This window comes from Anguilla anguilla, chromosome 4, assembly GCF_013347855.1.
Source record: "Anguilla anguilla isolate fAngAng1 chromosome 4, fAngAng1.pri, whole genome shotgun sequence".
Lineage (NCBI taxonomy): Eukaryota > Metazoa > Chordata > Actinopteri > Anguilliformes > Anguillidae > Anguilla > Anguilla anguilla.
This window is the reverse complement of record NC_049204.1, coordinates 9,073,814-9,137,968: the sequence shown is the minus strand read 5'-3', so window position 1 is coordinate 9,137,968 and position 64,155 is coordinate 9,073,814. Positions and strand designations below refer to the sequence as shown.

The following is a 64,155-nucleotide window of genomic DNA, read 5'->3' as shown; positions in this document are numbered from 1 at the left end:
GCCCCTATAGAAGCATCAGTGCTGCTTTCTGCTCAACACCACTTACCACTGTGACTCAGCTCCCCCTGCTGGACAAGGAAGGAGCTATCACACATCTCTTTGATGGGGTGACAGAGAATAGAAGAAGAAATCCTCTGATTGATAGAGAGGATAAGACATTATGAGGAGAGATAATTGTATGATGTAAAACAAAACCTGTAGACAGTTTTTATTTCATTCAAAAATGTCTTATTCCAGTTATGATACAATCCAAATTTAAGAAATGATTAAAATCAAATATTTTTACATTTGCAAGTCGTCAAGATCTCTTTGTCAAAAAAACTAATGTACAGTAACATAGAAAGCTACTTCAAGTGGCAGCTGAGAGCCTGGACAGGTCTTGGGACTAGTGTTTACTCTGACTATGAGGTCCTGACGACAAATTTCTTTTGTATGTGACGTATACAAATCTGCAGGTGAAGGGAGGGGCACATCCCTGATCTACCTCTTTGGCAATGGGAGCCATTTCCTAGCCTTGGCTTTTTGCTCTAGGCATTGACCTCAAGGATGTGAGGAGAGCCCACATCCTTCAGCATGAAGACTTATCCTAGCGTGTCTTTAAAGGCATCGTAGCAAGGAACGAATGAATAGATGGTTATTATTTAGTTTTTGAGTAATACTTCCCAGATACTAAAACCAGAAAGGTCAGTGACCTCATCAAGCACAAGTAACAACCAGAGAGGTTTGGAATGGCACTAATGACCACTGGTAACAAGCATGATGTCAGTGTCAGATAATGACAGCAATATTGCAACAGATTCTTTAAGGAGAACAAAAGGACAAAACTATAAACTCAATTTTGGGTGCCTGCCAGGCTTTTTACCCCAATGCCTTAATTAGATGGGAAGAAGTAATTAGGCTATCTTCAGAAATGAGGAAAAAAGCAATCCACATTTCCTTCCCTTTTTTGCAGATGGAAGTGTGAATGATATCTGCTGTTTTTTTTTATAATTGAGCATGGTAAATAATCTCTTCAAAAGCAGTCAATAAACTACCAGCAGCCTAATCCCTCATTAATGGCCAGAATTGAAGCTCTTGCTTATAATTGCACTACTTTCACAATTCCTTTGATTATCGCGATGGTCTGCTTCCAACCCAGTGAATGTGTTCTCCTTTTTCTTTTTTGTCACCATCTTCTCAATCCTTGTTCTGCTCTCATCAGTGCAGTACTAACAACAATGCATCACCCTAGTAGGAATTCAGATTCCTTAAGGTCTCTTCTAAAATCAAACAAGGACCATGACCATATAATTGTGGTTAAATCTGGAAAACTTCTACATTTTGAGCATTCAAATTACACACTATTTTTCCCACGGAGCACAGGACTGCCTGCCACCGTGGGCTATACGTGGCAAATTGTGGTCACTCACTCATGGACGACCATTGAGGGACGTTTTGTAGGACGCATTTGCAGGTAGTGCGGTGGTGCTTCATTTAGTAGGACGCATGCGCAGGTGCATCACCCAAAATCACCACTTCGAACGGCACAACATTTTTAAGCACAGCTTTATCGCCTAACGTTACTTTAGCTAACCCTAACATGTTAGCGTTTCGCCTACTTTAGTTAACCTAATTAGCGCATACCACTGATACAGATGTATGGACATACAGAGGACAACAAATAACGTTACAGAGGTGAGGACATGCCATAGCTAGCTAGCTACATAGTTAGCCAAGTTTTACTCATGACACTTTGTACAGGTGCGCCGTGGGTCTTGACGGTTTCGTGCTTATTGATTTAAAAATTACATTTTCGAATAGGCTACATTTTAGGTTGTTTACGTGAGGCAGTTTACGCGAGGATGTGCAACAGATGCATTAACATGTTCTCTCATAGGCCTACCCATAACGTCACCCCATCCCACATCTCTCAACAAGGATCAGATTAACGCCACACCGGACGCCAGTGTATGTGTCTTTCCTCCTGCGTTGGCATGTGGTCCTGATGCTGGTCTCTGATCAACAGAGATCTGTGTGCCTCCATTCTAGCGTACACCCATATGTTTGTGTGTCAGTGTAATCTTAGCAACCACATGATTCCCGCATATTACAGGTTTCACAGGGGGAATGGAAAAAGGAGTCAATTTCTCATCTGGAGGACTAAACCTCTGGAGCACCTTGTCCTGTGATCTGCTGCACTCATTCCAAGGCAAGCTTTTATCACAGAAAGGGATTAGATTGCCCAGAGTAAGTGCCTTCAGTTATTAGCACATTCTTATACAAAGTATAACAGGAATCCAAAAGACATTGATTGCAAGGAACAGTTCAAATATGATTTCCTTATAGCTATTAATATGTATGCCTTAAATAGAAGCACACCGCTAAGCAGCTTATGATATTATGAAAAGAATGTTCCCTCTGGGACATAATATGCCAGCAGTGACAGAGAGAAGAGATTCGTATTTACCCAGATTGGCTGTACTTACGTCAAGCATTCTTGGAGCTTGTGGGAGGGAATAAGGGGCAGTGGTAACAGCTCTGTTCGATAAGCACTTACCATGAATAAAAGACAAGCATGAAAGTGCAGTTTAGCCTCTTTAAAGATTCCCAACCAAATGCAGCGGCAGATAGGGCAGGTGCCTTTGGTTCCGGGTGTGATTAGCCGTCTGTGCTTTAGTGTTCCTGGGAAAGGAGACATCATGGAGACATTGTCCAAGCTTGTCCAGGTGGGGGACCTGTCATCCAAACCAGAGCTTAGCGGCACAGCGCTTAGAGTAAAAGATTAGGACCCAGGAAGATTCTCTCTTTTTTTTTGCAATGCATTCTTAATCCATGAACTGTTTTTTTTTTTCATTCCCTCTCTTGCCATGCTTCGTCTCGCATACTGTATTCTTCCATATTTATCTTTACACACTATTCACAATTTCCCACATTTTCACAAACAGGGCTGTTTGGATTTGAAGCCAGAAAAGAAGACAGACAATTCTACCACTAAAAGAAAAGGGTTTCTTTCCAGTGAGTTTCTCAGTATTGAATGATGCAGCCATGTTCTCCAGCAGATAAATAAATGACTGTCAACACTCCTCAGCACTGAATAGAATAAGAGAACTCTGCTGACCCAAGCAGAAATTCAAAATCCTAGGACATTTAAAATTCCAGCCTATTTTCTGTGTACTCCAGTATCTTACCACACTCAAGTGTAGGGCTGATTGCATTCAGAGAATGTTCACATATAATTCATTTCAGACTGGCTAAGCTTAGTTCTTTATATTCTGGAATAAGGAAGTACCTACCTATTCACAGTACTGGATATATAAATGTATCAAATGTATTAGGAATCACACTTGATAATCATATTAATATTGATGACCACACTAGTACAATTGTAACAATTGCAGCTACAGTAGTTCTAGGTAAGACAATTTCAGGCATTGGCTGAAGACCAGTGATTCATATTTTCAATCATATATTGTTTCAGGCCTCTATCTGCTTCAAATTACGCATCTGAATACCATACAAATTTAAAGATTACTGTATGGGTGGGCCTACTTGACATTTGCATCTGATTCTGTTCTAGGTATTTAAAAGTAGTCAAATCAAATTTTCAATCAAATTTTATTTGTATAGCGTATTTTACAGCAGTTGTCACAATACACTTGTGGCCTAAACCCCCACAGGAAATAAACCCTGTGTAACTTATTAATGCACCGATGGCCAATGGCTTGATAATAAAAGGGTCTGTTCACCCAAAAAATGAAATATATAAATATATATTTTAGGTTTATTTCATTCATTCATTCCATTAAGTTTTGTACATCTTTCATCATATAGCACATCAAAGGGAAGCAATAAGTAGGTCAGTATAGGTTCAGTAGATACGCTGAGCAATTACAGTACAGTAGTAAACATAAAGAAATAAATTATTCTGGAAAAATATTTGTGCAGATGTGGATTTGTTTTTGTATGAGAGAAAGACGTTTCATACTGGCACATAGAATTTTCAAATGCAATGTTCTTTGTTCACAAAAAGGAAGAAGATTACTCCTCGGCTTAGAGTCTTCATTTTGCCTTTCACCTGATAATATAAGAGAAAAAAAGATTGCATTCACATAAAGCACTTTTCATGAGTTGAAATCACTTTATGGTGAAGGGGATGAAACTTAGCCTTAATACTAAAAACAAGAACTTGGTTATACTCGAAGGAGAACCACTTGAAGATGTTGACTCATTCACGTAACTAGGATGTATAATCAATACACACAGTAGCACAGACAAAGACATAAAGAATATAGTACATAAGACGAGAGCAACATTCATCACCCTGAGAAATGTCTAGAGCTCCAAAAACATTAAAACCAATACAAACATACTCTGTGCTTCTCTGTAAGTTAAGGGCTCAAAGTCAAGGAGGGTGGCAAAGGCAGAAATTAAGAGACCCCAAACATTTATTAAAAAATGCCTATGGAGGATCCTGCACATGAGCTGGAGGGATCATGCCAGCAACTTGGACCTGTGGGGAAGAACTTGGCAAGGATCAGAGGAGAAGTAGAACTGGATAGGCCACACTCTCTGAAAACCCTTTCAACCCCCCCCCCCCCCCATCAATATCCTAGTGCTGACCTGGAACCCACGAGGGAAAAGGAAAAGGTGTCACCCAAGAAACCCCTGGAGGCAGGACCTGGAGGCCCGAATAAAAACATTTAGCCACATCTGGTCAGAGCTGGAAAAACAGAAGAGAATATGTGTACTACTGTTACCAATGGCCTGTGTTCCCCTTGTAGCGATGGGAGTAACTTCAATCCATAAAATTTTGTCAATCAAAGATTTAGAGAGGTGTATATAATTTTATTAGGTTAACTAACTGAGTAGCTAGCTAGTTTATTAAATTGCTTTTTCAGTTAGTTAGCACAACCTGGATAGATAGCTAGCCTCACTACTGGTCTCAGATTGCAATTCTTACGTCAAAGTCATGCATCTAGTTTAGGACTAATAGCAAGTTAGAGAGCTCATTTCTTTCTGTTGTGATCCAGCAGCTAGCTAGCTGATATGTATTTATGTAAAATCAGCTTAGCTCCACACAATGCCTCTGCACTGCAGACAATCCCCATGTGATCAGACACACTCAGACACACCACCCTTACTTTGCCTGCTCACTACAACAGCTCATAACACTAGCTGCACATGCACATATTCAGGTCTAATCTAAAGACAAGGTTCAACTACCTTACAACAAATTACAAAGATTACAGACTTGGGCAGTCACACGAGAATTGAATGAAAGAAGATACCAAACCACTGCTTGTTTGTCCCAAATTAATCCAAGGAGGTGCCAAGCATGAAAGTCAAAAGACAAAAGACAGTTGGGTATTCCGAAAGACCAGAGATGAAATGTAGAATGCCAAACCTAGATGCAGGACTCAGATAGCCACTTCCAACTAACAGTTACAAACTTATTTCCAAGTTGCCAAAAACGGACTTAACTAAAAGAAAGCCACACATTTTAACTCGTGAAAGAAAGTGGAGGGGGGGGGGTGGACACACTCTGGCACACACATACACACACACACATTCACACCTCAGGTAGCTACCCCCACTCAAGTTCCTACTCTGTCTTATCTCCAGGCTGTGCTGGCTGAACGTTTTGAAGTTTCTTATGGCTGAGAATGGCCAACTGGTAAATGTCTGACAATATATTAAAATGTAACTGTTTAATCAATTAAATTAACCAATCAACATTCTTATTAACAATCAACAGTTAATCGATTAACTGTCAACATCCCTAGTGTGTTTGCATGTATATACAGCACCTTCGGAAAGTATTTAGACCAAAGGTGCCTCAACAAAGTGCTGAGTAAAGTGTCTGAATACTTATGTAAATGTGATGTTTCAGTATTTTATTTGCAAAAAATTAATTTAATCAATTTTATAATAAGGCTGTAACGCAACAAAATGTGGAAAAAGTGAAGGGGCCTGAATACTTTCTGAAAGCACCGTATACAGTGTTCAGGTGTCTTACTTCATTTTAAAACTCAGGTGTAAGATCTCTGGAATACTTCATGATCAATGGTTGGCACACAGAAAGGACTTTATCCTCACTAATCTCTCCTACTTTCAGAATAGCAGAAAATGATTGTACAATTACTGCAGTGGTGTAGAACCAAGTCTCCAAGTCACTTACGATGTTGTCCACGGCAGTAAAAACCACTGTGCTCCGAAGTACCGTGGTTGCACTGTCATCAGTTGTTTCTTCCAGAGAGTTCTCATCTATGAACCCCTTCCTTTTCTCCTTGTGGCTGTGCTCCTTGCTAAATTGAGGTGTAACATGCATTCGAGTAGCAAGTAATGAAGCCTCAGACAGGATAGACTCCCATCCATCTGTAAGAGCCTGCATCTCTTCCCCCAGTGCTCTAATGTTGGCTTGCCTCTGTGTCAAGTGAGATTTTCCCTGAATGGAGAATGCTATTCCTGTCCTCAGTGTATTGCAGTACTTTCAGCCAGCCAGTGAGGAGGACAATGGCATTGAATTACTTAAAGTGGTTGTTCAGACCACTAGCTTCTGATCTGGCCTTACTGGTGAAACTACAGTGTGTAGTGAATATGCTATCAGCATGCCTCGATGACATAATGCAGGTGTTTGCTACAGGTTTAACAGCATCAATTCTTGTACTCCAGTGGGTATCAGAGAGGAGATGCAGAGAGCAGCCTGTTTTCTTTTCGTAGATGGCCCATTGCTCTGGGCTGGCACTAAAAAGTGTGTAAAGGTGATTGACAATTCCAAAAAAACATTGACATTTCTGAGATTGACTCTGCAGGATGTTCAACAACATGATTTAAGGTGTGGGAGGCACAAGGTGAGAATGTAGCAGTTATTATTTTCCTTTAATATTTCAGCTTGGACTCCCTTGGCTTTCCCTGAAATGTTTCACTGTTGTTGTTGTGTTCAAATCCACGTCAAAAACGGCATGTGAACACCCAATATGTGAAAAGTACACATATGGACTATAAAAATATAAAAAAGTATGTTATTTCAAGTCACATGTTTTGTTTTCACATATGAAAATTGTTATATTAGGAATTTCACATGATTTCATGTCACATGTTGTTTTTGCATATGGAAATTGAAAGAAGCCAATCACATGTGAATATGTCCTGTTCACACGTGCCAGTTTCTTTTTACCTGTGAATATTTTAATTCACATGTGAAAATGTTAAATTCAAAAGGCAAATGACACATGTAATTTTTCAGGGATCCCTGTCCTCTGCAATCTCAAATGCCTGCCACTTGCTCAAGAAGCACATATTCAGTCATCTCTGAAATCTCACTTCTTGTTGTTTTTTGTTTTGCTTTTTGTTTTTTTGTTAAAGTCCTTAAATTCAAGAAACCATTCAGTGATCACCCAGTCATCTACAATATTTCTTAGTTAAAACTCACATATATTTTGAGTACAATGTTCTGCTTGGTATAGGAAATATCTGGCGTACCATCACAGATAACTAAATAATATATAGCGTCCTCCCTTTCCCTTTAGTTCAATGAACTCATTTTGAATGCCAGAACTGAGACAACAAATCAGCCTGGTTCCTTTATTTTTGTTCCTGATTTTTTGCAGGTGCTCATTCAGGTGTTGGTCATAATGAGACAAGAGCTCCACTGTGCCTAGGAAATTACCATTATATGGGGCTCATCTACATCTTTGCTGTTACTCCTGAAAGGTGAATTTCTTAGTGCCAAGTACAGAGATACATCTATGAGTCTTTATAAGAGAGCTCTGTTTTTCTCAATTTCTGACTGTGGCTCTTTATGCAGCTGCAGTAAGGCAAGCTAATTTAAAAATGCCTAAATATTGCCCCTTCACTGGATGTGCAGAAATAAATATGCTTTGTTATTTTCCGGAAATGAAAAGATCCACAAGAAATGGGTTTATTTATGTAGCCCACATGCGCTGGAATGTTACAATAACCCGTACAGTTAATATTTGCAGTGCCCATTTGCCCAGGGAACTCGTTGTAAAACGAGGTGGATCCGTAAGTTAGCCTACCATTAGCTAGCAACATTTAAATAGTTTTCAAACTTGTACATGTGGAATCGACGACTTTCTTTACTTGGGTGTTAGTCCACCATACCAAATACTGCCGCATATCTGTGGTCACAAATAATCAGACTGAATTTTATAGGGGTGTCATTTCTAAACATAGCTGTCAATCAGCATCTGTGCTTAATGAGGGGGCATTGCTTTATCAATGCACGTGATTGGCATGGTGCAATGGGTGCAAGTTTGATTTAAAATGACGACTGAAGACTCACCTCTTCAGGCTGCACCTCTCCCCATCCCTCCCTTCCCCCCTGTAAATGACTAAACTTAGGGTTGTAACTAGGCAGCTGTTTCGTAGGTGACTTAGGTGCATTAACTGTCTTAACGACTACTTGTATTTTTTCCATAGATCGCGTTGTTGCCGTTCTCGTTGTTAGTGTTAATCAGTTTAACCTCCAGGGTCCAAGTTGAACTATGCGGTTGTTCCCTGCACTTGGACCGGTACTTCTCTCTAGGGGTTTCGTCCTGACGTACGGATAAATTCAGTGTCATGCTGCTCAAACCATGAGACAGCTGGTCACGCTCTGTGGATGGGGGCATTGTCATCTTGAAAGACATCCCTCTTTAAGAAAGAAGATGTACCAGTAAGTTATGATGACATCAACCTTGCCTTCTAAGTGTATAAGTGTACCCAAACCATACCAGAAAAATGCACTACCACCATTATGAAACCCCCAGCACCCTTTACTGTCAGAACACTGTGTTTCCATTTTTTTTTTTTTTTTACCACTACCTGTAGGCAGTTGTACATATGCTGGTATGTGTTTTGTGATACTCCGGTAGATGTGGTAATACACACACCAGGATAGTACAAAACCTCTTTTTTTTGACTCAGCTCAATTTTCTTCAAGACCCTGTGTTTACCAGCTCTATTATCTCTGTATCTCCAGGTAGAATATACTTAGCCGGCACACTTATTTATTTGTCCCCTGTAAAAGATGAAAGCAGTAGGTGAAGAGGCTGCAGGGAAAGGATGGAGTAACAGAGAGAGAGAGGCAGTGCATTTTATTTATTGTCGCTGAGGAAAAAGCTGGAGGGAAGTGTACCAAGAGTGTTTGTCTATAATGGAAAAATAATGAAAAAAGATTAAAGCCTTCCTGGAAAGGATTTGTGCATTTTATTTCTATAAATGATCTTGACGACTCCTCACCATGACAATGGCACCAGGAGAGCTTCAGAAATCGTAATGTCTTGAAAATGAGGAAGGCAAGCATTGGGTGCCACTCTGCCAATTAATGTTCAGAAACTTCAAAAGGCCTTCCGGCAAATTAAGAGCACGCCCCCTTTGTCTCCATCATTCTAGGACACAATAGAAAAAAACGGGGTCTGTTTTGAGCCATTAGGTATAAGTATGGTGGCATAAATGAGCTCTTTAGCTTACTATCAAGTCCCATTCTGATTAAGTTTAGTGCTTGCAGGTGCTCTGATGCCTAGCTCCCTGAAGCTGTGCACTTAACCCTTCGCACTGCTCTGCAGCCCTATGAATAAAACTGGAGATGGCATGTTATCATGTTTACGTAGCTTTCGTTAAACAGTTAATTCCCAGGATGTCCTCCTATACAAGATGTTTTTTTTTTCCCTTCCATACTTGATTAATTTACCATTTGTTTAAATTAGTTCATTGAACAGTCTGCTGACCACAAAAGACCATTACATAGTTGTACAGTTGTCAGATATGAAGAAGCTGGAGAATAGGATACCAGAGAAGCCACCAGATTGCTAGACCTGTTTATCAGCACATGAGTTATTGGGCACCTAAGTGTGTGAGAAATCCAACAGAGAAATATTATTCCTGGTAAATCTCAAACTGTGAATAACACAAGCCAGGCAATTTAAGCCAGAAGGTCATAGCAAAGTAAAGGAGGGAAATTGGCAGGAAAGCAGGCTTTCTGTGAGAGTGAAATAGATGAAAGATGAAGGGTGATGAAAAGTTGATGCTCTACCCAGCCAGTGTACAAAAAGTAATGAATATCCCTTGGTGTGCAGCGAGTTTGAAGAACTGCCATCCTGAATGAAGTGCGATAAAACTTATATTTCACTTGATAAAAAAATACACCACCAATAGAAGAAGGGGACAGATTTCTGACTGGTGCAACCTTTAAACCAAGGTAAACCATTGCTGTTTCAAACCAGTCAGTCGAAGGCACGACAAGGACATTAGCATTGTGTGCAAAGGTTATATAATTCAACATAAAAATGATGACATCGAGAGAATGAGTAGTGTCACCTCATTTGACTTGCTGAAACACTAAGCCCCCATCTCTTGCCCATTATCAAATCTACCTCCTTTAGTAAAAGTGAATGGATCAAAATTGTTATTGAATTTGTTCCCACTCTGTAGTGAGAAAGTAACTTGTGTCCTTCGAAGGAGAATGGCTATATGGTTCTCATTCGAAAGTCCCCATGTTTTCCTTGAATAAATCATCTACGTCTATTGAATCCCTTTCGTTTCATAACACAGGCTCTCCATTCAGGCAAGAGAGAAAAGAGGCTGAATGACTTGGAGCTGGAGAGTTACCTAGCAATGAAAGGAATTAAGGACCAGTTGCCAATATTGTGGATGAACTATGCCTGGAATAAAAGGGGCATTCTTGTGTTACCTGGCTGGGGAATAAAGCCACAATGGACCTCAAACAAGGAGCAATGCACGATTCATGGATTGATTTTTACTTCAGGGACCCAGAGACTTTTCATGACAGACAATATCCCGAGAAGACAGGCACAAAGCCATGAATGGTCTGAATGGCTGCTGTGTTACCCTCACGCTTGTGTCAGAGGAATATAGGTGCTGTTCAGCGGACCTCGATGGGTGACCTCAATCTCATACTCGTTCATTGTATTGGCTGAAAGTGAAAGCAAGCTTTGAGCAGTGTTCTCTCAATTGTTTCCCAGCTATTTAGTATGGCACACAACTTTGGAAGTTCATGTTATTTTTTTGTGTCTGTTTTATTTTTTGTTCCTGCCTCCTCCATATGGAAGACTTTCATGCCCTGATGTCACAACATGCAGGGGGAAAACATTTTGTTACTCAGAAGAAGCATAGCAACATATTTAGTGTTAAATAAACTCACACACAGGGCATTTTACTCTGATATCTGAAGGTAGAATTTATTTGTTTCTGATTATTGCAAACAAGGTAAAACAGCAAATCCTTCATATTTTATATAAGAAAGTTATAAATAGATGTACAAAAAATATTTTTATTTTTATGTGTTGACAGAGTGTGGATTCTGTGTAGATATGATGGTTGTATGTCGATATAGTTTAGATACTGTGTGGGTTTGGTGTGGAGACACCATGGGCATGATGGTGTTTTTATGTGGGTATGGCAAAAGTTAGATTTTGCTTCTGTATGGGTACAGTGTGATTTGCAAGTATGGTTATGATTTTGATCTGGGGTGGGTGTATAGTGTGGGTTATGGGGTAGGCATGGTGTGGGTATATAGTGTGAGACAGTGTGGGGAAGGTGAGAATGTGATGCGGGTACAGTGTGGGTACAACAGAATTTGTAATATTGGAGAACGCTCTGGTTCATCCATAATCTGACCCTTTGTTTTCTTCCATCTGCATTGCCTTGTTGAAGCCCCTATCTCTCGGCTGCGCTCACAGGGGGAGGGAACTTCGTACAGATGCGGCAAGGCTGTGAAACCTACCTGACTGACACTCATTCGAGCTCTGCTCTCTCCCTCCAACGCTCAGATAAGACCGGTTTCTTATCACCTCCGAGAGGGAAGACTTGGCCTCCTTCCAACAGAGCAAACGGAGCAAGAAAACCACTGTCTAGACACTTAAGGTGAAGTAAAAAAAAAAAAAAGTTCTGTTTGATAGGAAATACCAAAGCACTCTTCTGAAGCCAGGCAAGCCGGGGGGGCGGGGGGGCTTTAGTTGAAGACAATGTCATTGTGCTGAACTGCCTCTCCAGATCGCCCTCACTGCAGAGATTTGACGGCAGTTTATCATGGATCTTAGACCAGGACTACGGTACATTAGAACTCAAAGAGTAGAAACTTAACACACGTAACTTTTGTTTTTACCAGTCGCATTGTTTTACCATCATTTGCATTTGTTAAGTTAAATGTCCCACCATTACAGTTATCTGTCAGTACTGTTAGAATAGTTCTGTTTCACATTCTCTTTATAACCAACTCCCATGAATGTGAAACTTCTGAAGTCAGAGCAATTTATATGGCCTCCACCCAGAAACATCAATTATCACCAAATTGTCTACAACTGCTCAGACCATAAGAGACTGCAATTAATCATTTTTACAATAGTTTGCCAGAAACTAAAAAATGTACAGTATATTTGTCAGTATTTTGAATCTAAATAATGATTTGCCTTATGTTTTTCCATTTTCCAACATTAATGTCAGTATCACGATTAAATAATGAGAGACTTACATTGGCATCCCAACCAGAGAATGTAATGCCCTGAAGGGTATAGTATATTTCCTGCATAGATTTAGACAAAGGGGCATGGTGAGTTTGCAGAAATGACTGGTGGTTTTTTTTGTTTGTTTTTTTATATAACAAACAAGACCATTTTTTAAATTCCCCTGTCTGTGGCCTGAAACATGATTGAATTTAGGCAGATTAAATTTGCCTCAATCTGCAGAATACTTTCTATTGTGTTTGCATGACAAAATCATCTGTACCTGCCAACTGGTTAAGCTATTTCAAAGTCAGTATGTAGTTAGCTAAGTCTGTCATTCAAATCATTCATGATTTATTGCATACTACCCAACATTATTTCTTTTCAAAATTCCCTATGTTTTCAAGTGTTTTTTTATGATTTATTTATTTATTAATTTTTTGCCATGAGTGTTTTAACTTCCAACAGTACCAGCATGCAATAATACTTAAGACTGTGATCGTAACAGCCACGCCAAACACCCAACAGATATGAATGGGGGGGGGGGGAGGGGCTTCTTTCATGACCTTCCGGAAGGTGACTGTCCTCAACACCAGGACGGAGACAGAGAGGAGCTCCCAGACACCTCGTTCTCGGAGGGTCCCCAGAACACGTTGTTCTGAAAGGGGGCTGATTTCCATGCAGCGATGGCAGCTTGTTCGTGTTAGAGTCTGTGAAAATTCAGAGTGGCAAGAAGGCGTCCCTCTCCCTGAACAACACTGCCTCCGGCCGACTTGGAAGGGAAAGTGCAAACATCAAAAAGCCATCCAGCCTTAATGTTTTTTTTTTTTTTTTTTGACTTCTTTTTTTTAAAGAACCTGATCCTGGCGGCCACAGGTTGGAATGTGCACTGTGTTATCGCTCTTTCTCACCTCTATATATAACAAAAGGCAACTGCGCTCCCTTGCAGCTGGCTCCCTGATTACTGCCATAGGAACAGACTGATCGTCATGCGTCCTTGTGTGCTCTGGTATACAAATGTGTTGTTTCTGTGTGACTCATCTGTTCCAACTGTCTGAGCTTCTAAATATAAATGAGAAATAATGGACTGTGGCCTCCTCTTTAGATTTCACTGTCATATTTCCCTTCAGAGATTTGTACCTTGTGTAGATTGGCTAATTTCACTTATTAAATAAAAACTTTTTTCTAAGTTTGTAAATGAGCTACTGGCCAGAGCTGGGTCAAATATACAAATAATACTTTTAGATTTTTTTTAAATATTTTTTTTTTGCCCATATAGATGCTTTGTATTTGAAGTATTTAAATAGGTAATTGAGAAACCAAATACATTTATTGAAGATATTTTAAGTGTATTCAATTTTATTGAATTCAGTTTATTAAAATGCAACAGTTATTTCAAAGATACTTTTCAAATACTCTTTCAAATACATTTCAAATTATTATGTCAAATATTCTCCCCAAGAAAACAGGTCAGGGCTAGTGAAGAAAGACGTGGACGGTAAAATCTGAACAAATGTCAGCTTTAATAACAAGCTCTTTGAAACCCTAATACTTTTAAAGTTTATCATGGTAGCTTTGCTGTTAAAGGACACAAATGTGGGTAAATGTTAACTTGTAATAAAATGTAATACATGTTACAATAAATATTGCGTTGGTTGTGATTCAGCATAATGGTCGTGGGTGTATTAAATTATTGACAAATACAATCAATAAAACAAAATTCTAATTTGAAATACCAAATTTTAAACATTTACTAAATTATTTATTGTCAATTTATATATTATACATATTTGTACATATCGACACATATAATACCACATACTCAAATATATTTTATTTGTAAATAGGGCTTTTTTTTATTTATTTTTTTTATTTGAAGTATTTTAAAGGATTTGACGTACTTCAAATACGTATTTGACCTAGGTCTGTTTCAAACCTGTGCGGGCATAGAACTGACTCTAATCACCATGCATGGGGGACTCTAATTTTAGTGGCATTTTAAATAATTAAGCTTTCAATGGTTCTGTCAGAGATGCTTTATATTCTTATCCTCTGGGTGACTCGTTTTGAACCTGTTGCCTCTGATGTACTCTGCCTGATTCAATCAAAGGGACTCAGCTGCCTGAAGGTTCCAGCCAAAATGGCCCCGGTAGTCTATTAATGCCTGTAACAGAGTTACGGGACATCTGAGACAATGCTGCAACAAAATAATTTTAGAACATGCGTGTGACTCTGGACACCAAAGGGACGTAAGCCTTTAAAAAAAATACACCAATGCATGCTTTACAATTAGCATCAAAAAAAGATATTTTTGGAAACTATTTTAAGGAAGGGAAGAAAACTGCACACTTTGTAATGTCTTGCTGCAAGTGCAGATTATTGCATAATGAATACAATACATTTTAAAAGAAAAGGCATTAATTGTGTTAATAAACGGGATTAAAGTTTGAAAGCTTTAATAGTTTCGATGAATTTTTTCACTACAGTTTGTAATGTGTTTTAAAATATTGATTATTTGTTTGTATTTTAACCCATATTTAACTAAAGCATAAAACATTATGTTCAGAAAAATGACTGCAGAGGTCATTTTCTTTCATGTAGAATGATTACATTTTGTATGAGTATCCTATGGGCATGTAAATACATACTGTATATCAAGTGTAATTTTTGAAAAAATCTTGCCTTAAATGGTCAATTGACTTTATAATTCAAAATCTACATATTATTGAAATTTGACTTTCAAGGATAGTCCAATGATACCAATCATGTGGTATAACTCATTGCAGTTTTTTTTATATACAGCCATTTCTGTATTATACTATTTTTAGTTGTTACTCACAAGGGACTTCTCATTTTCTTGTTTCTTGTGAAAATACCCATGGATCCATAGGTTCTGGAGATAGCAGGTTAATTTCCTTTGGTATGCTGAGAATCCGGATATCCACCAGTGTGAAAGAAGCATCTGACCTAACCTTTTGGTAGAAATTATGAATAGCAGCTACACATTTATAATCCATGGTCAATTTCTATGCATTTCTATGGATGTCTGGCTATGATTCCATGGCTCTCCATCTGAATTCATGATAAGGATAACATTAGTTCTGACTTTTTAATACTCTTGTGACATACACACACACACATGCACACGCACACACAGAATGGGTCCAGATTCTTTCCCTGTAAAACACATTCTCTCTCTCTTTCACTCACTCACTCACTCACTTACTAACTTTGTACAGAAAATACAGAGCTAAACCAGACACTTGTTTGTTAACAAGTCTCAGAATGCAGGCGCAAGTGTGTGTAAGGTCATTGGGAGAGAACAGACTCCAATCATGGATAAGGGGTTTTCATCAAATGATGAACTGATCAGCATTACTTAATTGTGTTTATGTGCATTTAGCGGTTGTGATGTACAGTTTCACAATTCAAAAGTCAAATTTTCAGGTTAAATGATCTTTTCAAACTACAACTTTTCAACTGCGATTTAAATGAAATGTTGTGCAATATTAGCAATTCAGATACACAGCTTCTGTGCGTAATGCTTTATTGTTCATTTATACATATGCTTATTTAAATGTATTCATAATATAATTTTGAGAACATTATAATAAACATTGAGGTTGCAGAAAATGTACATGTGTGTGTGTATGTGTGACAGAGATAAAAAGGGAGGGCAAGAGATCATTTTCAGTGAGAAAGATTTAAAACAGAAATAAATCACTTGCGTTAAAAATTCAATAGGAATTCTATATGAATGGTTCAGGCGTATTTGCATACCTGCATACTTTTCCTTACTATACAACGCAAAAGTAATATATTATCATGTTTCTTTTTGCACCTCAACAGCAAGAGTCTGGACTCTCTGTGTACCAAAAATCATGAAGACCTGACATTCCCAATCTATGTTTCCAGAGATGATTTCATGGATAATTCAAAAACCTAAAACCCATTGTGACTAATGACTAAAAATATGATGTAAATAAAACGTCATGCTGTAGCCTCACACCTTGTCCGATTTTTAAAAATTTCAACAGTTTTGAGATCAGCTCAACCAGCTTCCCAAGGAATTTCTGAACTTCCACTATAGACATTAATGGGTTGATACATTTTTGTAAACCTGGATTCTTTCATTCCCCCTTTTTAAAGGCACTACCTTGAAAATACCCCCTTTTAAATTCAGAACTTAATGTTCCTGGCTCTTTTGGGCCTTCTTCGTGCAATCTGGCTGACACCAAGGTTAACACTGTCCAGACAATGGGAAACTGCACCCGTGAAAGAGACTTCAGTGAATGCTGAGGGAAATTACTGCCATCTAGTGAGGCACACAAGGCAGTGGAGATAAGAGCCGAGGCTGCACTGACAATAGCCAGCACTGCTCAGCACTAGTTCAGGGCCCGCTGGAGCATCTTGGGGCACTGGAGAATCTGTGAGGCCAGCCAACAGAACAAACTGTGCCTCTCACATTCTTAGGTCAAACGTTTCCAGTTCGAAAGAACCAGGAGCCTGAGTTTGCCCTCACCCACCCTATCACCCTCCTCTGTGCCTGTCAATGTGCCCCCCAAATCTATAAACTATTTTTAAATACCATCTGGAGCTATAAATATGTCATTAAAACAATATGGTATGATAGAAATGTACTGCTTATAGAATACCTCCAGAGTGATAAACTGAATGTTTTTTATTTGCATGTATGATAGGTTGTTTTGGTTATATAATTGTATAGTTTTTAAAATCATTTTCTGTAAGGTATCTGTTGCATGCCTATGCCATTTAATTTCAGGCCTGCAAGTTGGCACCTCCTACAGAACAGTGTCCCCACAACTGCAAAGAGCATTGTTGACCTGTACGAACGGAGAATATTGACCAATTCAAAGCAACCAGACTTTTCTATGCCACAGAAGGGTCTGGAACTAAGTGTTCATCACTCTTATAATAGGCACAGAGAAAAGTGAGGGACAGCAGTCTGGTCAACAATGAGCCAGGAGGCTACAATCAATGCACAGACAATGTGGGAGACCTTGCTACCAATCACACACTTGGCGAGCAGCAGCACTAGCAGCTGCAATGTCAACATTTTTTTCCTGCCAGTAATGGAGGATTGTTGATTTAATGTCAAGTAGACATGAATGTTTCCCATGTTCTCAATGTAAAAATACAGTCACCTATTATGACAGGATTGAAACTTATGGAAAATGTTGCTATCACATGGTTAGGAAATAAATGCTAAAGGAGAATAGAGAAACAGGGAGGGAGAGAGACTCTTCTGCATTTACAGAGAAAGGAAGGACAGCCAGAGAGATAGGTGGGGAGTGAGTGAGGCTCAATCACTTTTAGGGGAAAGAGGAGCTGGAGAGAGACGGGGTATATGGAGAGAGACGGGGGAGACGGGGAGAGATTTGACTGCTTTTGGTTTGAAGCCGCAGACACGGCGGGCGGCTGCTTGGTAATAAGTTGACAAATCCCCCGAGACAGAGAGCCCGGCACTCCAATGATCTCTTTAGTGTGGCAAATCAAAACCAAATTTCCTCCCGGGCAACACAAACTGGTGAGGAAATACCTGAGGCCACCTGAGCCCGCTCCAAAGAGTCGGCCAAGACAATTTCCCTCAAATCAACTCTCTATCTTAATCTGACAGCCAGACTCGATTAGGAAGCGTGAAAATTACTTCTCTCCCCACCAGCTGTCATCCCGAAATTATCTTAATTGTGCGATGATTATGCCTCTAAGCCCTTATGAGAGGCAGACATTGCTCCTTTAAAGAGGAGGGGGGGGAAGTTTCAGAAGTCTAAGCGCACACCTTAGACCCCCGGAAACCTGAGACCGGGGGCCGGAGTGCCAGAGCAGGAGGCTGACAGACCTCACGCTCCCTCTGCCTAAATTCAATCCGCTAGTTTACACAAAGCAAAATGGATCGGTTACAGTGACAGGGGCCTGTGAAATAGCCCAACTGCCACAGCTTGTCAAGACATATTGAACTTATAGCCAGCTCTAGGGACTTAGGAATGCATAATGCAGGTACACACATATGCAAACAGTCACACGGATGGGGACAAGCTCCCTAGGATACTGTCAAGGCCCCCCTCAGAGCCTTGCAGTAACAGGGACCCAAAAGCCCAGGCTCTTTCCCCTGCCAATGCTACACACACACACTCCTGCATCACATTCTCTCCACCTTATCTCTCCTCTGCTGGTCCTCATCACAGCCTCCTCTAACCCCCCCCCCCCCCCCCCCCCCCATCCATGTTCCTCAGCTTCACTTTCATCTGTCCTACTGCCAGCCTCATTTTGCATGACCAGCACTGCTCAACTTCTGACTGATCTGACTGGCCTCTCCTCCGTTCCTCACTATTTTCACCGCTGGACTGGACCTGCGATGGAAGTTCAGGAATGAGACTATGAATATTTGGTTAAGTGGGTTGCTTTCCTTAACTCATTAACTGCAATTAAATGCATATACCCAGGGGATATACATGTGAACAACCCCCCCCCCCCCCTCCAAAAAAAAGGTTGCAATGACTTCTGCTCAACCCATGTGAGTCTGATCGCTTCCTTTCCAGCTCATTTTATGTGCTTGCAGGTTTGTCTGATTGTTGGATTTTTTTCCTTTTTTAACATTTGGAAAAGAGCTACTACACAGCGTTAGTGTTACTTCCCCACAATCCTCCAACGCTAGAGCCCTTATCGGTCCCCTTGGCTGTGCTCATCAGGTCACGGCTCCACTCTGTGCAAGGCTGTGTACTTTTCTGACATTAATCTCTCTCCTCTGAAGTAATTTGCCACACCTAAAACCTCCAACCATGCACCTGATAGTATGACAATGGCAGCAATACCCAAAGAATGCTGAAGCCACTTCTTCCAGTACTGTGTACAGAAAAGGCACCATGTGGTAGGTACCCTCTGGTTCCTTGCTTTATCCACCAAATTATATTTGAGGGAAGGTGTTGCACAGATTTTACCTTCCCTCGATGGTGTATTTTTCCCAACATCCAAATATGTCTTTATTCTTTTAACATGGCCATGATTTTGGAGGGTTTTTTTTTTTTTTTTTTTAGTTTAAAGGTCATTTGGGTTTTCCTGGTTCCACTAAGAGGGCTGTAGTTCATGTGCTGCTTGTAACAGACAGAAAAAAGTAAATAGGATGATCATCAGTTTAGGTTGTGACCTGAAGCAGTTACACTGTTTTCCTCGTTAATTTTGTGTCGTCAGTTTATTAAAAATAAACAGTACCACCAAAAACGTTGTCATGTATAGTCTTCCTTGAAATGGCATTAAAAGAATTCAATTCTTGAATATGTCATTGGCATTACCTTCCATGTGACCCATTTGAACTAATACTCCACCTGCATTTTTAATAGTATAGTAATGCAAAAATGATACCACTAGACAACGGGAGAGCTTGCTATTATTATTATTAAATAGGGCAATGGCTACATCTACTGGTGATGCTTGTGAATGACAGAACATGGCTGAATTTAAAGAAAAACTTCATGGCAGCATTCTAGGACTGAAGCCAAACTGAAGGAGACAATTGGCCCTACTCTTTATTATTTACTTGATATTCCTATAGTGTTAGGCGTTTCCTTTATTTTGTTGTATACTTTTGAAATACCTTTAAAGACTACATTCTGAAAACTTATCTTAATCAATTTTATGAACTCGATAAGGCAAAAAACATAAACTGCAGTATATTCTATGAATAAAATTAACATTACATTGAAAACAACCTCTGGTCCTAATACTCATGTTATACAACAGCCTCCTGTGTTTTATCACTTAAAAATAAATTATATATACAGTGTAGCTCAACATCAAAGCCTCCAGGGCGCAAAGGACAAACTGTCAGACTAAATGTAAACATTAATAAAGAAGAGAAGTGTAGATTGATTATAGCATTGTGTAAAGATGTATAATTCAGTACCTTTTATTTCTTAGCTTATCCAGGGTAAGTGATACAAATTTTAAATTGCGCTCTAGGCCTCAAGGCGGGTGTGTTCCTAACATTGTTAGCACACCATATTTACAGTACAGTTTGAAAAGGGTTTCTCACAAAGAGCAGTGATCCCTGTTGACTTAGAAAGGAACCGTGACTGAATCATCCGTATATTAATACTAATAATCATGAATCAGCACTGTTTAACCAGGAAACTGTCCACAATAGTTCCACAAACAGCCACAGAAATATGACCATAGTAAGTGGTACACAAAAAAACTACATAATGAAATCAGTTTACCATGATAAAGTACTACCGACAGAAAAAATAATAGCAACAAGCTGGGCTGATGGTGCCTTAAAGGGGAACTGCACCCAAAAAAATATATTTTTCCATTATTCTATTAGCCTACATTTGGTTTGAATATGTAATGTTAACATAGCATGTACAATCAGTTGGTGCTTAGTGAAACAATTAAAAAAAGAATGCAGTAAGAGATTGAAACCGCATGTGGTGAAAAAGGTGAATGAACCAAGGACATCACACTTCAGATAGAGGTTTATACTGAATGTAAAACAATGCCAGGAAGACCCAGCCATAATCTACAAAGATCCAGTTGGACATCTGCAACAGCCTGCCCTACCAGTGAGCATTGCCATGCTACAGAGACCAGACAAAGAGGAAGCTGTTCAGCGATATCAGACAAGATTTACCCAGTAAAACCATTTGAAGAACAAAACAAGGCATATTATAATGGAGAAGTCTTTGCTCTGCATCTTCTATTATACATTGCATTCTACTGCTTTTGAATATATATATATATATATATATATATATATATACATTTTAATACATGGGTTTGCCTACCCATGTTTCACCCGTTTCAAGTTAAACGGGCCCCCGACCACTAGGGGGCCCCCGATAGCTGCCGATCGATAGCATACTTTTTTCTTTTTTAATGACAGTAAGGAATGACTGTAATCCAATGGATTATTATTTGTGGTGGGCAGTTTCAGTGATTTCTCAATAATGACTTTACAGTCAGTTTCATTACCCCAAAAACATGGCTGAGGCTCACTTCAGTTTTCTTATGTAGTAGCTATGAAAATGTATGTATCGGTGCTAGGATGACTCATTATTCCATATGATAGGCCTACTACTTGAATAATATACTTACTTAATAATACATCAGACCAGTGGGTCTACTGTGTATTGTAGCCTACAGTTCTCCTTTTTTTTTTGTAAGGGGGTACGGTGCTATATGATTTTAGACACAATGGCAATGATGCCATTATAATCAGATAAAGCGGGTGATTGATGAGTGCTTTTTTTTTTGGAACAAAAACAAAAAAAAACAAAAAAAAAATGGCAGGTTTGAGCTACATGCAGTGACTGCAGCCTTGGGTCAGGGACTCCTCACAGAAAGAAAAATTTTAGGACAGCACTTCCGAAATTGCTTGTCGAAAATGTGCTGCAACAAAAATGGAGAAAGATTCACGTTTGTCCAGAATGTAAACAAGTGAACGATTCTTCACAGTAAGAAGAAAAGCAATGTTAGCTAGCTACGTCTCTGAAGATTTTTATTTGTCATCCCTCTTTACCTCAAGCTCAGGCGTTGTAGGGGTTTCAACATCAATACCTGCCACATTAGGACCTTCTTCTCCGTCTTCTGTTTCTGTCAAACCTTACCTAAACCTGGCTTCTCAAATGAAAAAAAATCATTTTTTTAAAAGATGAGCAAAAATGGGTTTTGAACAAAAATGGGCTATTTACAGACTTCTTCAACTGTGCATGCTGACATGCTATTTAGTAAGCTTAATCATGTCCTTGGTCCAAAACATGCCAAAAGGTTTATCTGAATGCAGCCTTGGAGGCCCAGTAAACAACTTCCGAGAACGATGGAGATAATTCACCCTCTAGACCAGCTGAAAGGTAACAAGACCATGGAACTCATTCTGTAACTGATCTCTCTTTGTGTTGAGCACACACAGTAATGAACAGGGCAGTACATTGCCAGAACCGATTCTGAGAATGTCACAGCAAATTCCATCACTTGAAGGACACCGGTCAAGAGGGAATTTCTAGGTTCCGGATGCAAACTAACTTATTGAATAACTGCAGTGATTCATTGTCTTCTATAGAAGTTCAGCGTGGTCACATGTATAATCTCTCCTTTGCTGAGCTGTGACACTGAATGGCTTAAAAAACCAACCTTCAAACGACATTTTCACAAAATCAAAGGACTGTCCAGTCCATCCAGTGGTCATACCATCATGATAAACTCAGAAAAGTACATTAAAGGGAAGCTTTCTCTTGTGTTTGAAGGCCTTTAAGAGGAAAACCGGGGTAACATATCTACACCATTTGACTGTTGTACACAGCTTGACCACATGCAGGGTCTTCATTAGTCATTCACACTGTGACTATTTTTTCTCACTGCAGCCTAGTTTACTCAGAACAACCATAAGTCACTCATTCTGTTTAAACACAGAAAAGGTCATTTATCCGCCGCATGTTCCAATCTCCACTCATAGCAGATTGTGGCGATGATGAGTAAAAGCTGTGCTCATTTTGTCTGCTACTTCATGGTCTCGCACTCCTCACATCTTGGGCCTTGGTTTTGACTGCCCCCTCAAGCTCAGGTGTGGGATGTGGCTCTGCCAGTGCTGTCGGGCACGTTGTGACTTTCTGTGCTGAAGCAGGTGGGCCTGTTGAGAGAGGCCGTGGTGTGCATAGAGCCCTTAAGGGTGCTGCAGTTCCACCTGTAGAGGGCCCGAAATGGCGGACTGCAGAGGTTTGCGGCCACCGAGAACAGCTTCTTGAGTACCGCCTTCCGCAGGAGGATGTAGACCCAGGGGTCCAAGATTTGGTTCCAGGTGGCCATCCTTACCGCCAGAAGCATCCTCATTTCGGTGTGCTGGTCATGGTCCCGCGTGCTCCGTAGAATGATTGTGACCTGAGAGGAAGGAACAGATGGGTGTGCCATTTTTGCCGTCGTACTATACAACAGAGGTTTCCAAATGTTTTTAAGGAACCTAAAATGACCACAATTTGGCTATGGACCCCGCCTCAATAGTGCCTCATTTTTTTCCACAACAGACTGCAAACATGTAACGCATCAGTGCATGTTATATAATATTTAATTTTATTACCATATAAACCAGAAACTGTTTATTTCAGCTAACAATGAAAAACAGGTCATTTAACAGAAATATATCTAGTATTTGTGTGTCTGTGGATGGAAAACCTGCATAGACTTCTAATATGAATCATAAGGTGCATTCCAAATATCTAAACCTATTAGGATTAAGATTCAGAATTTTCTCCAGACTGCATCCCGTGAATTCTCCTAATTTGGAAGGGCCTGTTGTAGGCGAATGCAGACAAGCATGCGCTCTATCCCAAAATATGTTAGGTAACATATCGCTTCATTTCACAGTTCCCAGGCTGAGCTTGCGCAGATAGGACCTGGAGGAAAAGACTTACTGTGCAGCTTCAGCGAGCAGATGTGGGCACCTGACTGAGCAGCACAGCTTGTTGCTGAGCAATGGCAGTGTATTAATTATGGATTAAGTGGTGAATAAAAATATTTAATCGTGACCAGCTACAGTATGCACACATCTGCTTTGCCTCCTAGTTCTTCTACCACACAAAACCAGTTTCTGGCTATACTAACAAATCATGGCGCAAGCTCGTTGATTTCATGTACTAAAAGAAAATTAAAACAGTAAAGTATTTTAACTCACTAAAAGGCAGGAACATAAAATGCATAGACTGTTTCCAGGCTTTGACAAAACAGACTATTAGAAACAAAACGATACTCCTCCTTCAACATGAAGTACTGGTTGAATATGAATGTTTTTATTATTTTATATAGTTTTTTAATATAGTTTTAAGACAAATTTTGGAATACAATCAAATGTAGGAATATATAAAATAATAAATAATAATGGTCCTTCTAAAAAGAACTGTTTTTTCTCTCATATAACAGAAACTCATTAGGACCAATCCTATACAGTTTACTTTGGCAGAATGCTCTTGAATAATATTTTTATCACTGGAAAAACTATGCATTAAAAGTCTATGCATAAAAACATAAATTAACAGCATTCATTTTACTGTATTTTTACATTATTTCTTCATTCTTAAATATATTAAATAGAACTGTTTTCAGGAGAAAATGCTCAAATTTTGCTTACTCCCAAAATTGGGAGTAAGAGTGGAGAGAGTGTGGAAAATGTACTCACTATGTGTATGTGTCAACTGTGTTGTTTGATTTTAATTTGCTTTAGTGGTACCGCCATTGCCAGGGAACCTCGGCATGTTATTAAAAGGCAATACCATGCTGTCCTTCTAGAAGGAAAGCAAACAGTTAGTTCTATGCATGCCATTCATTTAGCGCTATAGCAGCAGATTCCTTTTAAGGATTAGAAGCATAGCTTGAAATACTGTTTACAATACCGGTTTAACGTCTTACTGCTTCGTTTTCTGAATTGAAGGCCAGATTGTTCATTTTGGGAGCTGAATCTGATTCCACTCCCAAATGGTAAGAAACGGAAGTCAAATAGCACTGCTAGAAAGGAAGCAAAGCAAAAGTAAATCGCTCATTGCCGATTTGTGCGCATACCAGAGATAAGGATGCGTGGAGCCAGAAAGGAATCCTTACCAGAAAAGGGCCCCAGCACACGCAGGACACGGACATGATGGCAAGGAGCTGGCAGATCATCTCGAAGTGGTGGGAGGTTCCCTTGCAGTGCCGGTCTCTGCGTAGCTTGGACCGCAGGAGGACGACGCCAGTCACTGTGTTGCATAAGATGGACGTGAAGAGCGCCAGCAGGCCCAGCACAGAGAACAGCAGAGGGAAGAAGAGGTCCAGCCAGTCGCAGGCTTCCCCCAGGGGGAAGAAGCACCAGCTCCGGGAGTGCTGGATCTGGTAGGGCCGGCGGGCTAGGATGGGTAGGGTGGCCACAAGGAGAGCCAGGAGCCACGTGAGACCCAGAAGCTTCTTCATGTGATGGGAGGTGAGGGCGGTGGAGTGAAAGAGCGGGCAGGTGACCCCAATGCACCGCTCTACTGCCATGACACTGCCCAGCAGCACTGGGCTCAGGCCAAAGAACACCATCGAGGCCCCAAAGAACCCACACAGAATGTGCTGGGGGTCGAAGACTGTCCAGTCCTTGTGGGATCTGTAAACGTACAGTACCAAGGAGCCATTGATGAGATGCCCCAGGAGGTCCGTTACCACCAACCCACTGGCGAAGAGCAGGAATGAGGCCTTGGACTTGAGGCGGAAACGGCGGTAAGCCTTCACCAGGATGAACAGGGCCAGTGTGTTGGACAGGATTCCCACGGTCATGGAGACCACAGAGGCTGTGACAGACAGCTCCACCTGGGTTAAGGTGGTGTTGAAGGTACGGTCCATGACCCTGCACCCTGTCATGGAGGTTGTGTTGCTGGACATAACCGGGGCAGGCTGCAAAAGAAGCAAATTGTGTAAGAGGAGCAACCTTCATGTGCGCAAAATCCACACCAGATGACTCACTGCCAGACAAAATATTCTCAACAGTCTACAGAAAAAAATTCAAAACATTTAAACCCATATGACTCAAGAGTAGGAATGAAAAGGGGGAGTGTAAGAGTAAGATACGCATCAAGAATAAGGCTTCCGTCCTGCCGTGAGTGCACTGCCAGTGGCTGATTCTCAGCCAATATTACGGATCTTTCACCAGTGGGACAGGGCTTCTGTGTCTGAGTGCAGTTCCAGTTGGTCATTTACAGTCAAAATCAAGGATGTTACAGCAATGGGACCAAGGGAAAACTAGAAAGCTAATCACATGACTGGGTAGCCATTGATCACCTACGATCTGCCCAGTTAAAACGTTCTATTTTACCGTTTCTTTATTGCACTTTAAACTGTTGTTGTGAGAAGAAGATTAACAAATAGATCCATTAAGGCTTACCTGGGCAGTACTGTACAGCTCCATGAACGGTAAGAGGACTTTCAGAATGATAAACTAAGAGAATGAATTTCAGTTAAAAAGGAAGATGAAATGGTAAAATCTGTCTCAACATATTTTATTCTTCATTCTGACATATAATAATCTCTATAGCTACTACATTGTTGAGAGGCGCTGTTCAAACAATCCGTAGACACATTCACATATCTCATAATGATAAACAATACAACATTCTACAATATGCACTCGCCACTTGCGATTAATACCTTACCTTATTACAAAACATAATTTATATACAGATTTCTAAGAGACAAAAATCGAGAAAATAAAACATACAATAATATGCGCCACTTTATTTTTAAACAGGTTACATTTAATCAATTTCAAGACCTGCAGTTTATCAAATTAAAAAGAATGACATTTTTTAGTCTAAGTCTAGTAAATCCACAAATCTATCTATAAAAAATTGGCATACCTTTTTTTTCTGATCTCCAGCCGATATGTTTCTGATATCTTTTCACTTTTCTCGAGCAAGCTGCTGTCTCGCTGAGTTGAGGTGGTCCACTAATTACCGTGTTTTCGAGAGTGACTGACACAGAGCGAAATGATATTCACAGACCGGGTGGTGACTGCGCAGACTTGATTTAGACTTTTTACGGTAGATCACATCGAGGCTTGGATTTCATTAGCGATTTAAAAAGCAGTACACAAAAACGAAATCATAGAAATTGAGGAACCGCGAATATTCAGTGCTGCTGTATACCAGGCACTTTACAAAAATATCTAACTTCCAATTTACCAAGTTGTTTACAGAACATGTTAATAGCCAAATAATGTTTTAATCGTTTTGAAACCAAAAGAAAGTACTGATGTAGCCAAGACTTTAGGGTACTTGTGCTTTCAAGCTGGAGCTGAAGTCGGGTAGGCTATTCGCCTGCATTTTGAAATAGGCAGTGCATCCTCGGCTTGAACTGCACGGACAGCGAAAGGATGAAACGATAGACTGGAGGTTAGTCAGTAGCGTTCTATGACATCATTCGATTATTTTACTAAAGTTTCTGTTTCGGATAATTGGTAGCCTATTTGATCTGCTTCGCCTGAATCGCTTCTCATCAGAACTTGATTGACTTGCCCTACCCTAGAAAGGGCTACAATTCTTGACTGGAACGAGCAGTTACTTTCATGAACGTGCACCTTGCTGGCGTGGACGCACTCTGGCCAAACTCACTGCGTCCTATTTGACTCGTACCAGCACACGCACCTATGTCAATAAAGGAAATTAATGTTTAACACATAGATTTGGGAGAAGAGATTTGTAAGATGTGGTAAACATGTGAGTTCCAGTGCCATAATTTGTCTGTTCCAGTGCCATAATCTGTAATGCAGGATTTTACGTATTTACGGAGGGTCTGTGCCTGCAGAACAATAGCATAGTTTTCATGTAGACCTAATAATGCATTCCAAGCAATCCTTCAAATCCAGATGCACCAACAAAGTGCATCAGTCCACAAAAAGAACAGCAGTCACCTTGCACCCTGGGTCAAGTGAATATATGGCTATCCTGAAACCACCTGGCCAAGAGCTGTGGGATCTGAAATGAACATCCCTCCAGCACAGCTGGTGAATTATTGGAGAGCTGATCCTTTTTGAATATGAGACACAAGGCTTAATCGCCTCCTTTTACAGATGATGCAAAATGAGTGGTAAGTAACTCTGAAGAAGATTGAAGGTGGAATCTAGCAAAGAATAACATATTCACCACAGTGTCCTATATTTTGTATGTATGGTCTGTGCTCCATCTGTTGTGAAACTCATACAACAAAATTGGGTTTGTTTTCATTACAACATATAATGTCTGTTCTAATACAGCTTTAGCAGAAATTACAACCAATATGTTTCACATAGATAAAGCAAACACAACACTTGCCCAGGTTTGATTTGTATAAACATATCACAGGCTTATTAGCTATTCTTTAAGAGAAGATTAGCTGTGATTAAGGTCTCACATTACAGTATTACATCAGTTTGTAAACAAAAAGGAGGCTATAGGAACTACATTTCAAAATACAAATATACAATATAAAACAATTATTTCTTAGGATTGCTGTGATATTATAAATCTATACTGCCAAAAACTGATATGGCATATCTACATTTTTTTAAATCTAAATTTCTCAATGGGTGGCAGTGGTCCAGTAAATAGCACTGTCTTTCTGAATGGAGTTTGCATCTTCTCCCCATGTCCATGTGGGCTGCTACCAGGTTTCCTCCCACAGTCCAAAAGACATCCAGTAGGCTAATTGGAGACACTAAATTTCCCATAGGTATGAAGGTATGAGTGAATGGTGTATGGGCCCTGCGATGGATTGGCAACCTGTCCAGGGGGTCTTCCGCCCGCTAGCCCGCTGCAGCTACAGTTACCCCCCCACCAGGAATAATTCATAATTCATTCTTACTATAGTTTCAACATACTGTATATTAGTAGTTTCTCTTTCATACATAAACCTTTGTTATGACCTTTTTGGAAAATCACAGGCAGACAGGAACTACTTATGAATAAGTCATGCTTCAGGATAATTGATTGACGAAAAGAGGACTTAATCAATAGTTGTATTTTAAGTTTCATTTTGAAGCACTTAAACCATAAAATGGGCAATGTTTCATTCAAAATGGACAATAGGCCTCATTCAGGAAATATGCCGATGATCAGATTGGATCATTAACTGTACTTACAAATGTTTCCATGAACATTTTGGCATCCATCATATTTTTTTATTTTTCACTGAATGTGTTCTTTGGTACGATCAAAATCTATGTGTGCTCGGAAACATGCGTAAAGGGATTATACACATAAAGTGCTTCTGTTTAGAATGGATTACTATTTATGCAAAGTCACTTAAGTAATTACAGACCTCATTAGCAACAAAATGTTTAACAAAGCAGTTATAGTAATTTAGTCATATTTATATTATTAACTACATTAACTAACCAAACTGTATAGCCTGTATAGAATTTTTCACTAGTTTTTTATTTTTATTAAGTTTTAATCATTTCAAAAACTTTTTTTAAATTTACACGTCAGTTTACAATAATGTTTCTTCACAACTAGTTTTTGACATAGTTTTAGTTCACAATAGTAACTGTTGGAAATGTAACTGATTTAGTTTATTGACAAAAGTGAGTGATGATGATGACGATTGCTAATGATATATAAAGACCTGCAAGAGTGAAGACAAACCCAACACCTAGCAATGCCTGATTTGGATTACTTGGCTAATCATTCCAAAGACATTGAGTGGTATCCCTCTAAAAATAATTACAAAAGAAAAGACAAGCTACAACACTAGTCACTCACAGCAGCTACTACAAAAGCCATCTCTAGCCTTGACTGAGGAAATTCGATTCCGCATTACACATTTCCTCGAGTTCAAAGTTCTATCTGATATTAATTTAAACTATGTAAGTGGATAAGTCATAAAACTGGTAACATCAGTTTGAAGATACCGTTTTGTTCGCAGATAAAATGTTTCTTGATTTAATGTGTTCACTAGCACTGTCATTGCAATAAATGTCATATTTTTCATATGGAGAGCAGAAAAGAGGCAGAAAGAAACAAAACTAGAAGCCAAAAGATTATTTTGACTTCCTTAATTTATTATACAGCTAAATATATTATAAAATATTCTCTCTTTAATACATCAATAGCAATTACAGATAAATAAATTAGAGGGTGAAAATATAAGGATTATATCATGGAAATTCCAGCATGTGTACAGGAATTATCTTAAAAAAGAATGTCAGTTGAATTAAGTGTATGACACCTGGAACTGACTATATTGGGTCACACAAAACCATTGACTAAAGACCCAGTGTTTCAGTTACACATATACCAGGAACACCCTATTTTCCATTATGAACAATTTCCCTATAATATGTTCCCATATTGTATGTGTATGGGCTCCAGATAGTGAAGGAGAGAGACCAGTCAATCAGAAACATTCAGAGAAAACAGCAACTGAAGCAGTTTGCAAAAATAAAAATACTTCCCTCTCAAAATATTTCTCCTTGATTGACAATCTCCTGATTTTCAACTGGAGGGAGACTGTACAGCTCAGAGGAGCAAGCACATTCACATTCAGTATAAAAATGTGTAAGTTACATATACTTTCGTGCAATAAGATTACTGAAGTGAAAGTTCAGCACTGACGCTATTTAAAAAGGTGCAATCAGCAATAATAAATTGTTTTTTTTTCTCTCTCTTCGCAATGGACATCTGGGTTAGAAGGGTCCCCCTTTGGCATCTTGAATGGCTCCCCACACATCAAAGACAAACTCATCTGGGAAAGCAAGGTCCCCTAGGGCTTCGTCCAATGCCATGGCAAACTCATCTGGGCTCCTCTTGTCCTTTCCCACCTCCACCATATTGGTAGCTGGGGGAGAAGATTGGGAGACAGTGGGGGGTATACAGTGAGGGGAAGACCGATAAGAGAGAAGGCATGACATTACAGGTAAGGAACGGAATGGTGAACCCAAACCTTGTGAATCTAACTTTCTGCAACGGCCATTTTCATTTTATTGGGTGAATGTACATTCAAACTGTTCCCCATATATACTCAGACTACATTAAGCAGTAGGTAAACGATACTAGTTATTTGCGACCGAATCATCTGACAAATAACATCCATGCTAATGCACCTAATGAGTACATTGAATGAGGACGGAAAGATTAATGTTAGATGCACGTACAGATATAAGTGAATATTTAGCATTGGATTGTGTGATGGATAAATACGCCAAAATTATCTCACCTAGTTCAAAATCTCTTATACCCATGTAGTTCTCAAGGAGGTTATCCACTTTTTTGGCAGCCTTTTCTTCAAATTCTGTTGGCTGAAAGAGTTACTTCATTACACTTCAATCTTAACATTTAACACAAAAATGGCCTTTCTGATAAAGTTGTAAAATGACCAATTTATGACTAAATCTGGTTTTAACTCAAAATCAGACAGTCTTGATGCAAATGATCTATCAATTCCCGTTCTTCATTTCACACCACAGACTATGGAAAGCTAATATATCACCTTAAAGATTGTTTGTCTCAATGGGTTTAAATAACATTTGTCAGGAAACAAATTCTGTGTAATTCTAGATGATCATATATAAAAGGGCAGACGTTACATGTAAATTTTCTATTTTTAGACCTATACATTTTTCATTACATTCTCCATAAATTATTGGCAAGTATGGATTCAAAATTCATGCTTGCCAATATACTGGTTTTTATTATAATTTATTGCCAAATGTATTCTTTTGGAAATGCAAATGCGCATATGTGATGTACTTTTTGACTGCAAACAATTGTATAAAACTTTCTGTACAAATAGAGGCATGTGTGGGTTTTTTCTTTTTGATGCTCAATCACTATATTTTTTTCAAGCACTTACGATTTCCTCCTCAGTTGCATGGTCTATTACCGGCAGTCTCAGAGTCCCTCTGCCAGCGCCAATCTTGTTCTCCTCACCAGGCTTTGTGCCCTTTGACCTTGGCTCAAGTACTTCTATAAATCAGGATGAAAACACAGGACAATGAATAAAAGTGATCTATCGGGCAGAAATATAGCTATAGCTTTGCATAACTTAAATAAAAAAATAATAAAGCATTGCCATTTTTGTTAAATGTTGTGATCCTGTGAAAAGCACGCATTGGGCTTTGCACAGGGAACAGAAGGGCTCACGCTTTCATCAATGGGTCCAAAAGACTCAGCAACAGCCAGCAGAACCAGTAGAACAGACTGTTTTCTCCAGAGACACCTGCGCTTTGTCATCTCCGAGCATTAAATGAGAACTTTGTGCTCCAAAACGATGGGTTCCTATTACTGGACCCTCTTAACAATCCACACCACAGTAGCCTGCAGACAGAAGAGTGCAGAGCTCTTAAGCAGGTAATGACCTGTGGGGACAACTTTTCTGTTTGGACAACACTGAGAAAACCAGCAGGATAATACACTGAGGGCTAGCAGCTGCCCATTCTTTGCCTCGGGACCACAAAGACAGGCAGAAATGGTCCGTCTCAAGAGAGTCTGGGTGGTTTGGGCATGGTACAGAAATGACCTGTAATGTCTGCTTTTTACTGGGTATTACTGCTTAACTTAATGCTTCAAACCAATTTTTTTTTGGTTCAATTACTGTCTTCCAGTCAGTGACACCCCCTTTATCTCCCCGATTAGGTGTTCTCTACGCTTTCAGACACTTCCTGTCACGACTCTTCTGTTTCTGTTCAAGGATCAAGTTATTCCACTTCCTACATACAGAAGTGCAGTCTGCAGCAGTGAATGGAAGGGGATGTCATGTAACATCTTAGTTGCCACTGATAGACTGTAATGCTGACTGACAGGTTCAGAATAGCTATAACTATAACTATGAAAATCACTCAGGAAGAACACACTGCATCGACCCACACATTGGGTCCCCCAACTTAACATGCATGCAGAGAAAAAAAGAACAATAACTACACATGAGGGTGAAGGACATCCTTGTATTGAGCTGGTTAACTACTTAGACACAAGACTCACTAATAATAATGAAAAAGTGCACAACAAGAAATGGCAGATAAAGTAAAGGTAGAAAAACAAGTCTTTTTGTACTCTAATTTGTATTTGAATTCTTTTTTTTTCTTTTTTTTGGATCCGCAGAAAAAAAGACTTGGACAACAAGGCTCAAGTAAAGCGAATGCCAAACTGCACAACCATGAGGTCTGCTTCCCTTGCTTCATATTTTGTGCTTTATTTACATCCTGCCAAAGCTGAAAGGATCCATTTCACACAAAAGTTCAAATGCTACCCCAAAAGACAGGCATTATTGATACCATACATGCACTTCAGATTGGCTCAAGGATTTCCAACAAGTCTTCTGGCAGAAACGAGATGTTTTCACTTTGGTGCCAAAAGTCGAGGGAGCAGAAATAACATTTGAGCGCATATAATCCAGTCACAAGATTTGTCTGTGTGCTCAGATTTTCTCTGCTTTCGCTGGGGATTTCTTCTGCTCTCACTCAAAACTCTGCCAGCCCACTAACCTGCTAAGCAGACAAAGTCTGGAGTGACAGCAGAAAAAATCTGAGTGAGAGCACAGAAAATCTCTGCCGATACAGTTCTGAGTCCTCATGACTGGATTGCAGGCGCTCAAATATTATTTCTGCTTGCTCGACTTTTGGTACTGAAGGGACACCGTAGAATCTAGGCTGATAGGTCCTGTAATCTCCTCCTCCCAGCATATACAGTGCTGGCCTGTAGTTTTTTTTTTTTTAAAGACCAGGAAGATGAAGAGGCAGAAGACAAAGATCTTGTGTTGTCTAGCAAGAGAAACCATCGTAAAACTGCACTACAAGTACAGGAATAACTCATTGCAACTAGTCCAGCCCGATCCTATCATGACAGGCTGATATTGCCCTAAAATAATGGTATAATTTAAATTCATCACTGCATGACTTTACATCAGGAAGCAAAACTACTGAGTACTCTTTCTCAAATGTGATGACTCATTGGTACAGCCTAAAAGCATACTGTATAAGACAATGTCTAAATCCCTCCATTAAACTCATTGCATTGATCTATGGAAAGAGTGCACTTTAAAATACAATTCGTTTTAGAGGATGTGTACTCAAGAAAGGTATCATGAATAATGAATACGCAGTTTAACTCAAACACACAGGAATCAGCAGATCAGCATTCTTTTTTTGAGAATGGAAAAGGTGACAATATGTCTCCATCTCATATAGTTCTGCAGTAACTGCTTTGTGATTGGCACCATGCATACTATGTGAGCTCTACTCCTGATGTTTGAAAGGGACTTAAAGTGACTCAACATTTAACAGTACAATGAGGAAATCAATCTGGTGTATCTTAAAACTGACAGAAACACCAGCGCTTTAATGGTGAACTTTAAAATGGTGCACATTTGCGAGAAAACAATAGTCTAAAATGTGAAGTTAACAGGGATCCCTGGAATGCATTGAAAGCCTCATTATTCCCACGACTGAGCCTCACTCCACAGGTATAACTGAGGTCATATCCCATTTGATGTACGTGAGCATCAGTTACAATTGCTGTCTGTGCCTGACACCTTCCTGTGCAGTGGGCAGGTGCTTAGCATGATGCTGCTGATCAGCCAGGTTGCAGTCCACTCACCGAAAGCCTTCATAGGCTCCACTAGCTTGAGTGTGAGACGCTGGTTTTGGGGTAGCTCCTTCAGCATACGGGCCACCTCGTAGTGCCTGACGCCCACGACGTTCTTCTGGTTGATGCACTCTACGTGGTCGCCGACGCAGATGACCTTTATGCGGTCCGCCAGGCTGCCCTCCTTAATGCGCTGCGACACAGGCAGAGGGATGTCAGGCAAACGACCCATGGCTATGTACAAAAAATGATCAGTGTCACACACAGTAGTTATTCTGTTCCTGGTCCAGCCCCTCAATTACAGCTAAGCAATGAGAATTTGCCTTCCCCTGTTGTTATTAAACCTGAATGAGTCCATTTCAAAGGCCACAGGGTTGTACAAAATATTTGATTATTTTACAAAATTGCCAATTAGGACCAATGGAATGTAACATTACCTCATGAGAGACTTGAGTTTAACCTTAGCAATTTAAAGGGCACGTCTGTCATGTTCATTAAAATACGAATCAGTAATGTCCTCTGTTCCTATACTTAAATTCAATTTTGAAAGGATTCGCCATACAAATCTCAATTTAGTCCAGGACTAAGCTTAATCTGTGTCTGCGAAACCAGGCAATAATGTCATAGAACAATTTAAGAAATCATATAAAAATATCAGATACAATATTTTAAATCCATGCCCAGAATCATTCCTATAAAAAAAATCACATTGATGCTTAGAACCATGAGAAAATATTTAAGCCATCTGGTAAAATAATATCACTGCATCTGACCTGACCAAGAAAGAGAAGCCTTATTTATCCATATAAAAATATGGTAGACAATGATCCCTACTGGTGCAAAATGGAAATGCACAAGGAGTGAGGGCAGAGTGGATGTTAAAACAGAGAAATGTAAGGGTTACAAGAACTATATCTAACACAAACCAATTTATCCAAGTCAAAGTCAAAATATTTACAGAAATGATAGGTTATTCTGTAAACTGGGCTGATGAGCCTGGCTAACGGGGCTTTCTCATGTCTCTAAATCTGTTCATGCTGTCCCACCGTCTTCGTTAAAGTGTTACACCACTAACATCTCACAACCACGAGGTGGGCCCATCGAGCCATTTCTCGCCCTGTAGCGTAAACCAAGAAGATTTTTTTAACCCTCGCTTTCAGTTTGGATCAAACTGACCAGTTTAAACTTTTAGTAAAAAAGGCATGATACTTCTGAGAGATGTATTTCATAACCAGTGACTACGCCAGTGCAAATTTGGTTCTTGTTTGTTGTTCATCATCTGGATTGGCTTTATTATTTTTGCCTACGTGGTTTGAATATAAGATAAAGATGAAAAATAATTGACAATGTCAGTTCAAAACAATAAATAATCTACTGCATGAAAACCGTGATTCATTTTCATTTTTCACAGATAGAAATTATTTATTTTTCAATCAAAAAAAATGAATGACACCTTTATTGCTTATTGTTAAATGTGATCTAGCAGGTGTAAATTAACTACAACCATTAACTATATATTATTTATATTACTTGGACCTGTTCCTGTTCATCATTAAATATGGCCTTTTTACTTTTATGTTTAGAGTTGCTGCTGCCTTCAACAGGAGAATTGGTTCATTTTATTATGTTTTTGCAAGATAAAGCTAGCTTTTATGGCATTTGTGTGTACCTTTATGAATGCATATCCAGCTCCATTGTCAGTAATGGTGAGACCCAGTGCATCCTCAGACTTGAACACCTCCACCTCCTTCTTTAATCCTTTCACATGCGCAAAGATGAAGTCCTCTAGGCCTATCTGTCCTCCAAGAAGTCTCTCCATGTCTACGTTGTGAGTGTTCAGAGTGCAGAAGAGGATCTGTCCAAGAACAAAATGGAAGGTCACTATTTATTGAAAGCCGAAGTTGAAGTACATTACTGTACAATAATCTATTCACCATAGTCTGCAAACATATTACAACACAAGCACCCACTTATTAATATAAATGACCTTATATTAAACAAAAATGTACTGCTTGTACAAGTAAATCTTAGTATCGAAAGGAGGAATAACAAATAAATAAACAATCAAGAGTGCTACACCCTTATATCTATAATCCTATAGGTACTTTATATACTTTTAATTAAATTTAATCTGACATAGCTTGGTATTACTGCTTGTTTTCAACGCTGAGTTCATCCAGTATTCAAATGCAGGGGTCAAACGCAGCTACACAGCTACACAAGTGTATATTTCAGAGACTGCCAGTACAAATGGATGACATGAACAGCACACACAACATTGTGTTATTCAACCAGCGTTATGCAACTGGAGACATTCCACATGATTTTACCCCATCTCTAACGACCAGAGAAACCTTTGCTTATCTCACACCATAGACACAGTGTCTCCTAATACTATCCCAAAATAAACTGGCATTAAACTGTAAACAACAATTAAAGAATTTTTTTAAAAATTGATTTAAATTGTCTCCAGTTTGTCAAATATGGTTGCTGTAAAAAAATCTAGAGTGAAAATGACCTTTTCCACAGTGGCGGATAGGAAATCCAATTTCACACCTGTGCTGTCCTGGCACGACAGTGAAATGTGATCAGCAGGAACATGATACATTGCTACCAAATTTATACTTGGACGGAAGGCCTTTAAACCATGAGGAACTTTCTAGTCATGAGTCAGTTCTTCCATGTTACATCACTGAGGGACCAGAGAGAGCTCTAAATAAAGCACCCTCCATTGAAAATCGGATTTGTAAACATACAAGAAACAACTGTGGCTGTCATGTCACGTATGTCACACCATACAAAACAAATATGAAAATACACTCGGACCTACATTGTAAATTTAAATTAATGTAAAATACAGCCTGCCAGTACAGAAAATTCACCAGTGGGCAACACTTCAGTCTGTTGCATTCTTTTCTGGAATTTGTTGTCTCAAATACCTGGAAGAGCCCAATCCCCAGTGATGGCCTATGCACTTGACCGTACAGTTTGTTTCATGTCAAATGTACGTGTTTGTCCTTGAACAATGCGAGAGTGGTTGCAAGGCCTTGTGCACACGCAGCTAAATTGAAAAAGCTGGAATGGCAAACCGGATAAGTCCTCGCCGCTTTTGACTGCAAGTCAGGAACGCTACACACACATTGGCTGACGTACAGGAGAGTTGGCCCTGGTTACCAAAGCATGTGAAAGGACCAGGTTTTTTTTTTTTTTTTGGGGGGGGGGGGGGGGGGGGGAGGGGAGTGCAGTGGAAGGCACGGGGGTCAAATACTCCTCTCAGTTCCCACTCTTACCATAGTGCTTTGCTGGAAGCGAACTTCAGCACTTTTGTCTGGAGCAGAAAGGAATCACAGCAGATGCATACTGTTAGCATTCTCCTATTCACACAGGATGTTCTCTTCATGTAGCCTACCTCAACCGTGAGGAATAACAGAAACCCATTGTATACATTCTGCACATCCTGGTAACACTCTCTTCTTATTGACTCTCATCTCACTTGTCCTGATACACAAGCAGCTCTTCAGTTAGGAAACAACCACAGCTATAACCTGAGGGATCTGTTCAAACAAAGCTTTTCATTCACGGTAGAACTTCAGTCACTCTGTCTTACTTTCAGTAAAGTTTATTGTTTGACCAATTAGATTTTTTAGGGATCAGGATGTTAGTTTTGCTCATAGAAAGTATTTCCATTTACTATGTTTTTTTTTGTTTTTGTTTTTTTACAAAAGTGAACCCAAAGCTGCCAACATTTGAATGCCACTGCAAATACCTTTTATTTTAAAAAATCAACAAAATCAACAAGTTGTTATAATGATTTATAATTAAAACAATGATTTTCTCTAATGCCTTATTGAGATAGCAATGCATTATGTGCTGAACTTTTCGAAGCATTTTCGTCTGCATGCGGCAGCATTTCAGGCAGCACAGTGGTATAAACAGGTTGGCTAAAACAGCTTTCTTAGAATTTATCTAATTTGCTCTTGGAAAAGCCTTTGGCGGATCAAACTAACACAGTTATTGTTTATTACTGGGCACCATGGGAAAGCCCATGGGGAAAATAGGGGAAGTATTGTGGATAAAGAACATGAAATAGAGGGGAGTGGGAGGGGATTAAAAAAAAGTCACTTCTTCTTTATAATGTGAATGTTAAGACTTTAATGACTTTTTTCTGAGCAGCTCGATGTGTTCCGCCAAAGTTTATGTTGAGTGTAACGCTGTTCACAATGCATATTCTTAAACAAAGTACTCATACTATAAGACAAAATGTACAAGTCTGAAATACTCACAGATCTGCGACTAAGCATTGTTTACACGGAAAACCACCAATAAGCTTGAAATGAAATGAAAATAAGATTGAAATGAAATGGGGGAAAAAAACACTGCAGAAACTTACAAGCATGCTTCCAAAGTTTCTGCAGCGTTTTTTTTTTTTTTTTCAAGCTTACATGTAGTTTTCTAAGTATTTATATGTCCATTAAGTTCCTCACTGATCATGACAATTTTACATTGTTATGTTAAGTAAGTTAAGTTGGATGTATTCCATCATAACAATGTCTAATGTCCCCATCATTATCAACTACCATATAAAAAACCTGACTCAGAAAGTACAACTCGGTGAGATCTCCACTGCTCTAATGGTAACAATCTGATAACAGAAATGTCAGGAATGCTCGCAATTCCTTGCACATGCCACAGTCTGGGAGGGTCTGATTTCTGCTCGATTGAAAAATCTCTTTATTAGCCTCATACATTCATTTTGTCTGGGTCAAGTTCTGATACATTTACATTTAAAAAAAGTTCCTTCTGTGCATTACATCTCATTTGACAAATAATATTCTAATAAGTGCTAAAGTTGTCATGAGCTCTTCCGCTTCAGGACAATACTAAACATATATCCCACATCTATATAAGGCTGTCATCTATATAAGGCCAAACTGAAAGTCAATGGCAGACCAAAAAAATGTGAGGGCTCCAGCACTAAGCACTACAGGGCAATTAGGAACTTCAATGTCGTTTCTGAGAGCACTGGGGCCATCTGTGCTTATCAGGACAAACATAGGCTGTGCTCACTAGGCAGGATGTAGGGGATTTCCTCTGCCTGCTACTGGGAATCTAAGGTAGCCTGTCGACATCCCAGCAGTGAGCAGAGAGCAGAGAGCAGTGTGACATCATTGATTACCCTGATAGTCCTCACTCAGAAACGTACAATGACACGGAGACAGCTACAAGTGTGCTAATAGACCTGCATGCACACACAGCACAGCACATACTCATGTTATGCAGGGGCATGCACACACAGCATTACTGCTAAACATGCGGATTATTTGCTTCCAGTTTGGCAGATAATCTTAAAAACCACTTGAGATCTGTAAGTTATTTGTCCCTGCCATCTTCGATTGCCCCCATTTAGGCAATCCCATCAGCCATACTTTAACCACATGTATGATTTGTGCTCCTCCAGACCTGTCACTTCACACTTTCTTAGAAGTTGCATTTAAGTGACTAGGGTATCTGTTAGTTCTCTGATCTGTTAAAAAAATCATTAAAAATTTTACCTCACTTCATGCAATCCTTTGCAATGCAGAACAATATTAATGAATATGGGACTTTTATTCTTTGTGGCATGAATAGCTATTTCTGACATAAGATAAATAATCCCTCAAAACACAAAAGCTTCATTAAGAAAAATAAACAGTTTGTTAAAATCCAGGGATTGCAATTGTGGATGGAACGAAAACAAGTTTGAAAACTACTGCTGTAAAGGCATGTCAGCCAGAGCTGGAATCCCCATCCAACAGAAAATGTGAGGTAATGTACAGAGGTCAGTGGTAGCAATGACCAGCTTTATAGACTAAGAAGAATGTGTAATAAACTGAAATCCAATTCTCATATCCTCCTAAAACCAGTGTGTCATATAGAAATCTGACCCCAATAAAAATAAAAATGTTCTATATATTTTCACTTTATGTTTTTGTCATTCAAAACACTTGTATTATATCAAGAAATAATCATAATAAAAAACTTTATTCTGCCGTCTGTCGGGAACGGAAAGGTCAAGATAGATCAGCTCGGATGGTGGATTACGGCAGGGTTTTCTACATCATTTTGGTAGCGAAAAACATTTCAGCAGTTCGCACCTTACATAAAATCTTATTTTGTTATCAGTTTATCCAAAAAGAAAACGGTAGAAACTGTAGAAAACTGCACTAGTAAACGTAAAATCATACAACACCGAGATTTTTAATAATGTTTCAAATAGCAATCCATTAAATTATTTTACAAAAAAAATGCATGCTCTACCTCTGATGGGTTTACGTTGAAAGCAGCTGCTATTTTGGCGTAAAGCTCCTCCACATCTGAGAAGCCTTCGATCCTGCCAGTGGGGCTACCGTGGGCGAGCTGCGCGTGAAAAACCAGTTTTGGCCGTAAATTGGCTGGCGGGGCTGGCAGCCCGGTCCTACGTACAGCGGACGTCGCTGAGCTGCCAGCAGCGAGCCCACCGTCCTCGTCCTCTACCAAATTCGAGCTCTCCCTCAACTTCTTCTTCTTTTTCCTTAGTCCAAGGGGCATCTCGGTTTGTCGTGAATGCGTAAACAGAATTGTTTCAAAAATAATTTGCCTATAAAAATAATAGTTCCTACAACATTTATATGGGAAGGTGCCGCCAATTTCGCGAACGGTTGTATACTGCGAATGCTCCTAGACTTCTTCAACAGTTATGCAACCCAAACATGCAAAATGAAAGTTCTCTATGTTGAACAAGTGCAGTGGCTAATGAGGATATTCTTCCCGTTTCGTTTCTAGCTACTCTAAAACTCGGTAGGGCAGTCGCTGGTTATCCCAATCCCAAAAGTAACGACAATGCCACAACGCAGGCGCAGTGGGATAAAGAATCCTGGAAGGAGAACCATTGTAAAACGTTTCCACTTAAACTTTTCTACCTGGCTCAGCTGCCATTTCACTTATTTGTATTTTTTGGCCCATCGCCACTAGAAACTTAGGAAGACCTCTTTATCATCGTGCTGCAGTGAAAAAATGAACAATTTAACAGTGCCAACAATATAGCCTATAAACAAACTGTCTCCCAGTAGCCTACTCTCCAGTGAGTGAGATCCTCCCCAAAAACCAGAACATTTCATACAATATACATCTTGTTTACACATAGGCTATTGCAAATTGAAAGGACTTCCTGATTTAATAAAATGAACAATAATTACTGGAGTAAAACAAACCATATCTGGTATAAAAAGGAAAAAAGAAAGTATATTCATAAAGCGTATTTTGTAAAAGGAGAGCAGCTTTTTTAATCAAACGGTAAAATTGCTGCAGATTAGAGTGTAGTAGCCTCCATCCAGCTTTAGATGACACATACATTCAAAAGCACCCACTCTTACTAACAAAAGTTCCTTACATTCTCAATATTTTATCACTTTCACTATAACATAATAATGAAATATCATCATAACTAAACTATGCATTAGGCAGGTGTACACTTTTTTCTAAAACTTAAAGATGAACTTCTGGGAAACTTCAGAGACAGTTCAATGGGTGTGTTAAAATATATTTTCTTTTGAAATAATAGGATTAGAAAATTAGTTATTTCACAATGACAGCAGTGGTGTCCCATTGTGGAAAAAAACATATTGAACTCTATCAGAAAATTAGAATTATAATTCTGCTAGAACTTACCCTTACACCATCAGGTCTGAAAATTCTTTGAACATTTATTTATCTCTCCACATGAGTAGGATAGAAAATTAAACTTATGGTTTAATGTAAAGTTAAATCAGTGTTTTTGTTTAAATGTATGCAGTTTAAAACATTTATCTGGAGTTTAATGAACACATAAACTCTTAATATGCCAAATTAAAAACCTTTACATTTTTGCAGAATAAGAATGTCATTGAAAGCCTTTTGGCTCCATACTAGGATTGTTTCCATAATATTTGAATTTGTTTTACATGTCTCTCTTGGTCAATAATTCAAATTTGAAGTGCTTTGTTATGGGGACTAATTACCAAATAAAAAATAAATAAAACTTAAACAAATTTTTTTTTTAAACAGCACCATACAGATTGTTACTACAACATTTTGACTGAATATGACTTTTTCTCCAATTACCAGTAGATTTGAGAAATAAGTCACATGAAGTTTGCTTTCAGACAAAAATTTTACACATAATGTATTAACTTTACAGCATGCAAGGTAATTTATAATAAACAAAAAAATTGGCAAAATATATTCATTAATATAAATGGCACAGTCTTTCTGAGGGATCTGTACGCCTGCAACCCTGACGAGGAGTAAGTGGGTTAGATAATGGATAGATGGATGGATGGGATCTGTAAGATTGCCATTGTCCATGTATAGGGAGAGGCCTGCTATCATGGCACCAAAATTCTGTTCAGTCCATGTTTCTAAGAGGCAGGCAAGTGCCGTTTCAGCACCTCCTTTGCATTTGATGGAAGACTGTCTGGAAAGTTCACGTCAAACTCCACGACCAGGTCTCCTCTCTGGTCGGGGTTTTTAGGGAAAGGAAGTCCTTGTCCAGCAATGATTCTACGCGTTCCTGGTTTGATGACGTCTGTGATCTTCACGTTACATGTTTTCCCATCTATTGTCGACACAGTGACTGAACATCCACACAAAGACTGCAATGAGAAGAACATAAAGCACTGCATTAGCAATGTGACAAATGTTATCTTACATATCTCCTCCTTACAATACATATGAAACATATGTATCATCAGTTTTACTGCTGGCTTTGGATTTCAAGTCAAACTATAAAACATATATAAAATACAAAGTAATGTGGTGTGACACAACATTCCTTAAAATGTATAAAAAGAGTAAAGTTCAGTCTTATCCCATCACAGTTGGTACATGTCTGCATTTACTACAACACTGAAATGAAAGCAGTGAATAGATACACTTTCTGAAGATCCTCCCAAGTAAGGAAGCTACAGGAGCAGTAAACTTCTGGTAAGGCTTACATGATGAATCTCTGCTATCTTGTTTATATGTATCACTTCACATGTTTATGTGGCTATCTGGTAAAAACTTTTGTTAAATCTCTCAAGTTCATCATACACATGAGTTCAAACAAATACTGCAGCTCTTAATTGCATTTTGGCCATGGGACAGAGTGCCAAAGAACAACTAACATTTAAATTGCTTAAGTTAATGTCCTTTAAGGCACACCATACCACCAAACTGCAGCCAATTCGCCAGTTTTTTTACACTGAAAGACTTTTTTTGGACTATTTGTCAAGACGTTTGTTAACCTTATAAAATTTCCATTCTAATTCTTACTTTGTAAAGGAACGGGACGGGTGTAAATGCACTCTCAATAAATCTCTCATTAACCACTTATCTAGGTAATGTGCAAGACATCCACTACAGATGTGTGTAGATACAAATCTGGAGAAAGGTTTGTATGCCATGGTCAGGTAAGCATGAGACCTGGGTTTACTCCCTCCCTATGCTCACAAACTTCAGACTGACTTCATTTCAAAATAGACTATTGTATGAAATGAATCTAATTATATGTACTATTGAAAATAATTTAATTAGCAGATAGACATCCATCATTTTTTAATGCCCTGCTCTATTGTCAGAACATATCATTAAATTATTTATTTTTCTTAGTTTAATGTACTGGTATTATCTATATTCTCTTTGTATTGTTCACTGTCCCAAAATCACAAACATAAGAATGGCAAATGCAAATCATCCTACATTAAGGTTTATAGTCACATGTGAATAGTACATTTACATGACATTTCACAACTTCATTTTAAAATTAAGTAACAACAATACCACCCTGGGTAATGACTGTTGCTCTTCATTAATAACAGTGCTTAGGTAATGCCCCATGTAGATCGGAACGTTCTACCAACAATGGTAAGCTATGTGTCCAAGTGGATTGAGTCACCACTCACCTGTCGTAGACTGATCCGAACAGGGTACACAATGTTAGATCCTTCTCTCCGGAAGTTTGCATGGGGCTTGTCCTTAATGACAAAAACAATGTCAGCAGGGATGTTGTTGGGAGATTCGTCACCCTCGCGTGGGAAGGTGATCTTGGTGCCCTCCTTCCAGCCCCGCTTGATCTCGATGGTGAGGATCTTGTCCTCCATGCGCGTGGTCCGCCCATCCGGGTTTAGCCGCTTCCGGGAAATCTTCATCCTCTTCGTGCAGCCATGGAAGATCTCCTCCAGGGAGACCCGCAGTTCGTGATGGATGGCTGGGTCCTGTTTGCGTTGAAGTTGCTGCCCCACCCCCATGTGGCGTTCTCGCGGGAAGCTGTTAAGGTTGAAGCTGGTGAAGGAGCCGAAGGGGTCCCCTTCCATGTCCATGTCCTCCTCATCCCGTCCATTGGCTGCCTTTCGGCCAAAGAACATCTCAAAGGGGTTTGAGCCCCCAAAGAAGGCGGCAAAGGTAGCATGTGGGTCTCCGTGGAATGTGTAGGTATAACTGCCCCCTTGTCCGTCAGTGTGCCCTCCACCTCCTGAACCACCCTTAAGACCTGAAAAAGAAGGAAAGCAGTTCATGCACTCAGCAGTTCACAACAAATATCTAATATGGTAGTGATGGAACAATAACAGCAAAAGCAAGTATGCAGCAGGACCTCAACTGCACTGAGTGTATTTAATAGCATGAATTGTTTACTGTAATGATTAACATTGTTTACAGTAATGTTACTGTTCATTTCACTGAGTGTCTTTGCATTTATAAGGGTGCCATTGGGGTGTTAGTGTTACTGAATATGTTTTATAAGGAGTTACTGAGCATAGATTACCATATGTTGTTGACAATAATGTTTCACTACTGATTATTTTATGATTTATGACACATGTTGGTAAAAAGCATAACATTAAGGTCTGCAATAGATTGGCAGCCTGTCCAGGGTGTATTCCTGCCTCTCGCCCAATGCATGCTGGGATAGCCTCCAACACTCCCCACGACCCTGCTCAGGATATGCAGGTACAGATAATGGATGGATGGATGGATAGATAATGTTAAGGTGTTAATGCAAATGGGTGTTACATGACACTTTGACTGGTGAGAGCAAAGTTAATGTGAGAGTGTTAGCTACTTTGCACCACTACAACTGAAGACAGTAGGCGTTTTAATTAATTAAATCCTGGTTGTAAATTGGTTCCATTGAAAAGTATATGGAAAAAAAGGAGAGAAGCATTTCCTTTTTCAGTGGGATGCGCTAGTATGTGGAGGAAGAGGTGACGTGACAGATGTACGCTTCAACCAATCATATAGCTTCCAGTGCCTGCTGCTACAAAATCATGTGTCCCTTCATCCTATGTAACAATGACCAATTGTTATTTTTTTCCATTTCACTAGATTAAGAGTAATCAGAAAAGTATCGTGAGATCCAGGACAAATTTTAAAATAATCCTACATATGTAATGATACGACGATAATGTATGCCAGTCTGGGCATGGTGTCCACACCAACACAAATAGCTGAACGACAGCAGGCAGTCCCAATATGATGAAAGAAATGGGAAGCGATGAAACGCAATACCATGATATCCACATGTAAATAAGTTTAGTTATCAGGAGCTTTGCCAAAACTAATATTAGCCTTTCTAATTTGGGAGCGGTTTGCTATCTTCTGATTTAAGATGTGTAGCTATTTCAAGATATGTAACCGTATTTGTGCATCAGTGTGGACGTGCCAGTGTGGTCAATGTGGATTTATGTTATTGTAGGCTACTGAGCAATAACATTATTTACATTACATTTAGATTAGCGTATAATTCGCTTCTAAAACAGCATGTAACAGTAACATGCATGAGTATTGCACTTTCGTATATTTAAAGGTCAACGGAAAAAAACAGCTACCTTCTTCTCCAAATTGGTCATATATGTCCCTCTTTTTAGAGTCGCTGAGAACGTCGTATGCCTCGGCGATTTCCTTGAATTTCTCTTCTGCGTTGGCTGCCTTGTTTTTATCAGGGTGCCATTTCAGTGCCTGTTTTCTATAAGCCTTTTTAATGTCCTCGTCCGTCGCCCCCTTTTGAATCCCCAATATTCTGTAATAATCCTTTCCCATTTTACTGTATGCGTCCGAGAATCATTCACGGAGGAAAATACGCTTGCCAGGCGCTCACAGCAAACTCGTTACAACAAAACACTGCTCGTTTAAACAAAGATAGCAATATAACGCCTGATTATGTATATTTTAAGTCGGTTACTAAACACTTCAACGTTGTTGTCCGATCCCCGTCCCTCTTTAAATAGGCATCGCCCCCCCTGTGCTTGTGCTCACAAGAATTCATGAGCTCTTTCTGGAAGCTAAGCGCTGAAGCACGTCATTTCCCATATAGGCTACAGGTCAAGCAGCTCGGACACTGGCGCTTTGTGTCTCATTTTGCCAATTTTTGTTTATTGACAGAATTGGCCATAACATGCCACATGTGATCTTAATTTAACCGAGGACCTACATATAATTTGCAATGAAATAGGCTACCCTTTTTATGTGTGTGGCAGTGGGGGGCTTCTATATTTATTTCATAATTCACACGCTGCAGAACATGTAAATTTTTCACCTGATCATGACAAGAGGTCAACATATTATTTTTTTTTATGATGTAACTTTAGCCAGCAGCCATACCTTCATGCACTCTGCTCCTGCCAAATGGCTGAAGCTAAGCAGGTCTGGGCTTGGTTAGTACTTGGATGGGAGACCACCAGGGAATACTGAGTTGCTGCTGGAAGTGGTGTTGGTGGGCCAGTAGGGGGCAATCTTCTCTCTGGTACAAATAAACCCCAATGCCCCAGTGCAGTGATGGGGACACTGTGCTGTAGGAGATGCCGGCTTTCGGATGAAACGTTAAACCGAGGTCCTGACTCTCTGTGGTCATTAAAGATCCCATGACACTTATCGCTAAGAGTAGGGGGTTCCCCGGTGTCCTGGCCAAATCCCAGATCTGGCTCTCGCGAAAAACTTGCCACTAAAAATCATCCCCAGATTTAATTGGCTAAATAAATGTTCTCTCCCTCTCCATCTTCGCTAATGTGTGGTGAGCGTTCTGGCGCAAAATGGCTGCCGTGCATCACCCAGGTGGGTGCTACACATTGGTGGTGGGTGAGGTGAGTTCCCCTTCACTGTAAAGCACTTTGAGCATTTGGAAAAGTGCTATATAAATGTAATTAATAATAATAATAATAATAATACTATCACAGCCTGGCAAAGGACCTCCTCAGTAGAACAGACGATTCCACGCCTTCTGACAGATGCTGGATGCAAGCTTGTGCCTGAAAAACTTCCCACCATGAATATAATACACAAACTCAAACGAAACACAGACGAAAGATATAATAAAATACGGCAACTGTGCAATAGCTTGCCCGACCCCTATACGATGTAACATGACGAATGAAATTTAAAAGACAAAATTGAAAAAAATATCCGTAGACTTGGCATAATTTTAGCAGTGCCATCTGCTGTAATAAACATTTAGTGCACATTAACACAAATGCAGCAAGAGCCACTGAAAAATTCCGCAGCACTAAATGGTATAGACTAGGCTACATCCAAGCTCCAACAGTTTAAGAAAATGACTCGGCATACAACGTCCCAGACAGGGTACAGAACTATATGTTTACGATGTTTAAATCTTTCTGAGTAAGGATTCTGCAGGATTTCTGAATTAGTTGGGAAGGTCTTCTCCAAGAATGTAGTGGAGCATGCAGAAAACAGTTTTATTTCATTATTTTATTGAATTTTAAAAAGTGGCATGCATAGAATTGAATGGCTATTTTGGACATCTTTGCCGTCTAATAATTCCAAATTGCTACAGTAAAAACGCACAAAATCCATTGTATGAATACCTGGGAAGGTGGTTTTCAAGAAACTCATGGAATTTGTTGAAAACAGTTTGTTCATATTTTATTGAATTTTAAAATGACCTATGTAGAGGATTGAATGGCCATTTTGGATAATTTTGCCATCCCATAATTCCAAATTCCTATAGTAAAAATGCATGGAATCTATCACATAAATACCTGGGAAGGTCTTTTTCCAGAATGTATGGGACTTCACAGTATGATTTAATTATTTTACTTAATTTTTAATAAGCACCATCTATAGAACTGAATTGTCATTTTGGAGGATTTTGCCATCCCATAATTACAAATTCCTATGGTAACAAGCACGGAATCTTCCAGACCCATGGCACAACTCACTTCCGCAGACACATTTTAGCTGGCACCACCTGCGCATGCGCCCACAAAATGTCCCACTCTGTGAGTGAGTGAGTGAGTGAGTGAGTGACCACAATTCAGGTTGTCCGTGACTGAGTGACCACAATTTGCCATGCGTAGCCCACAGCGGCAGTTCCTGCATGCCGTGGGAAAAAGCCATGGAATCCATTTCATGCATATGTGGGAAAGGTGGTCTACAGGAATGGCATGAAGTTTGCTGAAAACAGTTTGTCTATATTATTTTATTGAAATTTAAATAGTGGCATATATAGGATTTGAGTGGCCATTCTGATGGATTTTGCCATTGCATAATTCCAAATTCCTACAGTTTTTGGTGGAGGAGGAATAATGGTCTGGGGCAGTTTTACATGGTTTGGGCTAGGCCCCTCAGTTCAAGTGAAATTGCAATGCTACAGCATACAATGACATTCTGTTCCAACTTTGTGGCAACAGTTTGGTGAAGACGCTTTCAAAGCAAGGTCCATAAAGGTTTAAAGATAAATTTGGTACAGACATTAAGAGTAAGAGAGTGATCAATGTGTGGAATAGCCTGCCAGGTCACATAGTAGAGGCAGAAACTCAGGGAATTTTCAAGACCAGGCTTGATACGGTGTTAGATACTAGGTCTACCTAGTCTGTAAGTAATAAGAGCACTAGGTTCCATTTATTCGGGAAAATGGTGAGCATTTTGGGCTGAATGGTCTGTTATCGTCATTATGTCATGTTATGTTAAATAGTTTGCCGAGTTTGGTGTGGAGGAGCTTGACTGTCCTGCACAGAGCCCTGACCTCAACCCCATTGAACACCTTCGGGTTGAATTGGAACGCTAACTGCGAGCCAGGCCTTATCTTCCAACATCAGTGCCCGACCTCATTAATGCTCTCCTGACCCCCCTCGGTCTTTTAAAGAAGTTGTATGATATTTGTCGATACCGTACGGATATAGGCAGAAAATTCAGGACAAACACACAGAACTCAAAGAGTGAACGAACTTCCCCAATGCAGTAGTCAATAGTGTTGTTTTTCTCATTGCATACGGTTCTCTCTTCTTTGATTGGTAGACATGCCGGAAGTGAATCATAGTGACCAATCACAAAAAACTACGCATTTTCGCTGAGAAACTAGCTCGTGTCTGTGAACCAAGCGAACCCAGCGGCCATCTTCTCGCTAGAGGATAAGCCGGTTAGCTTGCTGTGTCGAAGTGCAGTGTACACTATGGCTGACTATTCCAGCGTGGCTCCTCCGTCGTCTAATTCAGGTGGTGGAATGAACGACGCGTTTAAAGATGCTCTTCAACGGGCTAGACAAGTAAGTTTCCTTGCTTGAGTTGTATTGGAAGCGAAGCCAAAACAAAACCATCCGAGTCTTACTCTGTCTTAGCAAGACAGCTAACGTTAGCCTAGCTAAGTGTAGGCCCTGGGTAAGCTGACGTTAGGCCGCTAAGACTGTGAGTCAACAAAGGATCTCGCCGCTTAACGATAGTTTAAACTTCACTAATTTATAGCTAGCCAGCGCCAGTAAACGCTTTATATTTAGATTATTGAGTGTGCAGGCTGCTGTTATTACCACTGTAGCAGCTAGGTGTATTGCCTAGCAAATTAATGTTAGCTCTAAAATGAATGGGTTTTGCTTTATTGAATAGGCGCTTAGCTGTAGCTATGGGTATCTACGGTTATCGTGGTTTGCAACAATCAAGGTGATTTTTAAAATGATAATTGACTTGACCATGTAACCCAGTTAGCTGTTGGAAAAGTAGCTTGTAAATTACTATCAGAAGAACGAGACTTAAGCTAAGTAAAATATAAAATAAAAACGAGTAGTGCATTGCCTTGTCGCAACAAAAACGACTACCAAAGCAAAATGAAGAATACATTTCCTGTCGTTACCGTTAATTTATTGTTACTTATCGGAGTGGCAGATCCCACCTACACTTGTTGGAAAGAACCGAATTTAAAGACATAGTTATTAAAGTAACACTGCAGGTCATCCAACCTTTTACAGATTGCTGCGAAAATAGGGGGTGATAGCGTCGGCGCCCCCCCTCCACCGACCAATGATTTCGGATATGGAGGCCAGAAAAGACCGCTGGAAGATGCAGGTGGGTGTTTGGAATAGCTACAACATGCATTGTAGTAGCTGGACCATTGCACGCGTATGTATGAATGTGTTAAAGATTACGAGTTAAATTATTTCACTGATCGAGTGATCGCACAATGTGCTCGATTTCAAGTCGATTCCTGGCGTAGGGAAGAATCTGTCTTTAGAACGCGTATTGGCCGGGTTGAATGCATGCATAACTACGCACATCAGTACCCAAGTTCTTCCATCAAATTGAAGTTTTAATGCTTAACCTATTGTGTCAGTAAACACCGTCAGTGTTAGACGTGACAGACATTTTATTGTCAACTCGAAATGTTGCGCTCCCACAAAACCAACATACAACGGCTTGGGTGAATACTCAATTCTGATGAACTGGGACATACTGTATAACTGTGCGTTATTTTCCATGTACGCCCGGTTATGAAAGAGCCTGCAAAAGTTATCACTGTTGTAAATTAATGCGCATCAGTCTGACTCGATAAATAAAGTGGAAATTAGTAAGAACACGCCAACTTGATGTCCATGAATGACGATATGAGTTGCGAGTCTAGTTATAGTTTGACTACGTTTGTGGCTTAGCCTCTGTTTTGAATATAATTCAGTAGTTGCCTATAGCCGTCTATCCGTGATAACAAACATATTGAGACCATTTTGACTTAAAACCGAACTGAATTTGAATATTAGGTAACCCAGTTGAGGTTCTAAAAAGATCGTTGCTTAGTGGTGTAGGGCAGTGGTTCTCAAACTCGGTCCTGGGGGACCCCTGTATATCCTGGTTTTTATTTCAACCTCAACAGCAATCCCAGAATTTTAACAAGCTGTTAATTTTTCTTAATTAGGTGCTTTTCATGTTTTAGAGCTGGGGTTCCAGAAAGGGCCAGTGTGGGTGCACACACCTGATTCTACTAATCAATCACTAGAGTCATTGCTAAGCACCTTGATTAGTAGAATCAGGATCAGGTGTGCACCCACACTGGCCCTTTCTGGATGAGACTGGGGACCCCAGGTCTAAAACATGAAAAGCACCTAATTAAGAAAAATTAACAGCTTGTTAAAATTCTGGGATTGCAGTGTTCAAATATCAAATGTTTGAAACTAGATACCTTAAAATGAAATTAGTATTTCAGTTAATTTGAAGTCATTTAAAATACTTTCAGCAGTTAAATTTCTTTTTTTTTTCTCTGTAACTTTGGGGTGGGGGATGGAGGCTGGTAAAATAACAATTCATGTCTGACTGCAAAGATGGAGCATTAAGGATAAGGCTGAATTCAAACTGAAAATATGAAATGATTAATTTACAGCAATCTTGTCTGAACTCACCCCTCAACTCTAAATTCCAGATACTTGCCTCTGGTCTCCAGCTACCCCAGAGTCATGACTTGCAGCTATACGTCATACCCAAGGCTATTGGCCTTCTAAATTGAGAGATGGAGGTGATGTGATGACCAGAGTGGCGGATTGTTCTTGATTGACCTTAAATGTGTTAGAGGGGCTTTATACAAAAAAACTTGACTGTTATATTTTTCAGAATTTCTTATGCATCTGTTACATTAATAATAACTGTATTATCCTCTTTTATTAATGTTTGCCATCTTGGGTATATCCACAGCATCATGGGACAGTCATGTTAACCAGGTTAGGTAGCCTATATCCACAGGGTCACTGCAGTCATTAGTCTCTTCAGGCCTTAAGAAATTTATGGTTTTATCATTATTAAAAAAAAAAAAAAATGTGTCATACTATGCAGGCAAATACAGCTTTTTGTTTCAAACTCTCCATACTGGTACACTCAAGCAGGCCCTCTACTGACAGAGGGTGGAGTACACAAAGCTTCAGATTCTCAAGGATAGCGTTGGAGTCAGATTCAGTACACATAGAAAAGGAGTAGCTAATGGCTAGAGACACTCATTTAATTTGAATGATTATTTCTATAGTATTTGAAGCAATGATGCAGAACTAGCCTAATTGATATTTAAATTTTGTATTTAGTGTGGTTCATGTGTGTGACTGTATTGTTTTTATTCATGTGTAGATGATGACTCTCGGGAAAGTCTGAACTGTAGAACACACTGGGAGGGCTTGATTTCTCCTTTCCCAGGCAGGAAATTTTTATTTATTGATAACGGGCTCACAGGCAGGCACACACTGACTATTTGGATACTTGAATGACCTCTCTGCAGTGTAATTACGGAACTGCACATTCTCACATCCGTGATTGGCTGTCAAAATCAGCAGCTAGTCTGGTTTTATATGCTGTTAGAGATTCTTATGCTGTATAGTTCATTTTACTTTTGATTTGTTCAGCAAAGTAGTCACTTATCTAATAAAAATCAGTGGATGTTGGGGCAAAATTCTGTATACACAAGCATCATATTTTCTGCCATTGTGAGCCCATTTCCGTGACACAGGTTTTGTTTCGACAGTTAAATATCTTGTCCTTGAAAGAACCAGCCTTAAATGTAGGTTGAGTGCATTTGTGCTCATATGATATAGAAAATGTATCTTGTACTTGGGGCATCATTTCATTTCTCTACTTAAATTTGCTTAATTTATTGCTTAATATGCTTAATCTCTTACAATCACAGCGGATCATATTATGTCAATATGTTGGTTAATGAAAAGATGAGATTTCTGCCCTAGAACGGTGCCATATGTAACTGGCTTTCTGTTTTCCATTTTAGATCAACCAGAAACAAAGAAAATTGCAGCGCAGAATGATTGTAAGTGCATTGTTGAGTTTACCTAGTTTCACCAAAATGTAAGTTTGGAAATACTGTATGTTAGGGGTGCACCGATCAAGCTGTTGCATTCTGGACTGCTAGTACAGCAAAAATCGGTATGTCCTCTTGATAAATGATAGATTTCTCTCCTTAGAAGTATTGCAGAAAGTCGATTAGTGGGGATACAAGGCAAAACCTCTGACTCCCTAAGGGGCTGAAGTGAATATATGGTACATATAGTTGGTGCTATACCAAGTTGAACATTAATCTACTCTGTTTCTGCCGTACCAATATCACTGCATGAAGTCACATCGTCTTCAAACCCGAAATTTATCTGCGGAAGAGTGAAATGCTTTACAGAAAAGGAAAATGGGTCCTCGGTGCATTTTACTTTACCGATATGCAAAATTATAACAATGTCAAAATTTTAGTCTGGAGTTTTCCTATAACCTTAGTAGATTTTCAAAATCAGGTCATTTTTAATGACTGTGACTTCCATCTGAAATTTAGGTGACCATAATGCCGTACCTGTTATTGATCTGTTTCAGCTTTTGCTTCAATGATGGGAGGAATGGGTGGAATGAGTGGCATGAGTGCCCCCCCAAGGTAAAGCAGAGTGCGCATTGGATGTACTGCACTATAACTTCTTTTTGTCCTTTACTAAGGGAAGTGATGTAGATGCGTACAGTATACATGTATTGCATACTTCAGTTAACGATTTTCCACGTCACTTAAATTCATTGCACAGTAGGTGATTTAGGTCATAAAATTCAGCATTGCATCATATGCTAATGAAAGTAAATGTTCTTTGAAATGATTTTAATGTGTTTCTTGTCTTTTAGATCTACTTCTGAGGAATTCAAAGTTCCCGACGGGATGGTTGGATTTAGTAAGTTGATGCACTGCCGGCCTGTTCTGGTGAAGGTGTTCAGCACATTTCTTCTGTTTTATGAAAGCATCTGCTGTTTTTTTTAGTTATCGGACGGGGTGGAGAACAAATATCTCGAATGCAGCAGGAGTCGGGATGTAAAATTCAAATTGCTCCAGGTAAGAATTTGCTCTTTGGCTTGTGAATATGTGTCAATTTAGGGACACACAAATGCCCATGTTCACTCACAGTGATTATAGCACTTATTCTGGCTGTTTTTGCTCTTTTTACTCTGTCTTTTGTTTTTGTGAAACTATACAAAAAAGCACTGTACAAATAAAATTGATTTGATTGATTTGACTTATTTATCAAGATCATAATAAACCGATTAGTAACATGTCATGCAGGCAAAGCCATCTTGATATTAGATTGATAATAATAATCTTGGTATTATTGCCTTCCACTGTGTGTAAACCTTGCACTTTCAACTTTTCATTCCCTGTTTACAGACAGCGGTGGCATGCCGGAGAGGTCTGTGACATTAACAGGATCTCCTGACTCAATTCAGTATGTAAATTGTTCTCATGCTTATTTGATATATTTTAATCGTAAATCAACACCTTTTTGAAATCTATATTGGATATATTCATTTTAGTTTAGATGTCCTGATGAATTGTTTATCACATGCATATCCATTCACTGTCACTCGCAGGACTGCAAAAAGATTGCTAACCGAGGTTGTGGAGAAAGGCCGGCCTACACCGATGTTCCACCACTCGGATGGACCAGGAATGTCCGTTCAGGAGATTCTCGTTCCTGCTTCTAAAGCTGGCCTGGTCATTGGAAAAGGAGGAGAAACCATTAAACAACTACAGGTGAGAAATTACATAGACCTGGGCTGCCCAACCCTGTTCCTGGAGTTCTTGAAGATCTACCATTCTTTAGGTTTTCATTCCAACCCTAATTTGACACATCTTATTCTACTAAATAGCATCTCAATGAGATCTGTTTCTGTTGAATGAGGTGTGCTTTGTTAGGAAGTTGTCTACAGGACTTCAACAGGAACAGGTTTGGACAGCCCTGGGATAGACTGTATTGTCTATTTAGGATATCAATATGGAGTATGAAGCTTAAACACTTGCTGCTTATTTCAAAAACAGGACCGCGCTGGAGTGAAAATGGTGATGATTCAGGATGGAACACAAAACACTGGTGCAGACAAACCTCTGAGGATTACTGGAGAGCCTTTTAAAGTTCAGGTTGGCACCAAACCGCAGTGTCATACAAATGTATCTGCAAAAGTGCATTCAGATATTAATTTCTGTTAATTCTCTACAGCAAGCTAAAGACATGGTAATGGAACTCATCCGTGATCAAGGATTCCGGGAACAGAGAAACGAGTACGGATCAAGAATGGGAGGTGACGGTGACAGCTTAGATGTAAGTGATAAACATTGGTGGCTGAGGAATAGGTTATACGTATCCAAATGGAACTCTGAATTATTAATCCTTATCGTTTGTGCTATTTATTTTTGACAGTTGCTGTTTTGTAATTTTTGTGGGAAGTAAAGTTTGGTTCAGGACTGCTTGATTGGTGCATCTTGTTCTGCTCATTTGGAGCCCCATAGTCTGGAATCAGTCTTGCCAAATCTATGGTCAGGGAATTCACTCACTGCCTCGACTTTTTCATTCTCACCCTTTTCAATAATGGCCCTACTCATGTGCATGGTCACACACTTGCCCTCATTTTATCCTTTGGACGGTAGCTGGCCAACTCAGTCTCATTGATCAGGCAAGGTGCTTGTTGGCGCGCGCAGCGAAGTCTGTCAATTTCCCTAGTGCATCTGATCAGGTAGACAAGTCTCGTTACCCTCAGAGGAAAATTATGTTTTGGTGAGTTTTTATGGTCTGCCACATTGACAGAGGAAGATGTAGCAATGAGCAAGAACATGTTGGTCTGCATATTGGGCATTCAAAAAAAAACGTACAGGTTAAAGATGTTAAATTCAATGGATAAAAAAACACTGTTTTATTTTCTCTTTCTCCTCAGGTACCTGTCCCAAGATTTGCTGTTGGAATAGTGATTGGACGGAATGGGGAAATGATCAAGAAGATCCAAAATGATACCGGTGTAAGGATTCAGTTTAAGCCAGGTGTGTGCTCAGCTCGTATTGTATACCACTTGTATACCACTAACTTGTATACCACTAACAGATCACAGAAAGTTAAGCCATCAAATTTTCATAGGTGAAGCCACCACAGATAAAGAAATTTATACTGAGGTTAGTAGGATTGCAAGCCTAAGTTGCCAGTTCTTCTAGATGATGGCAGCACGCCTGAGAGGATAGCGCAAATCATGGGACCACCAGACAGAGCTCAGCACGCCGCTGACATCATAGCGGATATTCTGAGGAGCGTGCAGTCGGGGGGACCGCCGGGGCCAGGAGGCAGGGGAAGGGGAAGGGGTCAAGGCAACTGGAATATGGGTCCACCTGGAGGACTGCCCGAGTTCACCTTCACTGTCCCTGCCATGAAGACAGGCCTCATCATTGGGAAGGGTAAGTGTCTCTTCCAAAACATTCAAGCATCCAGTAATCTAGGAGAGTGTACTGTAACATATTTATGTTCGTTAGGTGGTGAGACCATTAAAAGCATTAGCCAGGAGACGGGTGCGAGAATCGAGCTCCAGAGGAATCTTCCTCCTGGCGCTGATCCCAGCATAAAGATCTTCACCATCCAGGGGTCGCACCAGCAGATAGACTATGCCAGACAGCTGGTGGAGGAAAAGATTGGAGTAAGTCGGAACAAGCTTGTTTTGAGGAGGGGATTGTGAGTTGTAAATGGGTTTGAAATTAATTTTATACTGTTAATGTAGAAGACCTTATAAAGCTAAAGCAGATGTTTTGATTTGCAGGGTCCCGTCACTCCAATGGGCGGTCCCCATGGGCCCCCAGGCCCTCATGGTGGTCTTCCTCCCCATGGACCTCCAGGTCCCCCTGGACCACCTCCACCAATGGGCCCATACAACCCTGGACCCTATAATCACGGTCCTCCTGGACCTCAGTAAGTATATTTCTCCTTGGACAATATTTTACATCCTTCTCACTCTGGCAAAATATGGACAGTAATGAATCAAAGAATAGAGGCATCTTTTGGTGTGTAAAGACTTATTTTCTTCTTTGAATCATCACCTTATTAGATGTTCACGTACCCAAATGAAATTTGAGCACAGTAACTTAACATTTTTGCATTTTTAACATATGGACAGTAGACATAACGTGGAATCTCCTTGTAGTGGTCCACCTGCACCCTACCAGCCACAAGGATGGGGCAATGGCTTCCCTCATTGGCAGCAAGGGCAGCCAGATCCTGGTGAGTGCTCCCTTCCAGTGCATGCATGCAGTAAGAGGAAAGAAAATATCAGACTATGTGTATAAATAGTTGGATGCATTTTTTTTTTCTTTCCTGATGGCTAGGTGAGAGCACTGTTGCATGCCATTGAACCGTCTGTTTTCACCATGCAGGTAAAGCAGCTGCAGATGCCAATGCAGCTGCCTGGGCAGCATATTACTCTCAGTACCAGCAGCAACCTCAGCCCCCGATTGCCCCTGCCAGTGCCGCACCAGGCACTACTCAAGTCAATGGGCAAAGTAAGGCTTTTGCACATAGAACTTCAGTATTCACCAGACATACATTCTATATGACCAAAAGTATCTGGACACTCCTTGGTTTGGGACTGGTTTTCATGGTTTGGACTTGGGCCCCTTAGTTCCAGTGAAGGCAAATCAAAATGCTATGATATACAGTTATATTCTGTATCATTATGTGCTTCCCCAACAGTTTGGGGAAGGCCCATTCCTGTTTCAGTTATATCATAGAAAATATAAATTCCAGGGGAAATCCTGTAAGAATGTTATTTAAGGATGGGTTTAAATTTTATTTTTGCAGGAGTATTTTGTTTAGCTTTCATTGAAGGATGTTTCACTTTCCAAGATTTGTGCAGATATAACGGTGTTGCCTGGCACTTATTTCACTTGTACCATTTTTTCCTCAGGTGACCCGCAGACTCCTGGTCAGAGTGGACAGGCAGATTACACTAAGGCCTGGGAAGAATATTACAAGAAAATGGGTATATATTTTTAGGGAAAACTTTGACCAAGGAAGTTTGATTTCATACTGATTGACAGAGGGCTGAGCTCTTTCTAATAATACAGGAGTACCTTCTGTAGCACTTATCTGTGAATAGAGTAGACAAATTGTGACATAATAGAGTACTTTTTATGATGTGTGTTCCTGGCAGCAGAATTTCATAAATGTTCATTGTTAACTGTTAAAGGTGCAGTATGTAAGCTTGGAGAAACAAACGAGAGAGCTAAATTTGGAACAAATTGGAAGATTTTTCTCTGCTATTCTTGTTTTGTTTTCTTGGCAGCTAGCTAGCTGTAGAACCATGTCTGAGGTATCTGCACACAGCACTGTGAACGCACAACATGATTGACAGGCAGAGTGCTTTCCTGATTGGCCTCTTTGCAGAGAACGGTCCTGATTGGTTGTTAAGATTCAGGCACGGTGAAATTTAGAGTTGTTGTTTTCAGACCCTGGCGCAGTCAGAGAGACCAGATTTTTTTCTTAAAGCGTTTAATTTATTGTAATCTGTCTGGATGTGAAGGACAAAAGATCAAACGTGTGCTAAAAAACTTGCATACTGCACCATTAACAAAGCTCATGGCTGTCACCCATGGGTTTTTTTTTTTTTTTCATATTTTGATTGATTCATTGTCAGTTTTCTTTTTCTTATTTATGTTTTTCATAATTTTTTGGACATGGCATTACAGGATTGCAATTACCGTTGTTCCTTTTACAAAGGAATAATTGCTCTGTAATGTTCAAAATAATATCATAGCACGGTGCATTTCGGCCAACATCTGGAAGTTACGTCTAATTGAGAGAGCAACAGTAATGGTGTGAGTGAATCCTCAGGGCTATGAAATAGTGCTCATGTAAAATGTACTGTATTACAGGGCTGTAATGTAATATTAGGTTTGAAATGGTTTTGTTTTAGCTGCCTGTAATGTAAAATGAGAAAAACGTGGTGGTATTTTGCTATTTCAGGACAACAAGGACAACAGCAGCAGCAGCCGCAGGACTATACAAAGGCATGGGAGGAGTACTACAAAAAACAAGGTACGGCAGAATGGAGCTGTCAATGTAATTGGAATATTGTAAAAAAAAAAAAAAATTTTAAATGAATGATGGGAAAAGCGATGCCATGTTCAGAGATTGATACAAAGCAATGGGGATGTTACCAGAATTTCAGTTTTTTTTTTTTAATTATTTTTTACGATGGGTAAACAATCTTCTGAACAGTAGGTGATTTGCTGATCACTGAATTCTGACCACAACTCATGAAATCCACATGTCAAAATACTCAGCAACAACAGTAATTGTCCATTACAAAACAGCTTTTTGTAAAGGCAACAGAAATGCATCACTCATAAGGATTACATATTTAGGACTTCATTTCAACTGTGCATTAGTACATTTACACCTAAAATTAGAGTCCACCTATTAAATTAATGATAGATGTGTAAAAATAAATCCCACAACATTATCTAAATGTCATAACTTAAAAGCTTAAGTACCTGCACTACTGTGAGATGGCAGAACGGTCTTTCCTCGTTTATTGCTGTATTGTAAAATGACACCCAATATAGTTTCAGTTTCAGACCTACCAAACCGCCTGGGCTGCACTGTTCTGCGGAACACTCGCGCAAGCCATCCCCTTGACCTTGGGTCTGATTCCGTTTACCTTTCGTAGGTCAAGCAGCTCCTCAGACTATGGCGTCTGCTGCTCCCCAGACGGGAGGAGCGGACTACAGTGCAGCGTGGGCAGAGTACTACAGGCAGCAGGCTTCTTACTATGGCCAGGGCAGCCCACAAGGCGTGCCCGCCCACGCCCCAGCCCCGCAACCCCAGCAGGTATCCTCCGACTGAAGAGTCTGTTCTCCCTTTCTTAGTTTTTGGTTAGTTTCGCTGATAGAATCTTTGTTTTAATCCTCGATGTATGAAATGGCAAGTACTTGTTTTTGTGCTAAACTTTTCCCTCTTCAGGTGTAGCTGAGTGGGATAGGTGCAACACCTCACTAACATTTCTTTTCCCCAGACAGGCTTTGTAATTTTTTTTTTCTTAAATTATACTCTTGTTCTTATTGTGTACCTCATATGTATTTATGTATTTCTTCTGCACAGGGCCAGTAATGTGAAGTGGACAATAGCGTATTTGCCTCGTTGTCGAAAAACCTTTGTTAAATGTTGGATGCAGAAGCCTTGATGAAGATCTTAATTTCTTTGGTTAAAAAAAATGTTCAAAAGCAGATCACACAAGTTCCCAAGGCAGTTTTTGCTTGTACAGAATGGTTTGTTTTTAGTGTAGTGAATAGCCTTGGACATTCCAGAACCTGTATTTCATTCATTTGATCAATGCTCATGTTTATGAACTGTCATAATTTCCATGTAAATCATCTGTTGTTTTTTTTTTTTTTTTTTTTTTTTTTGGTTTTTTAATCCTGTTTTGTGTTTTGCAATAAAACAATGAAATCTGTGTTGGTAAGTTGGGTAATTGTGAGGTGGGTAAAATGGGTAAGATGCAAGTGTCCTTGGAGGTTAAGTGCTTAATTTTAGGCAGGTCCGGGTCCACTGGCTGAATTTTGCAGGTTTTGCTTTTGTTTTTCTACATGGCACTGTAGTTTCACCTTCGGATGTGTGCTTCAGATGTTATTTTGAAAAGCAAAGAAACTAACAAAAATCTCGATTGATTTATCGGCTTTGTATTTTCCTCGTCTATTCGTCTGGACGTATCGGTGATTTTAGATATTCTGAAATGTGACCGTCAAGAATGGTGTAGTATTGCAAGGAATATAATACATGTGCTAGCTATTGAATACTCTGGTGTTTTCATTATACTGATGATGCTCAGTTTCTGGTAAGAGATAGTCTGTACTGTTGATAATGAGAGAACAACTTCTTCCCCTCACAGGCAAGTTTAGAAAAGCGGTAAGCGAAAGGGTACTTTTATTTTTGCTTGTGACCTTATATCTGTTGATTTGATGCTTTTCTGCAGCACAGGTATTGTTAAACATGTTCTGATAGTTTTACACATTTTCCTTGCAAAAGTACTTTGTGTTTTCCGTTAGTGTCTTTAAACCTGTTGTTTTCTTGCATTTGCTAGCTTCTATTTTACCTTTAATGCCGCGGAAAAGATGGATTTGCAATGCTATTGTCTGTCGAAGTGCATTCGGTTTAGATGTGTAGGTTTGTAGGGGTGAGGAAGCCTTTGCTGAACATCACCTGTCAATTGTACCTTCAAGGGAATTTTCACTGTAAGTACAAATCTGTGAATATTACCAAATTCAATTTTTGTTTCTCTTTCAATGTATTGTTTTGAGAGATTGAAAATGCAGAAACGCTGGTTAAAGTAAATTTGCATAAAAGTGGAATCGCCAGTATAGGTAAGTATCAAAGTAAGGTGTGTTCCAGTTTTTCAGTGTGGCCTCACTCTGAGCCACTTTAAATTGGAAGTAACAACTGTCGGAATTTTGGATTTTATATCATGTTCTAATAATTTGGTGACGGGTGTGTATTTAGGTTGTTAAAACCAAAAGGCTAAAATAGCGTTGCAGTTTGTTTTCCTAGACCACTGTTCCTTTTTTAGGACCATTCCACTTTGAACTCAAATGCAAGCGTATACATTTTCAGAATTGCAGCATGTGCAGCTTGGCAGGAATTTCTCCCAGGAAATGTGCTCATTTGCTGTTTGCTTTAAATATTACCACATAATTTGTAAAACAATCCCCACTCAGATTCCGTTTAATTTAAAATACTAGAAGTCCAGATGGTAGATGAAGTGAACTAAAATCCTGTTGCTGTCAATGCATTGTTTCAACATGTAGATTTCAAGAAGTGGCTTTCCTAAAGAGCTACAGAAAGTGTAGACAAAGTTAAGATGTCCATTTGATCTGACTTGCCATTGTTTCGGAATTGATAATACTGGCGGCTGTTGAATTAATAAATGAATGATTGAATTGTTACTGATGGCAAACAGTGGAATATTTAATCTTTGCAGTGTCCCCCAGACCTTGCACCTTAGGTTCTGCTGCAGTAACACAGGTAAGCATTACCTAAGGACACCTGTGTTTGACCTGTGAATGATTTTGTTTCAGTTTGCCCTTTTAGTTACAGAAAATCTAGAATATTTGTTTAGGAGAAACTTTCGATAGTGATTACAATCGCCTCAGCCTTCTCTGTTTAGACTGTCGTCTGACTTAACACCTAGAATGCAACAGCCTTCGTATTTATAAACTTTATTTTGTATTGAATATTAGTGATGTGCATGGCATTATTCTTTTCAGAGAGACATGAATGATTCTAGATGTATAAATATTCACACTATTAGAAATGATTTAGATCTTATGTGTGCATTTACATTGTTTATTGTAGATAAGTTGTTTAGTAGTATTTTTAGTAGTTTTTAACAATCAATAAGTGTTTATTCTTTTATGACCATGGTGCATAGAATTGAAAGCATTGCTTGTTTTTTGTCGTACATACTACTTTGAGCTACTGCATGCAGTTTCAGGCTTTTGGTACTTTGGAAACAGTAAGACCTAATGGCACGCAGCAAGAGAACAGGATGCAGTTTATAAACATGCTATGTGAGAGTGAACGTTGCAATGCCCCTTTTCTGTAGTGTCGACAACATGTATAAATGCTGCCTTCATTTTCACACACAGTGTTGAAGATGCTGCAAGCATAGTTCATAGAATCAGGCCCGAGATAGTTTGTCCCTAAGGAGGAATCCTTTGAGTCTATTCCACTGGTGAACATAGACCATTCAAGGGCTCCAGTTATAAGGTAAATTTGAGGAACTCCTGTGGTTGCTAAATTCATGTTCTTGCTTTAGTCAAGACACTGTTTACTCATGCAGTATTAACCCATGTTTTTTGCTGATCTTGTGTGAAATTCTATTAATAGTTTCATGCTTGCTGTACTCAGTGTTAAATTTATCATAGTTGATATTCATATTTTTACTACAAATACTTTAATATTGGAAGTTTTTGAAACTTAAAAAAATGTCAGAATTTGAACTTTTTTTTTTTCTTTGCGTAAAGCGACAGGCTCCGATTCAGTTTCTATATTTGATAGTTTGAGTTCTCCGTAACGGTAAAATCATGTCTTGCAAGTTAATTGTGCTGCACTGATTTTCTGCATATAGCTGATGTATACACATTCTGGTTACTAGGAATAGTGTGCAAAGTGAATAGGGTGGGGTGGGACTATGAAAGCAATTTTTAAAAAAGTGTTAGCTTAAACGGGAAATGTAAACAGCGTGCATCAAGAGAGAAAATTGTTAAAGGTTTTTAAAGTCAGTTTTTGTTAATATCAACTGTTCAGCATTATTCCCCTTGTGCAGAAATAAAAGATTATTGCTGACGAATGCAAGCCTCATTCAGACCCTTTCAATGCAATTGTCCGCCTACAATATGCATGCTTTCTTTTTTTAAAGTGCATGCAACCTTGTGACAGAGAATGGCAAGACCTGAGGAAAATGGTGGAAGATTAAGTGGTGCCAAACCCTCCCAGGAGTGAAAGAATGTACTTTCTTCACAAACCTTGGGATTAGCAGTAGGGTCCTGCATATGACCCTGACACTAGTTATCTTTCCGGCCACTTAAATTAG

At 39.5% G+C, this 64,155-nt stretch overlaps 4 protein-coding genes across 8 annotated transcripts; 1 reads left to right on the top strand and 3 right to left on the bottom strand.

Moving 5' to 3' along the window:
- Window positions 1–22,177: 22,177 nt before the first annotated feature.
- LOC118226623 (prostaglandin F2-alpha receptor-like) lies at window positions 22,178–25,838 on the bottom strand. Its single transcript, XM_035416423.1, has 2 exons — window positions 25,044–25,838; window positions 22,178–23,333 (listed from the first exon to the last, which is right to left on the bottom strand). Exons 1-2 carry the CDS (start codon window positions 25,836–25,838, stop codon window positions 23,016–23,018), a joined length of 1,113 nt encoding a protein of 370 aa, XP_035272314.1. The 3' UTR covers window positions 22,178–23,015.
- A 4,129-nt stretch (window positions 25,839–29,967) lies between these two features.
- LOC118226625 (PDZ domain-containing protein GIPC1-like) lies at window positions 29,968–41,660 on the bottom strand. The gene is made up of 6 exons (XM_035416425.1): window positions 40,805–41,660; window positions 36,177–36,362; window positions 34,520–34,700; window positions 31,779–31,891; window positions 31,143–31,224; window positions 29,968–30,764 (listed from the first exon to the last, which is right to left on the bottom strand). The coding sequence occupies exons 1-6, from the start codon at window positions 41,072–41,074 to the stop codon at window positions 30,613–30,615; spliced, it is 984 nt and encodes a 327-aa protein (XP_035272316.1). The 5' UTR covers window positions 41,075–41,660; the 3' UTR covers window positions 29,968–30,612.
- A 121-nt stretch (window positions 41,661–41,781) lies between these two features.
- On the bottom strand, window positions 41,782–46,831 carry LOC118226624 (dnaJ homolog subfamily B member 4-like). The gene is made up of 3 exons (XM_035416424.1): window positions 46,369–46,831; window positions 44,446–45,032; window positions 41,782–43,155 (listed from the first exon to the last, which is right to left on the bottom strand). The coding sequence occupies exons 1-3, from the start codon at window positions 46,577–46,579 to the stop codon at window positions 42,922–42,924; spliced, it is 1,032 nt and encodes a 343-aa protein (XP_035272315.1). The 5' UTR covers window positions 46,580–46,831; the 3' UTR covers window positions 41,782–42,921.
- A 3,035-nt stretch (window positions 46,832–49,866) lies between these two features.
- On the top strand, window positions 49,867–63,912 carry LOC118225459 (far upstream element-binding protein 1-like). Of its 5 annotated transcripts, none has more exons than XR_004764830.1 (21): window positions 49,867–50,039; window positions 50,733–50,829; window positions 52,864–52,929; window positions 53,513–53,551; window positions 54,100–54,157; window positions 54,394–54,440; window positions 54,527–54,598; window positions 54,929–54,986; window positions 55,132–55,294; window positions 55,580–55,678; window positions 55,758–55,859; window positions 56,470–56,572; window positions 56,741–56,977; window positions 57,053–57,213; window positions 57,334–57,482; window positions 57,715–57,791; window positions 57,944–58,069; window positions 58,474–58,548; window positions 59,532–59,603; window positions 60,238–62,585; window positions 63,209–63,912. XR_004764830.1 is itself a non-coding variant. In XM_035413890.1 (21 exons), exons 1-21 carry the CDS (start codon window positions 49,947–49,949, stop codon window positions 60,675–60,677), a joined length of 2,064 nt encoding a protein of 687 aa, XP_035269781.1. In that variant the 5' UTR covers window positions 49,867–49,946; the 3' UTR covers window positions 60,678–63,912. The 5 variants fall into 5 exon arrangements, 4 of the variants coding, with proteins under 4 accessions (XP_035269781.1, XP_035269780.1, XP_035269782.1 ...); XM_035413890.1 differs by having other exon boundaries at window positions 60,238–60,398; window positions 60,669–63,912; XM_035413889.1 differs by having other exon boundaries at window positions 60,238–63,912.
- Window positions 63,913–64,155: the final 243 nt, after the last annotated feature.

What these genes read in the sequence shown, in the direction of transcription:
- LOC118226623 (XM_035416423.1), bottom strand. Translation starts at nt 25,838, where the DNA reads ATGTCCAGCAACACAACCTCCATGACAGGGTGCAGGGTCATGGACCGT. An exon ending in TGTGCTGGGGCCCTTTTCTG is followed by an intron (nt 23,334 to 25,043) that starts GTAAGGATTCCT and finishes CCTTCCTCTCAG; the next exon opens with GTCACAATCATTCTACGGAG.
- LOC118226625 (XM_035416425.1), bottom strand. Translation starts at nt 41,074, where the DNA reads ATGCCCCTTGGACTAAGGAAAAAGAAGAAGAAGTTGAGGGAGAGCTCG. An exon ending in TCAACGTAAACCCATCAGAG is followed by an intron (nt 36,363 to 40,804) that starts GTAGAGCATGCA and finishes GTTCTTGGACAG; the next exon opens with ATCCTCTTCTGCACTCTGAA. An exon ending in TATAAGAGATTTTGAACTAG is followed by an intron (nt 30,765 to 31,142) that starts GTGAGATAATTT and finishes CTTCTCCCCCAG; the next exon opens with CTACCAATATGGTGGAGGTG.
- LOC118226624 (XM_035416424.1), bottom strand. Translation starts at nt 46,579, where the DNA reads ATGGGAAAGGATTATTACAGAATATTGGGGATTCAAAAGGGGGCGACG. An exon ending in TGACCAATTTGGAGAAGAAG is followed by an intron (nt 45,033 to 46,368) that starts GTAGCTGTTTTT and finishes CTTCTTTTTCAG; the next exon opens with GTCTTAAGGGTGGTTCAGGA. An exon ending in TTCGGATCAGTCTACGACAG is followed by an intron (nt 43,156 to 44,445) that starts GTGAGTGGTGAC and finishes TTCTCATTGCAG; the next exon opens with TCTTTGTGTGGATGTTCAGT.
- LOC118225459 (XM_035413889.1), top strand. Translation starts at nt 49,947, where the DNA reads ATGGCTGACTATTCCAGCGTGGCTCCTCCGTCGTCTAATTCAGGTGGT. An exon ending in TAAAATTCAAATTGCTCCAG is followed by an intron (nt 54,599 to 54,928) that starts GTAAGAATTTGC and finishes CCCTGTTTACAG; the next exon opens with ACAGCGGTGGCATGCCGGAG. An exon ending in AAGGATTCAGTTTAAGCCAG is followed by an intron (nt 56,573 to 56,740) that starts GTGTGTGCTCAG and finishes CAGTTCTTCTAG; the next exon opens with ATGATGGCAGCACGCCTGAG.